The sequence below is a fragment of the Leucoraja erinacea genome, chromosome 7 (genome assembly GCF_028641065.1).
Source record: "Leucoraja erinacea ecotype New England chromosome 7, Leri_hhj_1, whole genome shotgun sequence".
NCBI lineage: Eukaryota > Metazoa > Chordata > Chondrichthyes > Rajiformes > Rajidae > Leucoraja > Leucoraja erinaceus.
Genome location: NC_073383.1, coordinates 21157728 through 21229816, shown reverse-complemented (window position 1 = coordinate 21229816; position 72089 = coordinate 21157728).

Genomic DNA, 72089 nt, shown 5'->3' with positions numbered 1-72089 from the left:
GCACCAACGGCTGCGGAGGGTTGAGGTCCCGACCATGGGTGAAAATGGAGGAGGACTGGCCAAATTGTGTGCCTTCCACCACAGTGATGAATGCTGTGGTGGATGTTTATGTTAAATTTTTATTGTGTTTTTGTGTGTGTTCTTTATCATTGTACCACTGCTGACATATTCATTTCACTTGCACTTTATGTGCAATGTGACAAATAAACCGTATTGTATTGTATTTTATTGTATTGTATTGTATGATTTAAAATTGCATCATTTCTATGGCTCCAATATCTTTTTTATGTTGATTTGATTCATCATAATTCTGGCAAAGGATCTTTAATCCTCCAACAAGATGCATAAGCAATACTTTTGCCTTTACTTCCAAACTTTCTGCAGCTCATCCACCAAATTTATGGAGGCTGACTAAGTGAACACTATTGGAAAAGCAAGTCATTTTCTTTTACAAATCCCACCAAATGAGCAAACTGTATTATATTAGCTGCACATCTGTGCACCATTATTGTATTAATGCTCTCCTGCAATGCTTGTACAGTCCTCCCAGATGGCCCATTCCCCGAGTTGGTACCGCAAACAAATTTTGATATTCTGTCATTGACCAACTCCGAGAAATGTATTTGGCAAGCAAGAGAGGTCCCAATATCAATCTCCAAGGAATGATTAAAAACTTTTGGTTGTCACAGCTAATATTACACTGCAGAAAAGTTCACAAATGTGCTACAGATTATTGCCACTTTAAAGGTACGGGAACAATTGCTGGTTTAGTTTAGTTTTGAGATACAGCGCAGATACAGGCCCTTCAGCCCACCGAGTCTGTGCTGACCAGTGATCCCCGCACACTAACACTATCCAGCATACACTAGGGACAATTTCACAAATTTACCAAGCCAATTAACCTACAAATCTGTATGTCTTTGGAGTGTGGGAGGAAACCGGAGCTCCCGGAGAAAACCCATGCAGGTCACAGGGAGAATGTACAAACTCTGTACAGACAGCACCTGTAGTCAGGATCGAACCTGGGTCCCTGGTGCTCTAAGGCAGCAACTATACCACTGTACCACTTAAAATGAAGTCACTATATCAAACAAATGTTTGTAGTCCTGAAGCACATTTGTCCTCTGCTCCTTGTGCAAGTTCTCATTAAGTTTCTTATTTGTTTGATAGTAGGTGGACCGACAGTTGTGCAAGGCTTTTATTTTTCAGCTGACTTTGCTGACTAATTAGGGGATAGAGGAAGAAATACACAATAAACATCTGGTGTAACCAACAAACAATAAACCTCAACCACTGAAGTCTGCACAAACCATCTGATAATTAGTTTAATTGTCAATTCTGTGATTTGTGAATGCCCTGTAAACTCACACAACCAGGGCTGGATTAACCATTAAGCAAAATAAGACCGCTCCCTCCATAACTCCCTTGTCAATTCTTCCCTTCCCTCTCGTACCACCCCCTCCCCGGGCACTTTCCCTTGCAACCGCAAGAGATGCAACACTTGTCCCTTTACCTCCCCCCTCGACTCCGTTCAAGGACCCAAGCAATCGTTCCAGGTGCGACAGAGGTTTACCTGCATCTCCTCCAACCTCATCTATTGCATCCGCTGCTCTAGATGTCAGCAGATCTATATCGGTGAGACCAAGCGGAGGTTGGGCGATCGTTTCGCCGAACACCTCCGCTCGGTCCGCAATAACCAAGCTGACCTCCCGGTGGCTCAGCACTTCAACTCCCCCTCCCACTCCATCTCCGACCTCTCTGTCCTGGGTCTCCTCCATGGCCACAGCGAGCAGCACCGGAAATTGGAGGAACAGCACCTCATATTCCGTTTGGGGAGTCTGCATCCCGGGGGCATGAACATCGAATTCTCCCAATTTTGTTAATCCTTGCTGTCTCCTCCCCTTCCTCAGTCCCCCTGCTGTCTCCTCCCATCCCCCAGCCTTCGGGCTCCTCCTCCTTTTTCCTTTCTTGTCCACGCCCCCGATCAGTCTGAAGAAGGGTTTCGGCCCGAAACGTTGCCTATTTCCTTCGCTCCATAGATGCTGCTGCACCCGCTGAGTTTCTCCAGCTTTTTTGTGTACCAGCAAAATAAGCACGTGCTTAGGGCATCAAGGGAAGGGGGCACCACAGAAATGGTAAATGGTTTACGGCACAAAAGAAATCAGTTTAAACTTGCTAAAATAATATTCAAAGTGGTTTATATGATTTTATATGTGTTACGTAAGATTAATTTTGAGACCTGATCAAAGACTTTGCAATTAAAAAAAGTTGAAAACTTTTCAAATATAAATAAAGTGGAAGTATACTAAAGTCAACATTATTTTCCATCTTACTGTTAGTTTTGTTTCATTTTGAAAAATAAAAAAAATATTTTATGGTTTATTTCTATATTTTGAATTACATATATATGGGGGCACCAAAATCTTTTAAGTGCTTAGGGCCTCTATGGGTCTTAATGGGTCTCTATGGCCCTGCACACAACTTTTTCCTATCAACATTTCAAATTAATTAATTTGTAGAAACAAGGAACTGCAGATGCTGCTTTACACAAAGGGACACAGCGTTCTGAAGTAACTCAGCAGGACACTCTGGAGAATGTGGATAGGTGGCATGTTAGGTCGGGACCTTTCTACAGACTGATTGTGGGGTGGGGGTGGGAAGCAAAGATCAGGATCTTTGGTGGGAAGAAAGCTGGACGAGAGGAGGGGCAGGACAATGCGTAGCACGTAATAGATGGAAACAAGCGAGGGGAGTTTTGATAGGCAAATAGTTGAACCAAAGGCCAGAGATAAAAGGGAAAGGTGTGAGAGAGAATTGAAGAGTTGTGATGCCAAAGGAATATGGGAGGAGGGGGAAGATGAGAAACAGACATTGTAGACCTACTTTCAGAATTCATCAGCATGCGTCATTTTTGGGAGAAGAATGTACTCCTATGTAATCACACAAAGAGCAATTGATCAGATCAGCTACTCAGACTTAACCTGCCATTTAGTTGAGTTTAGTTTTGTTTAGTTTGGTTTAGTTTGGTTTAGTTTGGTTTTTAGTTTGGTTGAGAGATGCAGTGTGGAAACAGGACCTTTGGCCCATTGAGACCTCGCTGGCCAGCGATCACCCGTACACTAGTTCTATCCTACACACTGGGGACAATTTACAGAAGCTAATTAACCTTCAAAACCTGCTCATCTTTGAAATGTGGGAGGAAACCGGAGCACCCGGAGAAAACCCACCCAGTCACAAGGGCAATGTATAAACTCCGTACAGACAGAATCCGTAGTCAGGATCGAACCCATGTCTCTGGCGCAGCAACTCTACTGTGCCACCATTCGATCCAAACTAATCTTGGAGCTTAATTACAACAATATACCTTAAGGGTTCCTTTACCCTTCTTCATACTTCTGATTACCAAAAATCTAAAATTTCAGTTTTGAAATTTGCAATTGACCAACATTCAAAATTTTTATTGGATAAAGAGTTTCAGATTCATGCTCCTCATTGCAACAAACACTGTACATTTAAAGAAACAAGGAACTGCAAGTGCTCGTATACAAAAAAGAAAGACACAAAGTGCTGGAGTAACTCAGCAAGTCAAGCAGCATCTCTGGAGAACATGGGTAGGTGATGTTTTCTTCTCCCCCCCGAACACCCCCCCCTCCCCCCATACAATTAGCCTGAAGAAGAGTCCAGTTAGACCCAAAATGTCTCCTTTCCATGTTCTCCAGGGATGCTGCCTGGCCTGCAGAGTTACTCCAGCACTGTGTCTTTTTTTTACTGTTAATTTGATCCTGTTGATACAATAAAATAGTAAGATGAAAGGAGAACTTACCAGTTTGAAGTTTGATCTGTATTTTATGAGGAGTTACGATGAGGGATTACGTGAAGAACCCGTCCAGCACGCATGCGCGACATACTTCAAAGCAGCGGTGTGGAATCACTGAAACAACACAATAATTGAAATAAACATAGTAAAGACAAGGAGAACTAAGTTACCAGTTGATCTCTATAATTGAGGGTGGGAGCGGAGGGCACGTAATCTCTCATCGTAACTCCTCATAAAATACAGATCAAACTTCAAACTGGTAAGTGCTCATTTAATCTTACTATTTTACTTCGGAGTCACGTGAGTGACTACGTGAAGATTTTAAAGCTCTGTGATTTCAAACCGTGTAACAGTTCATACTTCACTCGCTGCCGAAGTCATTCGAGAAAGGAAGTATGTTATCGTAATCAACCATGAATCTGTTTGTAAAACAATAACGGTGTTATTAACAATAACAAGACCAAAATGCTCCCCCGGGCTTAAATTATATATTTTTTGCAGATTCTAATACTTTTTCTGCAAACGATACAGGTTCTGCCAGCGACTTGTTATAAAAGTTTGGAACGTATACTCCCTAGACCACCCCGTTGTAGCCAGGATGTGGTTTATAGGCACGTCCATCCTCTTAGTCACCGATGTGGATGCTGCCCTGGTGGAGTAAGATTTATACACGTTAGTATTTACTCCAGCAACTCCCAGTACCTGCTTGAGCCACTTGAGATAGTTTGGCTCGTCACTCGACCATGAGGTGTCTTGTGGCTGACCCATAAGGCTTTTTCTCTCCCTCGAGGATTTCTTATTGTGTCGATGAAGTTCAATAAGTGGGTCATGATACATAACCGTGGTTCAGGTGGGTATGCCCGGAATTTCATGACTGGACCTGATGTTCCTGGTCTGCTCTGTTTGACCAGCCCCTGAATGGTAAATGAGACACGGTCTGGTGTTATAACCATATTGTCCAATCGTAGTAGATGGAGGAACTGGACTCTTTGTGCTGAGACAAGGCCATCAGCATGACCGTCTTCAGGGTAGGCTGTTCCAGGGTGAGGGACCTGGCTGGTGACCATCCCCTAAGGTACGTCAGGACCACACTGACATCCCAGATTTGGGTGTACCTAGGTCTGGGGGATTAGAGTTGAATATGCCTCTCCTGAATTTGATCACCAGTGGATGGTACCCGATGGCCTGTTGTCCTGGTGCCTGAGTTAAGTAGGCTGACAGAGCACTTCTGGCTGTATTAATGGCACAGTAGCTGAGTCCTTCATTGTGATGAAGACCTGCCAGGAACTCCAGTACAGGTTTTGTTGTAGTTCAATATGTAGTTCCTGTATTTGAACAGTATCTTCTCATTTCTTAATGTTTGCCAAGTATGTTCCCTAGTGGATATGCGATGGGATGCTGTCATCGTGTCGATATTGCTGTTTGACAATCCAGGCCCAGCAGTGGTCTTCCCAATTCTGCAACCCAGGCCCAGCAGTGGTCTTTTCAAATCTGCAACCCAGTAGTTTAATTTATCGTGGCATGGGTGGCTTATGCCTGATACTGGGTGAGTTGATAAGTCTGGGCTACTGGGAAAATCATTAGGGTTTTGATGACCATGTCGAGGACCACTGGGAACCATGACTGTGGGTTTAGTCGGGTACTATCAAAATACCTGAAGCAGAGTCCATCTGTATTTTGCGTAGTACCCGACTGATGAGGCCATAGTACCTGACTGATGAGGTAGAAAAGGGGAGAACATAGAGATTAAATTCCCCCTCCCCCCCACCCCAGTTCAGCGGGAATGTATTTATTGCCGCTGCCTCAAAGTTTGGTTTCATGCGACATACATCGGTACGTGGTGATTCAATTGAAATACAAGGAAATCGATATCTGGTGTTCCATATTGCTTTGTAATTTCAGCAAATACTTTGGTTTAATATGTCTGATTACAGTATTTAGCTCACCTGGTAGGTAAGTTGCTGATGGTCAAATATGTTTGACGACATACGGTTACCAATTGTTAAATAAATTGTCACATGATATCGATTTTATTCCGCCCAAGTGGTTTGGTATATGCCACCACTGTGATGTTAATTTATAAACGAACATGCAAAAATGGTACACTACTGAACAATATCCTTTTATCAATAGAACGTACTCAATATTTCCAACTAGGTTTTATGCCCAGTGTCTATAGTGATGGCGACTCCAGATTAGTCCATTTGCCACGACGTTCTGGGTATGGGTATTTAGTTTAAACACTAGCACCTTAGCTCTAATGGAAAGGTTCAAGTTAAGTGGCTGGTAATGCTGCTACTAACTCCCAATTACTCTTGCCACTTTGTTGAATGGTTGGTTGATTGTTACCATTAATTGTTACAGGTTGTGTCATACGCTGACTCTCCTTATGGCAATGTTATAGAGTTAATTGAATACCAGATAGTCAGTAGTTGTGGATGGTGTCAATGTAGATTTATCTGGATTGTATGACAGAGCCCAGGCTAAATAAGTTTTAGTAGATAATGCTGCTGATTTAGCTAATTCCATGCATTTGTCTGTCGTTAATGTCATAGGGACATGCCATGACAATATGTTCCTTAATAGTGTCAGGGCTGGTTTGAATATCTGGAAACAGTTTTGGCTCATATTTAGCCATTGTCAATCATTTATACTGCCATAGTTACCCCATCCAGGTAAATTGTGGTATCTCCGAAAATCTTTATGAATGGGTACTGAATAGTATGCATCGTTTAAGTCGATGTCTACCATAAAGTATCCTAGGAAATCCATGGTTAGCAGTTACAAGTTTCCATAAAGTGTGTATACCTGGTGAAAATACTCGTGGTTAAGTCAATGATGGTGCGACATTCACCATCTTTGGGTTTTTTGGTACCAAAGGTTCATATTAGACTTCTTTATGACCCCTTGTATATCTTCTCCAGTTAGCTAGTCCCTCATGTTCTTTTTTAGTGGGAGGGTAGACCCCTTTGGGGTGCATGCTGAACTGGTGGTAAGTTTCTTAATTCAATTTTTATCCTTGAATACTTTTGGTATATAACTACCAAGTGTGATAGTTCTTCATGTTTCCAACCCAGGTGTGATCCCCCCCCCCTCCCCCCTCTGTTAGTACAAACCCTTCACCTTTTATGTGATGGTAGGAACCATACTCATCTGTCTTCACTGTTGTTTAGTGGTGTGTTCATATCTTCAATTTCTGGTTCCTTGTCTGTAGGGATGGTGTTGTTGGGGGGTGGCGCATTTTCCATGGGGCCCGCTCTGGACCCGGGACTGAAAAGGCTTACGGGGGTTGGCGTGCGGGCCCCGAGCTTTCACCAGTACCATTAAGTAGACGCCTACTGGTGGACACGTGCAGGTACTGCTGTCTGGTTTTGTGTGGTGCTCATTCCAGGCCCTGCCCTCTTGATGCCGAATATCTTGGACACTTCGTCCAGTTTTTTAGGCTTGGTTTGGTAACTTTGCCAGATAGCAGGATCTGTGGTTGTGAGGTCGGCGTTCTCACAGTCCTGTGAATTTTTTAGGGTGAGGGCAGGTTTTATGACTTCCCTCGAGAAGTTGTGGAGCATACTGTGAACAGTAGGGTCAGGTGTTTTGCCATACTACCCTGCCCCTCTGGAATGAGCATGCGAAAATGATAGCCGACGTCAGGGGTATCAAATGCAATTTAAGAAATTTGGGTTTTTAACCAATAATGGTGGGCACTTTGAGTAAATGCAATTTTGGGGAGGTGTGATGAAATCCAACGCCTCATGACTACCTGCCTTGGAGAGGTTTTTTGGAAAGAACAGGTAGTAAGCTGGCCGCCAGTTGAGACTGAAAAAGCCATCTCGCTCGTGGTGTAGCCACATAGCGGCCACACCCAGCAGCTCTTCCTGATCCTGTACCTCAAGCATACTCCCGATGTTGTTCAGCCAGTGACCCCTCTTCTTGACCAGCCCAGTCCTGGTCGCCATCGATCCCTCGATAAGGGAGATGGCCAGTGCTGTCAGTGAACCGGAGCGGGAGTGTTATGCTTCCTTGGCGAGCTTGCCCCAGCTCCCGAGGCAAGTCTCGCTGGAGTTTTTTACTCCATGACCTTATTCTAGGCTTGGAGAACAGACACTTACTTGCTCTCGGGCGGTAGTTTGAAGTGCCGGTTCCATCTTCCGTGTCTGTCTCCAGCCCGAGGTTTGGTGCTGACTTTGCTGCTAGAGGCTGCCTGCCGTTTCCGGGCGGCATCTGCGGTTCTCGGGCGGCGAGTCTCCTTGTCGGGAGTATGCAGGGGTTACCGGCCGGTCTTTGAGTTTCCCTCCAGTCCGCTGCTGTTGGTCAGACAGCTGTTAGAGGACTGGGCATCGGCTCAGTACCCCGACTGTGGACCGCAGCGTGTGTGGGCCCCGGGGCGGCTCTCCCCCCCCCCCCCCCCCCCCCTCCACTGACGGAACGCTCCTTCCCTGGAGTCGAACGGGGGCCGCTTCCCTCGGTTCTGCTTTGCTCTCTCCAGTTTCCCCTGGAGCAACAAAGAGGAGCAAAGTTTGTGAATTCGAACCTGTGGGCAAGTACTTACCTAACGGTCCGTTCTTTCAGGCTTGTAGCGGGAGTGCCCGTACTCCCATTCGTCGCTGTTGCATCTGCGTGAACGCTCATGTCGCGCATGCATGCTGGACGGGTTCTTCACGTAGTCACTCACGTGACTCCGAAGTAAAATCTATTGTGGACAGCAACTTTTTCAATGCGGGTTAGGATCATTTGAAATAGTACTGCAGTGAGCTGATAATTCCAGGCATTTTCTATCTGTCTGGCCATAAGGTGAAGTCCATAGATATTTGTGGTTCAATATTTCTCATACCTGCCCCCTACACAATACATTGTCTCAGATTAACAGCAGCAATCACAACTCATCAGAATCGAGATTGTTTACTCAGCTGGACCCTCATATTTCGAGATGCAGCAGTTATACCAATGCCAATAATAAACCAAGTGACTCGGCCTCACAGCGCCAGAGACCCGGGTTTGATCCTGACTATTGATGCTGTCTGTACGGAGTTTGCACATTCTCCCTGTGATCGCGTGGGTTTCCTCCAGGTGCTCCGGTTTCCTCCCACATTCCAAAGACCTGCAGATTTGTAGGTTAATTGGCCTCTGTAAATCCCCCTGTGCGAAAGTGGAATAGCATAGAACTAGTGTGAACGGGTGATAAGTGTCTGTATGGATCTCGGTGGGCAGAAGGGCTGTTTCCATGCTCAGTCAATCAATACTTAAGGAAGAGGTGCAGGTCTGAACATGAGGCAAGGAACTTGGTAACCCAGAATCAAATACACAGGACAAGATGTTAAGAAGTCCTTTGTGCCAATAGGTGGGGAGAATTTCACGACATTCGTTGATTGTTGAGAGTGGTAGACGCTCAACATCTGTGGGGGGTGGGGCAGGATACGTATATCTTGGCCTGTGTAACCTTCAGGACAGTTGGGCACAGGACACATCATCAGTAGTGTACCCTTGCATCACTGGGTGTTTCGGCCTTTTAACACTATACACCCTCCACAAGGGCGGCCCCGCTGCAGGATGATCAGCCCTCAGCGCGTGGCCCGTGTCAAATCATCCCAAAGATTCACCCTGACGTACTTGGGGCCCAGCATGGGTCTTTCCACTTGAGCCAAAACCACCGGCTGCTTCTTTCAGCCGCCTCAGAGAGTGATCTTATGGTCTTCCGCAGAGCCTGACCGTGGATTCCAAGCTCCTTCAGCAGTCTGATGGTAGATGATGCAACAAATCCTCTGCATCCCACTTCAACTGGATAGACTTTGGTGTTCCAGCCACGCTGCGTTGCCCCTGCTGCAAGCTCTGCGTAGCGCAGCTTCTTACACTCATAGGCCTCCTCAACAGAGTTCTCCCATGGAACTGTGAGCTCTATGATGGAAGCAGTCTTCTGTGAAGGGGACCAGAACACCAAGTCTGGCCTGAGGTTGGTGGAAGCAATTCCAGGTGGAAAAATTAGTTGTCGGCAGATGTCCGCCAGCATCCTCCAGTCACGGGCCCTGCATAGGTTTCCTTCTTCTGATCTGGTGGAAGGATGTTTAGATGTTTTCTGTCCTTCTCGGACAAAGGTTGTTACCCTGGGGGGTTGCTTGCTCTCGGAGGCAAGGAGTTGGTCGCACACCGCCTGTTCTCAAGGGCTGATGCCAGGCTTTTTAGTACCTGATTATGCCGCCACGTGTGTCTCCCTTGCGTGAGGTCTTGCAGCCGACCATGATGTGTTTGAGGGTCGCTGGAGTTGGGCAGAGGGCACAGGTTGGATCCTCGCCGTACCACTAATGGAGGCTCTTTGGTGATGGAAGCACATCAAAAGTCACTCTGATGATGAAGCTGATCTTGCTTGCTTCCATTTCCCATAGTGTGCTAATCAGAAAAGAGCTACAAAATGGTGCAGAGAAAATGAAGTACGCACCATGTACAGGGTTAGAGATGGTCCTCGTCATAAAGAAGTCATGTCAAGGGGGCTGAGAAGGGAAGACACCTGTAACCCAGGAGGTGACAAATGAACTATTTCAGTGTTGAGATAGACACAAAGTTCTGGAGTAACTCAGTGGGTCAAGCAATATCTCTGGAGAATAAGGATGGGTGATGTTTTGGGTCGGAATCCTTCTTCAGACTGAAGAATGGTCTTGACCCAAAATGTCACCCATCCTTTTTCTCTCAAGATGCTGCCTGACCCGCTGAGTTATTCCATACATTTGTGTCGTATAAAGCAGCATCTACAGTTCCTTGTTTCTATATTTCAGTGTTAAACTAATTAAATATTACCTCAACTGAAAGAGGAGTTTGGAGCATATAAGGAAATATTCATTTCACACTGCCAATTAATAATATTTTCCAAATTTGAATGGTACATCATCTAACAACCCAGACTGGAGAAGACCAATAACAACACCTAGTTCCAGTTGAAATCCCATAAAGCAAATAAGTAATGTGTTGCAGTAAGTGGAACAGAATTTTATAGAGTAGGAAAGACACCCACTATAATATCGTGCCCATGACAATTCCAGCTCCAGGGTGGAGAAATAGAAATTTATTTGAAGGTCAACCAGAGCACCATGCTAATCACGGCACAGTGGCACAGCCATAGAGTTGCTATCTTACATCCCCAGAGACCCGGGTTCGACCCTGACTGCAGGTGCTGTCTGTATGGTGTTTGCACATTCTCCTCGTAGTATGAGTAAATCCTGACTCTGTGTGTGCGCTCAGGCATCTAATAATGTGTGCTCTTCCTTACCATTTTTAGAGTAATTGGAGTAATTTACCATGTTAATCTCAGTATAGAAATGCTTATCATTTTTGTATAGTTTACTTTAGAAATACAGAATGGAAACAGGCCCTTCGGCACATTGCACTTTGAGTTCACTTTGACCATTGATCACCCATATGCCAATTTTACTTCGGAGTCACGTGAGTGACTACGTGAAGAAGCCCGCCCCAGCACGCATTGCGGCATTACGTTTCAGCAGGCAACAGCGGCAGGCGGGAGACAGGGCTCCCGCAGAAACGAGAAAAACTAAGTTTAGGTAAGTACTTACCTTTATTTTTACAGCCCCTTTGCGTCTGCTTGTTCCCCGCAGGGCATGCAAGCGGCCCCCTTGGACTCCGGGAGGAGTTTTTTCCGTTGTCGGGAGGGGAGGAAAGACGCTACCAGGACCGCACTCACCGGCGGACCATGGATGGGAGCTGTGCCGGTGCCGGTAACTCTCCACAGGGGGCGACATCAAGAGAGCGCAGGAAGACGGCGCTAGCACTGCGTGGAGGTTCCTCTCAGTCCTCGCTCGCTCTCGAGTACTGTCCAGGTGAGGCAGGCAGGCGGGCGGGAGGAGGCTTCCGACTTTTGCGGAGCCGGTAAGGGGACCCACTGTGCAGTGCTGGCGTGAGTGCGCTGCAGCCCGAGTGCAGGTGAGCAGCAGCCCGAGTGCAGAGAGAGAGAGAGAGCAAGGACCGCTAATCAGCGGCCCGCTCCCGACTCTGCATCAAGCCCGTCAGCATCAGCTGCAGGCTGGGGGAAATGCTGCACCTGCCCGCTCGACGGAGGAAACGTCATTGCGCAGCAACAGGCGGTAGGACCGCTTAGCGGGCGGTCCGCAAACCCGACACCGCGACCGAGCCAGCCCGCTAGCGCCTGAGCAGCGGGCTGGATGTGTGTAAAACCGGGCGGTGGAGCCGACATCGGACTGGGACGTCTCTCCACCCAGGAGGGGGAGAGACAGCCGCCTGAGCTGCAGGAGCGGCTCTTGGGCATTGCAAAGGTGAGTTTGCAGTTGTGTTTTATTACAGATTTCAGGAACACAACGCAAAACTCGCAAAGAGAAACTGCCCCGCTCCAACTCTACCAGCGGGGCAGCAAACGGCGGCAGCGTCGCTCGCAGAGCGTTTTCCGCTATCCCTGAGACCGAGCCAAGCCAGTCTCGCCAGAGCCTGCACGGCGGACTGGGAAAGCGGCCAGGAAGCCAAACGGCCGGTCGTCTCCGACTCGTCGGAGGGGGACATGTCTCTACCAAAGCAGAGAGAGACAGCCGCCTGAGCTGCACTTAGCAGCTCCTGGAGGAGAAGGTCCACCGGGAACAGCAGCGCTCCCAGCGAGACAGGACAGGCACCTCCTCCATAGTGTCGTGTCAGGCACTGCCCTTTGCTACCCTCATACCACGGGTTGGAGCAGGAGGCTAGCATTGGTGACCAGGGCAGGGCTGGTCTGCAAATGGGGCAGGCGGACAAAATCGGGAGTATGCATGAGGTGCAGGATCAGGAACAGCTGTTGGGTATGGTGGACCGCTTCGTAGCAACCCCACGGGCTGGAGCACCGCCGGAGCCAAAACAATGGCAGCCAGCACAAAACTCTACTAAAAAAGGTGCTCGCCGAGGAGCTGCAAGAATATACAGCACCAGAGAACTGTGAGGCCCTTAAGGGGAATAAGCCTCAAACAGCAAAATCTGCGATTGTGGGGGCCCTTATGCGGGCATAAAAACTCAAGCTACAGCGGATCCGAAGGCTCCTGACGTCAGCTATCACAGTCTATGCTCGTTCTGTGGAGATAATGAGATGAACACATACCACCAGAAAGTGCTGGTATTAAGGTGTACCACACAATTCGAACTAAACAATCTCCGAAGGGAAATATAACACCTGCCCTCAATCTCAAAATTTGCAGGCTTGAGCAAAGCCCCAGCTGCGGAGGCAGACTCACTGCTATTTGGGAGAGATCGGAACAAAAAGCTGAAGGAGATGGAAGAGGCATCAAAAACCTTCGGCATCATGAGGGCAGGCCCCGGGACGAGCAAACCACGACTTCCGATACCCAAGCAGCAGCACCTCACGACATCCACCAGTCGATGTCTAAAATATGCGACTGGTGAACGCTTGGGGCCGCACTATCCCCAAAGATCTTTTAGATCAGGGCCCGCCGCGGACCCCCTGGAAAATACGCCTCCCCCCAACGTCGCCAGCACGTCCTCAGAACAAAAGCACTCAGAAAACAGAAAACACAAAACCGCCAATAACCATGGAGGTAGGTGGGTCTGGTTCCTACCAGCATATAGAGCGCTTTCTTGGACTATCTTGGCTTTCATATTAATTCAGTCCACGTAACTATAATGTTGCCAAGAGACAACATAGTTGAATTGGCACAAACAAGCAACAAATTAATGGTCAAACTACCAACTACTCGACAAATAACAGAGTAATTGGGGGAAAAAAAAAAAAAAAAAAATGGTACCATTTCTGTCTACATGATTCAGATGTTAGTATCAAAAACAACATATAGGTTGTCATTGAGCATCTCATGAAGTTACCCACTGAAGTAATATCAGAAAGACAGTGGTGGGGTTACCACTTATACTGGGCATTAATTATCTAAAAAATGTTCGGGTGAAATTTATGAGTTTTAAGCACTTGCATGTATGGGTATAAATAGACTACACTATGGAGGTGGCCTATATTAACCATATGGCAGCATAAAGTCGGTATCATATGACAAGTTGGTCAAAACAATTTGGCAATGGTATATCCATAGAGGTATTTGACTATCAACAACTTACCTGCCCGGTAAGCAAAATACAGTGACAGACACCAGGTCACATAATATTAAGGACAACATCAATTAGATGTTTTCATATAAAGTTTTAACAAAACTATCAAGCTATATGATGCAACAGATATTAATGCATTTCATTGTCTCTGTACTGCACACTGACAATGACAATTAAAATGGAATGTGAATCTGATATCGATTATTTGCATCAATGCTATATCACCAGGTGTTCGGGGATGTCCTATGTATGTCGCGGGGGAAACCAGACCCTGGGGCAGTGGAATCCTCATTAAAAAATTTCTCTGGGACAGATAGTTCCAGCAGAAAGCTCGTCAGCTATATATATTAACTTTTCTGACCTATAGGTCATGTTGTCATTCAAGAATGTATTTATAATATTGATAGACAAATGCGTTCACGCTGCATTGGTGAAATTAATTCTATGTATTTTTTCCCTTCTGCCTCACCAATCGAGAACAACGCACAGTACAAAAGGATTCTGCTTCAGGTATTTGACAGTACCTGACGGACTTACGCAGCCATTGTTTCACTTACGCCATGACATGGTTGTTGGAACTTGGATGGTATTTCCCAGTACCCAGACGGAGCCGGGCACAAGTCAACTGTGCCATGGGAAAAAATAAGCTCCTGAGCTGCAGATTCTGCGCAAGCCTCTGGGACTGGGATTGTTATACTGAACAATCGACACCATGTCAGCATCCTTTTGAACATCCACTGGACTACAACACTTGTCCAGCATCAAGAGAAGTACTGCAAGGATACAGGGAGAACCTACTCATCCGATACAGTTACTACGAACTGGAATTCCTGGAGAACCTTCATCACGATGAAGGATTCGGCTACAGTACCATCAACACAGCTAGAATTGCCCTGCCTGTTGTTTCAAAACAGCTACAGGACAACAGGCCATGGGGTCACTGGCTGGTGGTAAATTTGAAGGGTATTAAAACTCTAAACCCCTAGACCAGGTACACCCATATATGGGATGTCACAGTGGTTAACCATACTTCAGGGGATACCCACCAGCCAGAGCCCTAAACCTGAACCTTCTATGCACTAAACACATTGTTGAAGGTACACGGAGCAGCACAGAGGGTCCAGTCACTACTCCTATTTACTACTGGACACCATGCTCATAGCTTCAGACCAGATCTCTATCATTGTCCAGGGAATGGTCAAACCAAACCAGGAACACCTTATCCAGTCATAAAACCCGGGCTTACCCGCCAAGAAACACGGTAATGTGCCATGACCCTATTACCTTACATAGACACAACCTAATTATTCGAGGGAGATGAAAAGCCTTGTGGGTTGGTCACAAAAAACCTTGTGGTCGGGTAACAAGCCTTTTTTGAGATGGCTCAAGCAGGTATTAAAGCTCCTGGGATAAAACTAACATGTACAAAGTTTTTCATTCCAGGACAAGCTTCCACGTCAACGGCAAAAGAATGGACGTGCCTGTAAACCACATCCTGACTACAGCAGAATGGTGGGGGTAAACGTTCAGAGAAATAATTTATTATAAACTGTTGACAAAACCTGTTTTATTTGCAGGGAAGATTCCGATCTGCAAATATTTTAAATTAGCCAAGGGGAGCATTTAAAATTCTTCAGTGTTATTGTAAAAATACCATTGTTTTTCTATAAACAGATTCATTGGTTCATTATGATAACACGCTTCCTCCCTCAAAGGCTTCGGCAGCGAGTGATATAAAGCTGTTACACGGTTTGAAATCACAGAAGCTTTGAAATCTTCACGTAGTCACTCACGTGACTCCGAAGTAAAATAGTAAGATTAAACGAGAACTTACCAGTTTGAAGTTTGATCTGTATTTTATGAGGAGTTACGATGAGGGATTACGTGCCCTCCGCTCCCACCCTCATTACATGGATCAAACTGATAATTGATGTCTCTGTATTCTTTACTATGTTACTTCAAATCTTGTGTCTATCTGTGATTCCACACCGCTGCTTTGAAGTATGCCGCAATGCGTGCTGGGGCGGGCTTCTTCACGTAATCCCTCATCGTAACTCCTCATAAAATACAGATCAAACTTCAAACTGGTAAGTTCTCGTTTAATCTTACTATTCTATATTATTGTGGCGTCAGCTGATGGTCGAACCCTCGTCAGTGGTTATGAGGGATGTCACATGACGTCATGGGTTAAGGGGAGTGTCCTGCTACATAAGCAGATCTCACCTGGAGATCATGAGTATACAGATAGCTGAGCCCGAGGCAACACCCTCGCTCAGCAGCAGCAGCAATGACTTAGAATGTTGGAGGACCAAACTTGCATGTACACCAACCATGTAATGTCTGAATGAATCAACTGTTTGTTCACCACGTTTGGTGCCGCAACATTATCCCAGTTTTGCATCCTATACACTAGGGGCAATTTTCAGAATCCAATTAACTAACAAACCGGCATATCTCTGGAATGTGGGCAGAAAACAGAGCACCTGGAGAAAACCCACGTGGTCACAGGGAGAATGAGCAAACTCTGCACAGACAGCACCAGCAATCAGGATCAAACCCAGGTCTCTGGCGCTGTGAGTCAACAGCTCCACTACTATGCCAGTTGCCGAACTTGTAGTTGAACTTTATAATAGACCTGATTCTATTACGACCTCACAGCAATTTTCAGAGTGGCACAGTTGTGCAGCTGGTAAAGCTGCTGCCTCACAGTGCCAGTGACCCGGGTTCAATTCTGACCTCGGGTACCGTCTGGCAGAGTTTGCAAGTTCTCCTAGTGCCCGCCTGAGTTTCCTCCAGCTTCTCCAGTTTCCTCCCACATCTCAAAGTAATTGCCTTCTGAAAATTGCCCTTAGTGTGTAGAGAGTGGATACAAACGTGGGAATAATATGGAACTAGTGTGAACTGGTGATCGATGGTCAGCATGGACTTGGTGAGCCAATTGGCCTGTTTCCATGCTGCATCATTCAATCAATCATGGCAATTTTGATTGGCATTAATTGATAATATTTATGGAGATGATCGCTATAGGAGCGTGAAAATTGTAACGTCCACATTCAGGAGCACACTAACACTATCGTACACACTAGGGACAATTTTACAATGTTACCAAAGCCAATTAACATACAAACCTGCACGTCTTTGGGGTGTGGGAGGAAACTGGAGCACACGGAGAAAATTCACAGTCATAGGGAGTACGTACAAAATCCGAGCAGACTCGTGAAATCAGTGTACTAAATGGACTCAAGGTTATTTGAGAAAGATCCGATTTCTGATAGATATATTTTAAACCATCTGCAGCATGCTAACATTAATGAAGGACTGTGCACTGGATCTGCAATGTTTTTGAATCACTTGCTTTCCTTACAAAGCAAGGTGGGAGAAAAATAGTGTTTGGGCCCACAGGAACTATTTAGTGATTGCGTGTGCCATTTGGCTGTGTGTACAATTGACTAGGGACCAGACCATCTGCCTACTCAGCACCAGAATTATGCAGGGCAGCCTGCTCCAAGGTACTGGTGCTGCCACTCAGGACTCTTTATAGTATCACAGTGCAAGCCCATTAAAGGATCACATACTGAACAGCCAAGGTTGCAGCTACTGTAGCTCCGACTGTATACAAAGAGCAATATCCTTGCATTCAGCAAGGTAAAGATGGAATATTTTACTTTCTGTTCTTTGTAGCACATTCACTGAATAGTCTTGTTTCCAGAGTAACAGATTTTTATTCTTACCCGCGCCTATTGTTGCCGATATTTCAATGGAGCAATCTCTCTCTCCATCCCTCCCCCATCCCAGACCCTCTCTCTGCTGCTCCCCAACCCAGTCATCCTGCTAGTTCCACTGTTTGCATCTATATATCCCTCCATTATCACCTATTCCACAGTCAACAATGGACCATTGTGGGCTCCACCTTTCCTAGGTCATCAGTGCTGGCTCTGATTTCTTCTGAACCTTTTCAGACCTCTAGTTTCCCTCTCCCGTGACTGAAGAAGGGTCTCGATCCGAAACGTCACCTATTCCCTATCTCCAGAGATGCTGCCTGACCCGCTGAGTTACTCCAGCATTTTGTGTCTAAAACGGTAATGGAGTTTGTTTTTGTGTAGAGATACTGCATGGAAAGGGGCTCTTCAGCCCACTGAGTCCATGCCGACCCTTGATCACCGGTTCACGCTAGTTCTATGTTATCCCGCTTTGTCATCCACTCCCTGCAAGTTTGGGGCAATTTACAGAGGTCATTTCATCTACAAACCCACACATCTTTGGGATGGGGGAGTAAACTGGAGCACCTGGAAGAAACACACGCCATCACAGGGAGAACGTGCAAACACCAAACAGACGGCACCCGAGGTCAGGATCGAACCTGGGCCTGCGGTGCTGTTGGGCAGCAGCTCTACCAGCTGCACCACTGTGCTTCCATACTGCTCACCTTGTTATTGCAAACCCAAACCCATTCAAGGTTAGAGTTAGTAGACATTAATAATGGGAAAAACCACGTATCTATAAATCCTCTTGTGTAGCGAGACAAGGGGAAAGAGATAAAAGAGCAGTAATTAGACTTTAACAGGGGTGATTATAGGAGACCCCCTCACTATCTTTGATCGGACTTTATTGGACTTTATCTTGCACTAAATATTATTCATGTTATTCCCTTCATCATGTATCTGTACACTGTGGATGGCTCGATTGTAATCATGTATTATCTTTCCGCTGACTGGTTAGCACGCTATAAGAGCTTATCACTGTACCTCGGTACACGTGACAATAAACTAAACTCAAACTGAAACTTATTGAGGTAGCGAATCAGGAAAGTCGGGAAGATTATAAAACCTGGCATTCAAAGGCAATGTTAACCTCAGCATCAATGACTCCCTGAAAAGGTATTAACTCAAGCGACATCCGTTAATTCTTCAAGTGACAAAACTATTTTGGAAGATAATTCCAATTTCACCTTATCACAAATATTAATTTTTCAATAAAACAAAGATTTATTCTCAGAAGCCGAAATTAGATGCTGATATGCCACCAGCGTCATTTATTTCACAGGAATGTTGAAGGCTAGAATGGTGGGAACAAAAGGAGTTAACATTAATTAATACTTCTTGCTGGGAAATAAAAGCAACAGAGAGGAAAATTTTACAGGACAATTAATCACGAGTCTTTGCTAATTACACAAGGGATATTACAAATGATTTTTTGAGGCAGTAGGCTAAAAAATGATAATCCTCCACCCTATCAGATCATTGGCATCCCACCAACCTCCTCAACAAGAGCAATTAGAAGGAATATCAGAACTCTGTTAATTGTCTGCCTTGAGAAGGGAACGCTGGAGGTGTAATTGCTGTAAATAAAGAAGACTTGCACTAACACCTGATTGCACAAAGCGGATCTGCAAGCCAGGCCGTGTATTTAACAACGTCCAGGTGGCTTCATAAAAAAATAAAATAAAGGCCCCTTCGCATGAGGAACCATCTCCGAGAGGCTTTATTTCCCCCCCCCCCCCCCCCCCCCCCCCCCCCCCCCACAGCAGTCTGCAGCTGAAGCTGTTGCCTCATCATTGGCACATGGTGCTCGGAGATAGAAAGCTGAGGCAGGCATTATTGCAACAAGCTGTCCCCATAACCTGTAATGGAGATAAAAGCTTCCACTTACATCCGTGAAAAGACAAATTTTCCTGTCTTTACACCAGAGTTATAGACTGTGGGTTGCCAAAAGGACTAAAGGCAGCACATCGTTCTCAGTGCAGCGGTTTGCGAAGGACATTCTTCTGCTCATGCGTTTTAATTTAGACCAATTCACAACGAGCCTAACCTGGAATGGGTTCAGAGAGTGGGACGATTATGCAGTACAGATGGCGCCATTTGGTACAAATTGGCGAGTATAGATTTCCCTTTGCAGACCAAGTGGAAGATAACAGACATTTCAATATCAGTGCGTAGCCGCTTTCATGACTTCTGTATCGAAGGTTTGTTTTGTATAAATCTACACGCCAACCCAATTAATTTCAAACATTTACATTATAAATGTTAGTTTACAGCTTCTTCCTCTTGGTCCACTGGAAGTAGTGGCCCATTTTATTGTTTCACGCAAAATAAATTCAGTGGTGGCCTTAAATTCTTGCTGCTTTTTATATCAGTGCAGTGAAACTGTCAACTTAATGTACCAGCAACTATTTATATCTCTTAGATAAATGGATGGAGGAACACCTGGGGAAATGCAACCAGTTACCACTCAGGCCATCACTATTAATAAACCCGGCACTCACACACAGAATACTATTGTATTCTTGTGCATTAACAGGTGTGATCCTGCCTCTGAAACATAAAGAAGCTTGGGTTTGGGCGGCACAGTGGTGCAGCTGGTAGAGCCGCCACCTCACGGCGCCAGGGACCCGAGTTGGATCCTGATCTCGGGGGCTGTCCATGTGGAGTTTGCACGTTCTCCCTGTGACCGCACGGGCTTCCTCTGGGTGCTCCAGTTTTCCTCCTCATCCCAAAGACGCGCAGATTGGTAGGTTAATTGGCCACTGAAAATTGCCCGTGGTGTGTAGAGAGGGGATGTGAAAGTGGGATAACATAGAACTAGTGTGAACGGGTGATTGATGGTCAGCATGAACTCGGTGGGCTGAAGGGTCTGTGTCCATACTGTATCTTTCAATCAATTAATTAGCAGGTAAGGATATGTGGAGGAAAATACAGTATGCTTGGAACCTCAGAACCCCAGAGGCTTTTTAGTGGGAAGAAGGCCATTCCGCCATTGAGTCTCTGCCAACTCTACGTACGAGCAAGGACATAAGTCTCACTCTGACACTTTATCTCCGTAACCCTTCAATTGTTTCTTTTCAGACACCTGTCCAGCTCTCTTTTGAATCTGCCTCCTTTACCACCACTGGCGGTGACTCGAACCGAATGTGGTACAAGAAATATTTTCTTTGTGTTACTTTAGGTTCTTTTGACATTCACATTAATTTCATGTCCTGGGTTCTTGACTCCACAGTCGGTTGGGAACCGATCCCCCCTCTCCCTATGCTCTCAATACTCTTCGTGATTTAAAGTACTTGTATCAGATCACGGCCTCCTCTGTTCCAAAGTGACCAGATCCAGCTCCTCAAGTCTATCCACTTGGCTAATTTAGTTTAGAGATGCAGCATGGAAACAGACCCTTTGGCCCACCGAGTACACACTGACCAGCGATTCCCATACACTATACTATCCTACACATCAGGGATCATTTACAATTTTTACTGAAGCCAATTAAGCTACAAACATATACGTCTTTGGTGTGTGGGAGGAAACTGGAGCATCCGTAGGGCGAACACACAAAGTCTGTACAGACAGCACCCGTAGACAGGATCAAACCTGGGTCTGTTACACTGTAAGGCAGCAACTCTACCGCAGGGCATGGATAGACACTGATTCAGGTCAGGATCCTTCTTCAGACTGATACTTCAGCTGCACCATACCAGTGTCCTGTAATGGATCACCTTGCTGTGTACGCTATGCCTCTATTGAGAAAGCCCAGGATCCACGTGTTGTTTTGATCAACTTTCACAAATTGAAAATCTATGCTGAGATTCTTTGGTTGTTGTATCCCTTTTCGAATGGTGCCCTCTAATTCCCAACAACCACCGGGCTATTAAACATTACAACCACCAACTAAACTCTGAACAACAACTACATGGGCTTGTGGAGCATTGATTTTGTCTTTGCACTATTACTATATATTTTATATACTGAATTTATTTTTGTTGTTTATTATGGTATTTACCGAGTACTATGTACCTCTCATGCTGCTGCAAGTAAGAATTTCATTGTTCCGTTCCGGGACATAGAACAGTAAAATTATCTTGACTCTGGACGACTAATTTACATTGTCTCTCCTCATGCTTCCTACCAAAATCCAACACTTCTTAACTCTTCGCATTAAATGTTATCTGTTCACTCCAGCAACCTGCCCACCTTGGCCAGATGTTTTTACTCATGTTCTTCACTGTGGTTGACCAAATTTCATGTCAACCAAACCTTTATAAATCGTTTATAATTCTCCCTCGTCCACACCTGTGATACATATTAAGAAGAATTATTGTCTGAAGAAGGGTCTCGACCTAGAAACGTCACCCATTCCTTCTCTCCAGAGATGCTGCCTGTCCTGCTGAGTTACTCCTGCATTTTGTGTTTATCTTCAATTTAAACCAGCATCTGCAGTTCTTTTGTGCAAGACAGCATTTTCATCGTACCAATCTCTAGAGAACACCTCTGACTTACCTCCAGTCTGAAAAACAGATTCCAATACAACTTGTCAAGCTAAAGAGGGTGCAGAGAAGATTTATGAGGATGCTGCCAGGACTCGAGGGTCTAAGCTAGAGGGAAAGGTTGAGCAGGCTTGGACTATTCCCTGGAGCACAGAAGGATGAGGGGTCGTCTTATAGAGGTGTATACAATCACGAGAGGAATAGATCAGGTAAACGCACAGTCTTTTGCCCAGAATATGGAATCGAAAACCACAGGACACAGATTTAAGTTGAGGGGGGAAAGATTTAATAGGAACCTGAGGGGTAACATTTTTACACAAAGTGTGGTGGGTGAGGTTTCAAATGACAAATAAAAGGTATTGTATTGTATTGTATTGTGTACGGAAAGAATTGTCAGAGGAGGTAGTTGAGGCACGTACTATCATAATGTTTAAGAAGCATTCAGATAGGTACATAGATAGGATAGGTTTAGAAGGATTTGGGCCACCAGCAGGTAGGTCAGCATGGGCAAGTTGGGCTGAATGGCCTATTTCCGCGTACTATATGACCCTCTAACTCATTTTCCTGTTAATTGTTGAAGATTCGTCCGCATGTCCATGGTCCTTCTTACTCTGTGAATTTTAATCTTGCTGCCTTGCCTATATTGAAGCACTCTGCCAATTGACTCTCTGCAAGTCAATTTAAACCAAGTACCACATTTATTTTATCTTCCTTCTCAGCTATCTGATCAAAAACATCCATCAGGTTACTTAGACATGATTCACATTCAACGAATCCATGCCAGCTTTCAATCTCCATCAGTCGGCACAGCGGTGGAGTTGCTGCCTTACAGCGACAGAGACTTGGGTTCCATCCTGACCACATGTACTGTCTGTGCGGAGTTTGTATGTTCTCCCTGTGACCACGTGGGTTTTCTCTGGGTTCCCTGGTTTCCACCCACATTCCAAAGACTTACAGGTCCGTGGGTTAATTGGCTTCTGTAAATTGTCCCTCGTGTGTAGCATTGAACTGGGGTACAAATGATCATTGGTCGACATGGACTCGGTGGGCCGAAGGGCCTGTTTTCATGTTGTAACTCTAAAACAAAACTAAAACTACATTGTGTTTTACTTCATCTATTTTCATGCTTATAGAGCAGTATGGGATTCCCTATTATGTTTTCTCCATTGATTTATCTTGCTTCTATATCTCTATTATGTCCTTCATTGCATCCTATTCTGAATGTTCTATTATTAGCCTGATTCACTTGTGAACTAACTACTTGGCTTTTGTCATTTGTACCACAACCTGCAGTCTTTTGCTCTCTGCTCTCTTGGTCACCTGTCTGTATTTAATTTCCCTTTGCTTGTCCCTTGTGGCAATTGTACCAAGACTGTTGCTGAAACATCTCCACCCTGAAGAACCCACACAGTTCAACACAAAGTGCTGTAGTGGATCAGGCAGCAGCTGTGGAGGACATGGATGGGCAATGTTTTGGGTCAGGACTCTTCTTCGATGTCTGCAGTTTCTTGTGACTTCTCACTGTTCAATTACAGTTTTAGTTGCCAAGCTTTGATTCTGTTAAAGGACACAGAGTGCTAGAGTAACTCAATGGGTCAGGCAGCATCTCTGGCAATTCCATTAACACTGATCCACTGATCCATTTCTGAGTCAATATTAATTCATTTTAAGAAGTGGTAGTGATATGTAATAAATTCAAAATGATTGTAGGCACAGTTTTATCTTCATCCATGGTTTTCTTTCCTTTTACTTTTCTTTTCTCCAAAATCCTACTCTCTGCCCTGGGATATTAAAGGAGAAACAAAGAATAAAAGTACGCACGTTTGCAAAAGAGGTGAGGAGGAATGTCTTGAGTCAGAGGATGGTGAATCTGTGGAATTCATTGCCACAGATGGTGGTGGAGGCCAAGTCATTGGGTATTATTAAAGCGGGGATTGACAGCTTCTTGATGAGTAAGGGTGTCAACGTTTATGGGGAGAAATCAGAAGAATGGGGTTGAGGGGGAAAGATAAATCAGCCACGATTCAATGGCAGAGTAGATCCGGTAGAACGAATGGCCTGACCCTCTGACATGATTCCCTTATGATTATGATATTACTCACAAGACATCAGCTTCCCGTTAGATATTCGTCCTAATGGCTATTGTTCATGTATCTGCTGAAGCTGATTCTGTCATCTGCATAAATCCACAGCAGTGGGAACTCTTGCTGATTTATTTTCCTTTCCCAAGTCTCAGGACACAGAGGTGACTATATTTTTCCATGTGATGGCCAGCTGAGACTAACTAGGCCAGCATCAACTGTGGCTGATCAGACATGGGGCGTTCTCATCCTCGTGACTCAGCTCCACACTGCATGGAGCAATCTCCCACCGAGACCCAAGCAAAGAGCAATGACATGTGCGTCTCAGTAACCCAGGAATCTCTCCCCTTCAAAACCGCTCCTTTCTAAAGTTGAATCCCTGTCTCAAAATGTTAAGTTTGTCTATTTGTAAAGCTCACTCATCTTGTCCCTTTAACTTCGACCCGATACATCACTCATTCTTTTTCTCCAGAGATGCACCCTGACTCGCTGAGTTACTCCAGCTTTTTGTGTCCAGCTTCGGTGTAAACTAATATCTGTAGTTCCTTCCTGCACAGCCTGCCCTTGTCGGGCTTGTAAACAAATCATCAAAACCTCTTATTTTCATTGAATAAATTATTGAAACTAGTGTTACTAGATATTCAACAAGAGTGAAGAGTCAAGTGTGCTTAATTTTTAGACTTTATACTTTAGAGATACAGCGTGGAAACAGGCCCTTCGGCCCACCATGTCCGTGCTGACCAGCAATCACCCCACATACTAGCACAGTGTAGCACTATCCTACACACTAGGGACAAATTAGTTCAGTTCAGATTATTGTCACGTTTACCGATGTACAATGATAAGCTTTTTGTTGCGTGCTAACGAGTCAGCAGAAAGACACTACATGATTACAATCAATCCATTTACTGTGAATAGATAGATACATGATAAGGGAATAACTTTTAGTGCAAGGTAAAGCTAGCAAAGTCCAGTCAAGGACAGTCCAAGGGACATCAAAGAGGTAGATAGTAGTTCAGAACTCCTCTCTGATTATGGTAGGATAATAATAATAATAATAAATACATTTTATTTATGGGCGCCTTTCAAGAGTCTCAAGGACACCTTACAAATATTTAGCAGGTAGAGAAAAAACATGTAAGGGGAATGAAATAAATAGTAGAGACATGACTAGTACACAAAGTAAATACAGAATTCAATACAAAACACAATATGAGGCAATTACTGCACAGGTGAAAAGGGAGGGGGACGTGGGGCTAAGGATAGGCAGAGGTGAAGAGATGGGTCTTGAGGCGGGACTGGAAGATGGTGAGGGACACAGAATTGCGGATCAGTTGGGGGAGGGAGTTCCAGAGCCTGGGAGCTGCCCTGGAGAAGGCTCTGTCCCCAAAACTGCGGAGGTTGGACTTGTGGATGGAAAGGAGACCGGCTGATGTGGATCTGAGGGACTGTGAGGGTTGGTAGGGGGAGAGGAGGTCATTGAGATATGGGGGGGCCAGATGGTGGAGGGCTTTGTAGGTGAGGATCAGGATTTTGTAGTTGATCCGTTGGGAGATGGGAAGCCAGTGAAGTTGTTTGAGGACTGGAGTGATGTGATGCCAGGATTTGGTGTGGGTGATGAGTCGGGCGGCTGCGTTCTGGACCAGTTGGAGTCGGTTGATGTAGGTGGAGCTGATGCCAAGGAGAAGTGAGTTGCAATAGTCCAGTCAGGAAGAGATGAAGGCATGGATGAGTCTTTCAGCAGCGGGAGGTGTGAGAGAGGGTCGGAGTTTGGCGATGTTGCGGAGATGAAAGAAGGAGGTTTTAATGACATGGTGGATGTGAGGCTCAAGGATGGTTCAGTTGTCTAATAACAGTTGGCAAGAAACTGTCCCTGAATCTGGTGGTGTGCGTTTTCACACTTCTGTGAATTTTGACTGAAGGGAGAGGGGAGAAGAGGGCGTGGCCAGGGTCCGACTCATCCTTGATTATGGGAGGAAACCGGATCAACCAGAGAAAGCCCACGCGGTCACAAGGAAAACATATGGAACGTACATACCGCACGCGTGGGTCATGATCGAGGCGCTATGAAGCAGCAACTACACCACTGTGCTGCCCATAATTGTCATATATACCGAAAACAGAACAATTAAATTCTTTAAATTCTTACTTGCAGTAGCATAACAGGTCTGTAAGCACAGTAGTTATAGATAACTTAATAAACAAAAAAGATTCAATAAATTAAAAAAACAATATGTGCAAAACTAAAGCCCAAAGTTCCTAGTGCAACCAAGATAGTTCATAGACGATAAATCCCAGACTGACAAATTACCAAATCGTGTCATTCTTGAAGGACTTATTAAGAAAGAACAAGATTTTGAGCAATAAGCAACGTGTTTTTTTACCATGTTTTAAATATTTCAGTCCTTTTCCAAATGTTCCAAATATATTTTTAAAGTGCCTTTCATGTAATCTTGTTCTGCACACAATGGATGTCAGCGTCTCCTGTTTAATTGTTATGATGTGAAACAGTGCTGATAAATCAGAGAGTAATGTTCCCTCAGAAAATCCCTTTGTTGGGCGACATGATTTTATTGATCATTTGTTTTCAGGCTGAATTGAAATAAATTGCCTGAGACCTAAGTGTTATTTGGTTTCCTGGTGACTTCTGCTCCAGTGCAAACACATTATACAGCATCTCAGTGTGATGCCAAACAATGTACTTCCTGCCATTAGAGCACTTTCCCTGTCCCGTCATAGTGTCGCTGGTCAATGGACTTAAGCAGACAATGCATATTCTCCCAATGTAGTGGGGCTGATCAAAGAGTAGCTGCAAACAAGACTGCAAGCTTCCTTTATTGCCACAATCTTTGGATGGACTCTTAGCTTTCTGTAAGTGCTTATCAGTGCAGAGGTGACTCTAGGAGCCATAAATGAAACGGTGAACTCTTTTTTTCTTCTCATATTCTCTATGCTTATACAGCAACCTGCCAGCGGCAAATTTATTTTAGTTTAGAGATGCAGCATAGAAACAGGCACTTCGGCCACCGTCCATACCGATCATTGATCACGCATTCACACTAGTTCTATTTTATCCCACTTTCACATGCTCCCCCGACACACTATGGGCAATTTTACAAAGGCCAATTAACCTACAAGCACGCATGTCTTTCGGAGGTGGGAGGAAACCGGAGCACCCGGAAGAACATGGAAACATAGGAGAACATGCAAACTCCACACAGACAGAACCCGAGGTCAGGATGGAACCTAGGTTTCTGGGCAGTAGTTCTACCAGCTGTGCCGCTGTGCTGCCCAATAAAAGCTTTATCATAGTCAAAACCAGATATTTACAAACTGGCTACAAATATTTATTTCAAATCAGTAATTCTCAGTGAAATGATGACATCATTAGAACTTCAGGGGATGATATCTGCCACTTGTCTGTGCTTGGACTGGGCTGGGCAGGTCTCTGGGATTAGACCACACTCAATCTTGTCTGCAGAAGGGTCCCTATCGAAACCTCACCTTTCCATGTTCTCTTGGGCTGCTGCCTGACCTGCTGAATTACCCCAGCACTTTGTGTCAATCTTCATTACTGATGATCATACACAGCGACCCGCCACCAGTGGGCAGTCAGGAATAAGGGCTAAACCCCACCCGATAATATAGTGAAGCCAGTGGCATCGGGTGGGAGTAACTACGCATCAGAGGCAGCTCACTCGTGCTTTATCATTGGGCATGGCAAATTGTCACAGCATTGACATAACAGGAACTTCACTAGAACTTCAAATTCCTTGGAGTAAATATCACCAACAACTTCTCCTGGATCACCCATATTGAAGGAATGGTCAAGAAAGCACACCAGCTCCTCTACTTCCTTAGTAGGCTTAGGAGGCTCGGCGTGTCCCCAACAACTCGCACCAACTTTTACAGATGCGATGTAGAAAGCATTTTATCGGGATGCATCACAGCATGGTTTGGGAACTGTTCCGATCTAAGACCGCAAGATATTGCAGATTGTGGGCACAGCCCAGACCATCACACAAACCAACCTCCCTTCCATTGACTCCATTTGTACCTCGCGCTGCCTCGGCAAGGCCAGCAACATAATCAAGGATGAATCATACCCCAGCCACTTCTCCTCCTCCCCCATCGGGCAAAAGATATAGAAGTGTGAAAACGCACACCTCCCGATTCAGGGACAGTTTCTTCCCAGCAGTTATCAGGCAACTGAACCATCCTACCACAATTAAAGAGCAGTCCTGAACTACTAACGATCCTCATTGGAGACTATCTTTGATTGGACTTTACTGGCTTTATCTTGCACTGTAGGTTATTCATGTTATTATGTATCTGTACTCTGTGAATGGCTCGATTGTAATCATGTATTGTCTTTCCGCTGACTGGTTAGCATGCAACAAAAGCTTTTCACTGTACCTTTGTTCACGTCACAATAAACTAAACTGAACTGAACTAAAATAAATAACAGGTGATTTGCCCCAAGTCAACAAGGTGGGAAATCATCTCCTTTATCCCCAGTGACATTCTTATTGTCCAGCCTGTTTTCAGCTCAGATTTAACACAGCCTGCTCTCTCCATGAACAAGCTGTAATCAGCTACAATCAAGATTTTTACTGTAGAAACAAGGAACTGCAGATACTGGTTTACACAAAAGTACACAAAGTGCTGAATAATTCAACGGATCAGGCAGCATCTCTGGAGAATATGGATCGGTGAGGTATCGGGTCGGGACTCTTCTTCAGATCCATTCTGAAGGAAGGTCCCGACCCAAACCGTCACCTATCCATGTTCACCAGAGGTACTGCCTGATCTGTTGGGTTACTCTTGGTTTATCTCCTTTTAAGATTTCGTAACATATCCCTGGAACAAATCTACCTTTATGCCATGGTACTTTGTATGTTAGATGGTGGCATATGATCAGACCAGGACCATTCGGGGCCAGCCACAAATGACCTCAGGTAGGGTGTGGCCTGGTAAATCCATTGTTGGCCCTGATTGGTCCTGGTCTTTTCTCGTGTGCAGCTCTTCACCTCCTCCCTCCCCCCACCTCCTACATTCAGTCAGAACGAGGATCCCAACCAATTGTTGTTTCTACAGTCTCTGCTCAGACCTCACTGCATTCCTTTTGTTTCAAGATCTCTCCATGTGTATACATTCCCCAGTATTTCTTCACAGTCACACCTCATGTCCATGGCTTCAATTGCAGGTACAATCATCTCCGATCACTTTTCTACATCACTCGCCACCAATCACTCTCTATCCCACCCCCACCCATCACTCCTCAACCTTCCTCCACCCATCACTCCCCATCCCAACGTCACCATCACTCCCTATACCACCCACCTTCACCCATCGCTCCTCATCCATCCATCATTACCTCTCCCAATTCCACCCATCACTCCCTATCTCACCTCCACCCATCACTCCCTATCTCACCTCCACCCATCACTCCCTATCTCACCTCCACCCATCACTCCCTATCTCACCTCCACCCATCACTCCCTATCTCACCTCCACCACATCACTCCCTATCTCACCTCCACCCATCGCTCCCCATCTCACTTCCACCTATCACTCCTCATCCACTCATCACTCCAATCCCTCCACCACCCATCACTCCCCATCCACATCACTCCCCATCCCACCTCCACCTATCACTCCCCATTCCATCTCAGTGCCATTTCTGTGCCTATTCCTGTGGTAATGAAATGCTTCAAGTCATTGCCAACTGCATCTTCAAATTCCTCACCGCAGGTCCCTTTGCCACCTGCCCACACAGCCCAAGGCTTCTGCAATGAGTTGGAGTCATTCTCACCATCCATGAGTGACTCTACACAATCTCATTGATTGCACTAAGGCAGTTTTATGGCAAGATCTGAGCGACTCATCTATGAGTATCCTGCAATAACCGCTCAAAATCAAAAGCAAAAGCCACATTAGATGACAATTTAGCGTTGGAAGTGAATCTAATTGCAATTTACACATAGCGAACAAAATGCAGAACAGCTTTTCAATTTTTTATTGTGGTGCTCAAATTGAAAATAATATGCATCTGTCTTATTGTGTCCATTTGTAACGAGAATGAAAATGCAATAATAAGGGCAAGATAAATAGTGCAACCTTGCAGTAAATCACCAAAGCCATTTCCATGCACACAATTATCGCAAAACTCAATGGGAATGTTGGTTTTGCCTTTTGCAGAATTGTGCAGAAGTGGGCAGTAAATGTGCAAGCTTTCTTTCTACCTAAAGGTGCCCTGCCTGCCACAGTCAGCTGTCCTTTTCACATTGCCTTTTCAGAGCCAGCCTCAGTTGCCATGGCGATACCCTCTGAAGTGTTTGTAAGGTCACCGAAAGAAGAACCAACCCTTAGAGACCCGGAATAACTAATGCTGCTCAGTTTAAGGTCTGATGTAAATAGTCTCAGGTGACAGCAAACCGTACAAATAGTCAATTACAATTGCTCAAAGGAAATGATTTGCTGTAACGGCCACTGTTCAACCTCCATGACATCAATGTTACTATGGAAACTGGTGCCTATTGCACTGCTTAGAATTAAGTATTGATCGCAACTGAACCATCCCTATTTCAGAATTTTGCTGCTTTTTTCCCAGCTATTTATAATTGGAACCCACAAGTACGTTAGATCTTTAAAGCCCTAAGGATCCAATTTAACAGACAGTTGCAGAGGGAAATTAGCGCAGCTCAATATTGGCATTCTGATTCACATCTTGTCAAAAAAAATATTTCTTCCTTTAAGCCGAGACAGACTGCGTGACAGAAGAAAGCCATTGCAGCCTCTGCTTTGTTCTGTACCTTCCCATACCTCTAGTTTCCCCCTCCCTGACTCTCAGTCTGATGAAGGGTCTCCATCCAAAACGTCACCTATTCCTTTTCTCCAGAGATGCTGCCTGCCCGCTGAGTTGCTCCAGCTTTTTGTGTCTATCTTCAGAGGAATCAAAGATGCCTACAAGTGCAGATAGGTGCAATATCATTAATAATATTCAACCATGAATACAGAGATGAAGCTACATTACAAATTTCCCCATTGATTTGAATAAAGACTGTATATTCTAAATATTTCCTCCTGGTTGCAATCACTAGAGCATAAACTACACTGTTGAAATAGGTCCCAGTGCATCGTATCAGAAAGGGCGGGGAGATCCATTGTCCGAACTGCATTGTAAAAATATGTGGAAATATTGAACTAGAGCAAGGGGAAGGAGAAGTGAAAGGTTACTGGGGGTAGCCGAGAAAGTGGAGATTAACTTACAATTACATCGGCCACAAATGCATTGATTTGTAGAGCAGATGCAAGGGGCAGCACGGTGGTACAGCTGTAGAGTTGTCACCTTACAGTGCCAGAGACCCAGATTCCATCCTGACTATGGGGGCTGTCTGCACAGAGTTTGCATGTTCTCCCAGTGACCACAAGGGCTTCCTCCAGGTGCTTCGGTTTCCTCCCACACTCCAAAGACATACAGTTTTGTAGGTTACACAAAAAAGCTGGAGAAACTCAGCGGGTGCAGCAGCATCTATGGAGCAAAGGAAATAGGCAACGTTTCGGGCCGAAACCCTTCTTCAGACTGATCGGGGGCGGGGGTGGGTGGGGACAAGAAAGGGAAAAGGAGGAGTAGCCCGAAGGCTGGGGGATGGGAGGAGACAGCAGGGGGGCTGAGGAAGGGGAGGAGACAGCAAGGACTAACAAAATTGGGAGAATTCGATGTTCATGCCCCCGGGATGCAGACTCCCCAAACGGAATATGAGGTGCTGTTCCTCCAATTTCCGGTGCTGCTCGCTGTGGCCATGGAGGAGACCCAGGACAGAGAGGTCGGAGACGGAGTGGGAGGGGGAGTTGAAGTGCTGAGCCACCGGGAGGTCAGCTTGGTTATTGCGGACCGAGCGGAGGTGTTCGGCGAAACGATCGCCCAACCTCCGCTTGGTCTCACCGATATAGATCTGCTGACATCTAGAGCAGCGGACGCAATAGATGAGGTTGGAAGAGATGCAGGTAAACCTCTGTCGCACCTGGAACGATTGCCAGTTTTGTAGGTTAATTGACTTCTATAAATTGTAAATTGTCCCTCATGTGTAGGATAGTGTTAGTGTACAGCCTGATCACTGGTCAGCACGGACTCAGTGGGCCAAAGGGCCTGTTTCCGCGCTGTACCACTAAAGTCTAAAGACTGAGTGACCTTCTCCAGCCCCTGGGTTCCTCCCCTATGTTCATCTCTTTCTGAATGGTAATATCTTGCCTCTGTGTTTTTTATGTGGTTCAAAGAATCTGACTTGACAGGATGTTATCTCAAAAGCAGCAATTCTTCAAGTTAAGCTTTGAAAGTTTCCCTTGGCAAAACACAAATTGCTGGAGTAACAGCACTCAGGCAGTATCCATGCAGGGAATGGATAGATGACATTTTGGGTTAGGATTATTCCTCAGATGTAGTCTGGCCATTCCCTCCATAGATGCTGCCTGACCTGCTGCATTTCTCCGCCACTCTGTGAAAGGGGAGGGGGGTTATTGGGTGGAAGAAGGGGGAAGAGGAGGGTTATGGAGTTACCTAAATTTGGGTAATTCAATGTTCACACATTGTATGTTACCCAAGTAGAATATGAGGTGCTGTTCCTCCAGTTGACGTGTGATCTCACTCCAGCAATGGAGGCGGCATAGGGTGGTTAATATGTGGAATTCATTGCCACAGTCGATGGTGGAGGCCAAGTCATTGGGTATTTTTCAGGCACAGATTGATAGATTGATAGACTAGTGCGGGTGTCAGGGGTTATGGTGAGCAGGCAGGGGGATGGAGTTAGGAGGGAGAGATAGATCAGCCATGATTGAATGGTGGAGTAGATGTGATGGGCCGAAAGGCCTAATTCTGCTCCTACCCCTATGATCTTATGGAATTCTTTGTTCATCTGAAATCAAAGAGTTCAGTAAACCCTTGTTATTACAGACCCCTTTATAATAGAGTAGACTAAGTGGGAACCGTTGGGTCCCAGGTTCACCCAGGAGTGTTGGTCCCCCAATGCAATATTCCACCTCTCCACCAATTCAAATATTGGTGGCCAGCGGGGGGGGTGTTCTGGAGCGCTAGCATGGGTGTTGTGGGTCGTCAAGTCAAGCACAATGAGTGCAGGGCCAACAATCCATTTCAATCCATTTCACGTCAAGTCAAGCCAAGTCAAGCACAGGGCAGGCGGGGCCAGCCAACAATACAATTCATTTGCTTTCATTTCAGGTGAGCTCAAGCAAAGCAAAGGCAAAGCAAAAGCAAAAGTAAAGGGCAGGCGGGGCCAGCCAACAATATAATCAATTTGCTTTCATTTCAGGTGAGCTCAAGCAAAGCAGAGACAAAGCAAAAACAAAAGCACAGGGCAGGCCAAACAACTAATTTCCATTTCCATTTCAATTTCAAGCACAGGGCAGGCCAAACAACTAATTTCATTTCATTAAGGGCTCACAAATCATTTATTGCAAGCACATTAAGGATTAACAAATCATGATTCATTGCAAGCACATTGCTGGCTAACAAATCATTTATTGCAAGCACATAAAAGGTTAATCACATAAAGCACATAACCACATGAAGCACATAAACCACATAAAGCACATAAAGAGTAGACTCACAGCTCAGTAGACTCACAGTTCAGTAGACTCACAGCAGAATCACATTTGTGGCTTCTCCCTCACGATCTTCCAGAATGACTGACTCACATCCAGGCATCCGGGGTTTTATAGTCCAACCCCCCCCCCCCCCCCCCCCCAGACGGGGAGTTACCTTCATCAAGTTGGTCGGTGGGGGCGCTGCAAGCCGGCGCCCTGTCAACAGCGTGTTAGCTTTTTTCAACTTTTTACATTTTTTTAGTATGTTTTAAAGTGTGTTTTTAATGTTTCTTTGTGTGTCTTGTGTGGGGGGTGGTGAGGGGGGGTAAGGGGGAAACCGTTTTGGTCGCCTCCTCCATGGAGAGGCGACTTTTTCCAGGTCGCCTCCCCCGTGGCCTAACATCGAGGATCGGGCGGCCTTTCCCGGAGGCGCGCCCAGGGCTTCAGTGGCGGGTGCAGCTTGGACTCTCGGCGTGGAGCGGGTGAGCCCTCGCCGGAGGGTAGCGCTCCGTTTTGCTGGCCTGCGACAGCCTGAAGCCTCGATCTGCAGAGCTCCAGCTGGCGCGGCGTCCCCAGCCCGGGATCACTCATGGGCTGGGGACACAATACACAATCAAAATTTAACACAAACATCCACCACTGCTCGCCCGCGGCCTACTTCTACCGCAGGCCCGGCGTGGACTTACCATCTCCCCTGGAGGGGAGCTTCGACCGCTGGCAGGAAAATGGAGGAGGACTGGCCAAATTTTGTGCCTTCCACCATAGTGATGAATGCTGTGGTGGATGTTTGTGTTAAATTTTTATTGTGTATTGTGTGTTCTTTATCATTGTACCGCTGCTGGCAAATTCATTTCACTTGCACTTTATGTGCAATGTGACGAATAAAACCGTATTGTATTGTATTGTATTGTATTGTATTGTATTGTATGATGATTGACATGCGAGAGGACCAATCAGCTGATCTCAAGATTTTGTAAAACATTGATAACTTTTTTATTTTTCATTGATCGGATAAATCCCCAAGGCTGCCTCAGCGGAGGAGGACTGTGAGTAAGATGTCCAAAAAATCATAGGAAGCGTTTTTTCTAAAATCAATATACCGCGCAGACAGGAAGTGGTCAAGATCAGACTTATAGTTATATAGATTTTGATTATGGTGGATAGACCTACCAATCTTCACTGCCTCTGCCAGCACCATCTCCGGCCGCTTCCAGGCCTTGCGGATGACATCACCCCCAGCCCGCACCACCACCCATAACCACAGTAGTTTAGTCAGATTATGTAAATAATGGGGAAGTCTGAGCCGCAGTCAAGGGGCTTTATCTTCTCTTGGGTGGTTTAGAAGGTATCGATGTGACCAAATTCCCCAGAGGCTGAGTCCTTGCAGTTGGCGGTCAATGAGGCATCGATAAAACTGGCACTCACCCAGAGTAACCAATGTCTCAGATCTTCACATCCTCGGCCACTCACATTTAGCCAGCTGCTGGTGAGGAGGTCACACATTAGGAACCAATAAAATGAACATGGTCTTACTCATAAATATAAAAGCATCTTTGGGTGTCCGAGTGCCTGCCATAAAATACTAACAACTCGTTGCTTAATCTCAAAAAGACGGGATTCTCTTTGCAATAGAAAGCAACATGGGAGTCAGCTCATGCCCCTTGAGAATATTAAAGCATTTCTCCAAAAATATAAACAAGGTTTATTTTGGGTGGAAAGAATTCTACTTTTGTATTTTATCATTGACTTTCCTTTTATTCAGTAATTACAGGATCCAAGCCTGGAAATTGGATGCCAAACTACACTTTATTTCAATGTGTGAATTAAAATAAACCATCCCTTCAGTGAAATGTGATAATGATCACTTGTGGGATAATTCACATCCCTCTGGACATTTGGCTGGGTGGTTTTGAGTGTGAGTCGGGGTTCTGAGCCTCTAATATCTCCCATCTCCTTCAGCAATGGCCCAACCCCCTCCCATCAGATGGTGAACGCAGCCCAGACCATCACACAAACCAACCTCTCTTCCATTTAAGGTGCACAAAAATGCTGGAGAAACTCAGCGGGTGCAGCAGCATCTATGGAGCGAAGGAAATAGGCGACGTTTCGGGTCGAAACCCTTCTTCAGACTCTCTTCCATTTAATCCATTTACCCTCACGCTGCCTGCAGCATAATCAAGGACAAGATGCACCCTGGCCACTCGCTCATCTCCCCTTTTCCATCGGGCAAAACTATTAAAAATGCACATCTCCAGATTCAGAGACAGTTTCTACTCAGCTGTTATCAGGCAACTGAACCATCCTATCAACAACTAGAGAACAGTCCTGAGCTACTATCTACCTCATTGGAGACCATCGGACTATCTTTGATGGACTTTACTGGACTTTATCTTGTACTAAACGTTATTCATGTTATTCCCCTATCATGCATCTGTACACTGTGAATGGCTCGATTATAATCATGTGTGGGGGGATGTGGGGGGAGGGGGGGAGATGTGGGGGATGGGGGAGGTGTGTATGGGGTTGGGAGGGGTGATGTGGGTGTGTGTGTGTGTGGGAGGGGGGTGTGTGCATGTGAGGAGAGTTTGTGGGGGCGGTTGTGTGAGGGGAGAGGTGTGCAGGCAGAGGGTTTGTGGGGGGGAGGGGTGTGTGTGGGGGCGGTTGTGTGGCCGGGGGTGGGGGTTGTGGCGTGTTTGAGGGAGGGGGGTTGTGTGGGTCGTTAGAAACATAGAAACTAGGTGCAGGAGTAGGCCATTCGGCCCTTCGAGCCTGCACCGCCATTCAATATGATCATGGCTGATCATCCAATTCAGTATCCTGTACCTGCCTTCTCTCCATACCCCCTGATCCCCTTAGCCACAAGGGCCACATCTAACTCCCTCTTAAATATAGCCAATGAACTGGCCTCAACTACGCTCTGTGGCAGAGGGTTGGGTTGTGGGGGAGGGGGGTTGTAGGGGAGGGGGTGGTGGGGTGGGTGGGGGAGTGGATGGTGTGGGGGTGGGGGTGGAGGGGGCGTTGTGGGGGCGTGTGTGTCTGTGTGCGGGTGGGGGGGGGTGTGTGGGCAGTTGTGGGGGGGGGGGGGGTGTGTGGGGGAGGGGGGGTGGGGGGGGGGGGTGGGGGGGGGGGTGTGGGGGGGGGGCAGGGGGGTGGGGGGGTGGGGGGGGGGGTGGGGGGGGGGGGGGGGGGGGAGGGGTGTGGGGTGAGGGGGGTGGGGTGTGGCGTGGGGTGTGGGGTGGGCGAGGGAAGTTGTGGGGGGGAGGGGTGTATGGGCGGGGGGGGAGTGATCTCAGAGAAAAGACAGGGGAATACCCTTGAGGGAGAGGGGGACATCACGGGGTAGTGGGAGAGAAGCCAGCGAGGGGGACCAGAGGGGTAGTGGCTGGAATTGGTGGTGCGATGGGGACTCGCAGTGGGCGCTGGGCGCTGGTTATTCTCCTCCACTGGGATCAGAGTCTCCACTTTCCGTTTGGCGACATCGACGACATCTCCGACTCCGGGCTGAGCTGGGTCTCGCACGCTGGGCAGGGCTGCTTGGGGCGGCGCAGGGCGAGCGAGGCTGGACTGGGCTTGGCAGGGCTGCTTGTGGCTGGGCTGCTGCTTGGGGCTGGGCTGCTGCTTGGGGCTGGGCTGCTGCTTGTGGCTGGGCTGCTGCTTGGGGCTGGGCTGCTTCGGTTACCTCCGAAAGCCCGGTTGGAAACCTCCGCCGGCCATCCTCAGCTCCAGTAAAGACGCGATGGCGCAGGAAAGGGCGGACCATCCCGGGGAGTGACAGGGGAAGAGACTAATCCGCGCGGCGCTGACTGACAGGAGAAAAGATCGATCTGCGTATGCGCGGTTTTTAAGAGTTTTAAACCTCGCTAACCTTTACGACATTCAACCGATCAGAACAAAACGTAGTGCAATCGCAGCAGAGGAGAACGGTAAGTGAACTGGTGAAAAATCGTAGCGCTATCGCAAACCGTTTTTGTGCAAATAGAATGACCGCCAAACCGGAAGATAACAGGATCAGAGTTTTAGTTATGAATAGATTCCAGGCTTAATTGAATTTAGTTTAGTTGAGAAACATAGCATGTAAACAAGGCAATCGGCCCACCGAGTCCACATCGACTATCGATCACCAATTCACACTACTTCTATGAAAAGCCCACTTTTGTATCCACTCCCTACACACTAGGGGCCGTTTTACAGACGCCTACAAACCCACACGTCTTCAGGATGTGAGGGAAAACCACAGTACCCAGAGGAAACCCATGCGGTCACAGGGAGAACGGGCAGATTCCACACAGACAGCGCCCAAGGTCAGCATCAAACATGGGTCTCGGGTGCAGTGAGGCAGCAGTTCTACCAGCTGAGACATTGTACCCAGGAATTTTCAGGCCAAGAACTTTCCCAGTCCACTTCCCCATTAGGATCACGATCTAAGAAACTCATCAAAACTGGCTTATCATTGAGGTCAATGTCCCCATAACATCATCAGGAACATCTCTGCATTAATTGAAAGGGCTGTCATTGTCTTTTGAATAGATGGTTCACCATCTGCTCAGTGGACAGGGGTAGAATTGGAGTGGCTGGTCATAATTCCTTAAATTATAGAAGAATTAGGCCATTTGGCCAATCAAATCTACTTCGCCATTCAATCATAGCTGATCTATCTCTCCCTCTCAACCCCATTCTCTTGTCTTCTCCCCATAACCCCAGACACCCTTGCCAATCAAGAATCTATAAATCTCTGCCTGCCTGTGGCAATGTATTCCACAGATTCACCACCCTCTGACTAAAGAAATTCTTCCTCATCTCCTTTCTGAACATATATCCTTTTATTCTGAGGCAATGGCCTCTGGTCCTAGACTCACTCATTAGTGGAAACTTTATATTCACAGTCACTCTATCCAGGCCTTTCACTATTCGATAAGTTTCAATGAGGTCCCCCTCATCCTTCTAAACTTCAGCGTGTTCAGGCCCAGTGTCATCAAATGCTCATCATATGTTAACCCAAACATTCCTGGGTCCCTGAGTAGCCAATGTATGTTGGTCACCCAGCCTATATTAACTCCCAGTCCACCAGTTTCCACTGGGTAGGGCAGGAGTAATGCCATTTCATTTTTGAGAGCACAATAAATGTTATTACCAGTGACAGTTAATGAAGAAAATGTCAACCCAGGAATTTTCAAATTATTACACCGTGGAAAGTAAAATCACTAATTTTAACTGCAATGTGCAAACACAGCTGGGAATGTGATCGGCCGTTGTGTCTCATTTCATCGCCAAATCCCATCTGTTCCCCTCCCTTGCAGTATATTGCTGCTAAAGATTTTAAGTTTAGGCCTAGGTTTAGGTTTATTATTGTCAGATGTCCTGAGGTACAGTGAAGGGCTTTATTTCACATGCTATCCAAACAGATCAGATAAACTACACATAAATACAATCATGGCAAACTCAAGTACAATAGATAGAGCCTAGGGGAAGATACAGAGTGCAGAATATCTTTCTTCTAACTCAAATAATTGTAATTTTTTTCTGTAATTAAAAATTAGGAATGGGATTGACGCATAAAGAAGAACTCTACACTTTCAGTAGCAATGTTACAAAATTTAAAAAAAAGTTATGGCCATTTTCATAAAAATTAACATCTTGGTCCATATTGCTTTTCCATTGACTTAACTCAAAAAGCTGTGATCGAGGACAGTCAAAAGCCCATAACTTTCTTAAAAATTAAGAGAACTGAAATAAATTTTCAGTTATTATAGATTGAAGCATTCTGAAACAATTATAAAACAATCTTACTTGGATGACCTGAAATTAAAGCATAATTGTAGCTAATTACAAAATTCAATTACTAGATCTTAACATCTATCCTTTTCTTAAGAAAATATTAAAAAATTTAAATAGCCTTTAGTGTCCAAATAACATTCACACAAGAATTCACAATATACCATGATTTTTAAATCTCATTGTCATGAATTTATAGGCCAAACGGAAGGAATTTTGTGTTTAATTCCCGTAAATTAATAGCCATTTTAATCATCTTGCGAATGGGATTTTGTGGAACGCGATCAATTGGAACGTTGTGGTTGCAGTGAATTTAAACCCCATATCGGCAGGAAAAACACTGCCGGTTCGTATGGGGCCTAAATCACCTTTTCGCAACATAAAATTTGGATTAAGGTAATCCTAACAAGCATGTATATATGTAAAATAAATGGCTTACCTTTACTTGTCCCATACGTGAAATCCGTCCCGTTGTCGGCGTTGACGGTATTAGAAGCGGATTTTTATTTTACTCCAGCGCTGAAATTGTCCCGAGATTTAAAAAAAAAAAATTCACAGAACGGCAGTCGGAACAATTCTTCCACATTAGATGCAGCCCGAGAAAATATATCTCGAACAGGCAGGAGAAAAAACGCATTTTAACCCCGCCCCCCTCAAAGGCACCAAAGTCGCGCACACGGGCAGTGGCAGAATTGCAGTGCCACTAAAGGTAAGTTTTGTAACATACCTACTTTCAGCACAGTCTATTGAATTGCATCCTTATGCTCCTGTCCCACTTAGGAAACCTGAACGGAAACCTCTGGAGACTTTGCGCCCTACCCAAGGTTTCCGTGCGATTCCCGGAGGTTTTTGTCAGTCTCCCTACCTGCTTCCACTACTTGCAACCTCCGGCAACCACCTGCAACCTCCGGGAACTGCACGGAAACCTTGGAAGCCTACAGCGCCAGACACACGGGTTCGATCCCGACTATGGGTGCTGTCTGTACAGAATTAGTAGATGCTCCCTATGACCGCATGGGTTTTCTCCTGGTGCTCCGGTTTCCTCCCGCACTCCAAAGATGTGCAGAGACTAGGAGTAAGATTAGATTAATTGGCTTCTGTACATTGTCCCTAATATGTAGGATAGAACGAGTGTATGGGACCGCTGGTCAGCGCGGTGGGCTAATAGGCCTGTTTCTATGCTGTATCTATAAACTAAACCAAAACTAAAAAATACAATCGTCAAACTCAAGTACAATAGATAGAGCTCAGGGGGAGATACAGAGTGCAGAATATGTTAATTATAATTCAAGACTCAAGAATCAAGAGTGTTTTATTGCCATATGTCCCAATGAAATCCCAGAGCAATGAAATTCTTGCATTTCTATAAAATTCTAATATTTTTTACAATTGGAAATAATGAATGGGATTGACACATGAAGAATCTATATATATTCTGCACAGTCTATTGACTGGTTGGAAAAGTCATGTTCCACCCAGACTCCCTGAAATATGGGAAAGGTTTTGAAAAATCCAAAGAATGTATTAACTACATTCTCATCAGCAAACTATTGGATGAAATAAGTCCTTATGGCCATTGTCCGATTAAAATAGGATGCTGTTGAACTTTACTCAGTGCGGCCAGGGTTTAGTTGAATATATCGCCACAAAAGCCATTCCTTCTGAGCGCATGGCCTTTGCCTTCTGTAAATAATCTGAAGGCTCAGATAGGCAATGGATTGTTTGTAGCTAATGTGCACTCTGGAAATGGTCTCATGACACCAAGCCATTTAACTGTTCATATCAACTCTTTCTGTCCATTGTCACAAGTCCAAATTCCCTTTTCTAAACAGATATTCACCAGACCCACACCAGGGGGAATAGCTGGCATATTTGTCAAGTCTTATCACGCCAATGAGATGCTCCAAAACCCTCCATGGTCCAGGAACTCATGATGTAAACAGAGCAGTCAGTTACCCACTTAAACAATATATTTACGCAGTATTATAAGCCCCTCTGTAAGTTGGTAATTCCAGCCACACTTTCACACAAAAAGCAGTCCTTGACACCTCTCTCCAGACTTTCTGCCGGCAATGAGGCCATTACAGTTGCTCTGTTTATAATCCACTGCTCTCCAGGTTAACCCCGCTGACCTCTGAACTGAGGAAACCTGAGCTTTTATTTCTAACAATCTGGATCTTTTACTGGTTCTCATTACACACCTCCTCCTCCTCCTCAAGCTCCCAGCTCCTCCCTGCAGCTACCCACAGGAAGCAGAGCCCAAACGGTCAGTCATCGCTCAGCACATTCTGAGCCTTGCCCGCACTAAGGTCCCGATTGCAAGACTCCCCAACTGCAGTCACCAACAATGTGGCCACTGCATTCCTTTGTATAGTTTAGTTTAGTTTAGAGGTACAGCGTAATAACAGGCCATTCAGCCCACTGTGTCCATGCTAACCATTGATCACCCCGTCCACTTGCACTATCCTACACACTAGAGACAATTTACATTCTTTACCAAAGCCAATTAACCTATGAACCTGTACGTCTTTGGAATGTTGAAGGAAACTGGAGCACCCGCAAAAACCCCACGCTGTCATGGGACGAAAGTGTATGCTCCTTGCAGACTGCACATGTAGACAGAATCGAAACTTGGTCTCTGGTGCTATGAGGCAGCAACTATACCGCTGCACCACCGTGCCACAGTACTTCCTACTTCAAATCAACGTGCCAACAATTAAGTACTGCAATGGCAATAGCAAAGGCTTTTTTCAATTGGGCTTTTCAGTTTTCTTTGGATTATAAAAGATCCATTGATTATTTAGGTTTAAACTTAGGTTTATTATTGGCATGTGTATAGAGGTACAGTGAAAAGCTTTGTTTTGCATGCTATCCAAACAGTGGCACAGTTAGAGTTGCTGCCTTACAGCAATACAGCCCGGGTTTGATCCTGACCAAGGGAGCTGTCTGTTCGAAGTTGTGACCGCACAGGTTTTATCCGGGAGCTCCCGTTTCCTCCCACACTCCAAAGATGTACAGCTTTGTAGGTTAATTGGCTTTGGTAATATTGTTAATCATCGCTAGTTTGTACAATCGCGTTAGTGTACTGGGTGATTGCTAGTCAGCATGGACCTGGTGGACCGAAGGGCCTGTTTCCACCATGTATCTTTAAAAAAAGATCAAATATACCATACCTAGATACAATTTCTGACCACATACAATAGAAAGAGCAAAGCAAATATACAGAGTGCAGAACATAGTTCTCAGCATTTTAGCACATTGTAGGGCATCAGTTCTATCGACAAAGTCCAATATCCTTATTTGGGTTGGAGGTGAATCGGACATTACCCTAGCTCTTGGATGGACCATTCAGAAGCCCGATTACAAGGGGAAGAAGCTGTTTCTGAGTCTGGTGCTGCTCTGGTATCTTCTACCAGACAAGCAGGGAGGAGAAGGAATGACTGGGGTGGGATGTCTTTGATTATGCTGGCTGTTCTTCGGAGGCAGCGTGTAGTGTAGATGGAGTAACTTGTGAGTAACTTGTGGGAAGTGAGGTCTGTGTGATGAACTGGGCTACATCTACAACTCTGTAATTATTTTCTTTATAATTATATTACATAGAGAATTACAGCATAGAAACAAGCTGTTCCACCCACAATGTCTGTGCTAAACATGATACCAACATAAACAATTCTCATCTGCCCACATGATGCCAATCCCTCCATTTCCTGTATGTCAATGTACCTATCTAAAAGCCTTTTAAGCACCACTATCATATCTGGCTCCACCACCATTCTCGGCAGCGCATTTCAGGCACCCTGTGCTAGAAAGTTGCTCTGCAAATCTCCTTTAAACTTTGCCCCTCTCATTTGAAAGCTATACACTCAACTCTGATATTTCCATCCTGGGAACTAGGTTCTGACTACCCATCCAATCTATGTCTCTCATAATTTTATATACTCTATCAGGTCTCTCTCAACCTTTGGTGATCCAGAGAAAACAATCCAACTTTGTCCAACCTTTCCTTGTAGCTAATGCCCTCTAATCCAGGCAGCATCCTGGTAAACCTCTTCTGCACCCACGACAAGGCCTTTAAGCCTTCCTGTAATCAGAACTCAAAGATTAAGGAATATGGAATTACAAAAGTGCATCTGGAGTTAGGTTACAGATCAGCACTGAGCGCATTGTACAGCAATACTAATTTGGGGAACTACAAGATACAAGAGACATTTATTGCCACATGCACCAATTGGTACAGTGAAATGTGTGGTCACCATACAGCCATGCGAATAATAAAGAGCACAGAACACGATAGTCTTGAACACAGGCATCCCCACACAGCGGGATCAAAGTTTCCCACTGTGAGGGAAGGCTCCAAAATTCAGTCTCGCGTTCCTATGGCTGAGAATTGGCACTGGAGTACAGGGCAAATGCAAATAATTAATGTAGCGCCACGGTAGCGCAGCGGTAGAGTCGCTACCTTACAGCGCCGAGGACCCGTTCGATCCTGACTACAGGTGTTGCCTGTACGGAGCCTGTACGTTCTCCCTGTGACCACGTGGGTTTCCTCTGGGTGCTCCGGTTTCCTCCCACACTCCAAAGACGTGCAGGTTTGGAGGTTAATTGGCTTCTGTAAATTGTCCCAGGCGGATGCAACTAGTGCACGGTTGATCGCTGGTCAGTGCGGACTCAGAAGGGCCGAAGGACCTGATACCACGCTGTATCTCTAAAGTAAACTAAACTAAACCGTAAATATTTCTCCATTGCCGGCTCCAATTTTAGCTGTAATTTTGTTCATTTCTATTGATTTCTATTAATAAGGTCTGAAACTAGACAAAAATGCTGGACATACGCAGCGGGTGAGGCAGAGTCTATGGAGCGAAGGAATAGGTGACGTTTCTGGTCGAGACCCTCTTCAGACTGATGTGGGGGTGGGGGGGGGGGGGGGCGGGAAGAAGAAAGGAAAAGGCTGAGACAGTGGGCTGTGGGAGAGCTGGGAAGGGGAGGGGAAGGAGGGAGAAAGCAAGGACTACCTGAAATTGGAGAAATCAATGTTCATACCGCTGGGGTGTAAACTACCCAAGCGAAATATGAGATGCTTCTCCTCCAATTTATAGTGGGCCTCACTGGCCATGGAGGAGGCCCAGGACAGAAAGGTCAGATTCGGAATGGGAGGGGGAGTTGAAGTGCTGAGCCACTAGGAGATCAGGTTGATTAATGCGAACTGAGCGGAGGTGTTGGGCGAAGCGATCTCCAAGCCTGCGCTTGGTCTCACCGATGTAGAGCAGCTGACACCTAGAACAACGGATGCAACAGATGAGGTTGGAGGAGGTGCAGGTGAACCTCTGCCTCATCTGGAAAGACTGCTTGGGTCCTTAGATGTAGTCGAGGGGGGAGGTAAAGCGACAAGTGCAGCATTTCCTGCGGTTGCAAGGGAAAGTACCAGGAGAGGGGGTGGTTTGTGTGGGAAGGGACAAATTGACCAGGGAGTTACGGAGGGAGCAGTCTCTGCGGAAAGCCGAAAGGGGAGGAGATGGGAAGATGTGGCCAGTAGTGGGATCCCGTTGGAGGTGGCGAAATGGTCGGAGGATCTGTTGTATGTGACGGCTGGTGGGATAGAAGGTGAGGACAAGGGGGACTCTGTCCTTGTTATGAGTGGGGGGATGGGGAGGGAGAGCGGAGCTACGGGATATAGAGGAGACCCTGGTGTATCTATAGTCGAATAGGGGAACCCCCGTTCCCTAAAGAATGAGGTCATCTCCGATGCCCTGGTTTGGAACACCTCATCCTGGGTGCAGATGCGGCGTAGACGGAGGAATTGGGAGTAGAGGATAGAGTCCTTACAGGAAACAGGGTGGAAAGATGTGTAGTCCAGATAGCCATGGGAGTCAGTGGGTTTATAGCAGATATCGGTCAGTAATCTGTTACCTGCGACGGAGATAGTGAGGTCTAGCACCGGAGGGAAATGTCGGAAATGGTCCAGGTGAATTTGAGTGCCGGATGGAAGTTAGTGGTGAAATGGATGAAGTCAGTGAGTTCGACATGGGTGCAGGAGGTAGCACCAATGTAGTCCTCGATGTAGCGGAGGTAGAGTTCGGGGATAGGGCCACGGTACGCCTTGAACAAGGATTGTTCAACGTTCCCTACAAAGAGGCAGGCATAGCTGGGGCCCATGTGCTACGGCTTGGATTTGGAGGAAATGGGAGGAGTCAAAGGAAAAGTTGTTGAGGGTAAGGACAAGTTCCGCTACGGCGGAGGAGAGTATTTGTAAACGGGGGATTGGTTGGTTCTGCAGTCGAGGAAGAAACGGAGGACTTTAAGACCCTCCTGGTTGGGGGGATGGAGGTGTAGAGTGATGGTGAAGATGAAGGAGTGTGGGCCTGGAAAACGGAAGTCATGGAGGGGACGAAGAGTGTGTGAGGTATCTTGGACATAGGTAGGGCGGGATTTGACCAGGGGGGATAGGATGGAGTCAAGGTATGTGGAAATAATTTTGGTGGGACAAGAACAAGCAGAAACAATAGGTCTGCCAGGCCAGTCAGGTTTGTGGATTTTGGAGAGAAGCTGGGGCTGGGGAACAATGAGGTTGGAGGCTTGGGAAGGCAGGGAGCCAGAAGTGATGCAGCCAGTGATGGTGTTTGAGATAATGACCTGGTGCTCGTCTGTGGGGTCATGGTCCAAGGATAAGTAGGAAGAGGTGTCTGAGAGTTGGTTCCTGGCCTCAGACAGGTAAAGATCAGCGTGCCAGACTACCACGGCACCTCCCTTGTCGGCAGGTTTGATCACCCAGTCTGGGTTGTTGCAGAGTGAGTGTACGTTCGGGGGGGGGAGAGGTTAGTGAGAAAGGTCAAGGCGGTTGATGTCCCACCGGCAGTTTAACATAAAAAGGTCTAATGCAGGTAGATGGCCATGAGAGGGGGTCCAAGAGGAGGGGGTCCATTGGAGATGGGATAAGGGGTCATCACTAGGGGGCGAGGACTCATTCCCATGGAAACATGCTTGGATGCGGAGACGACAGAAGAGCGCCACATGATGGCGGACGCGGACCTTATTGAGCTGGGGTCGGAGGGGAACAAAGGTTAGGCCTCTGTTGATGACAGACCTTTTGTTATCAGAGAGGGAGGGGCCAGGGGGGAACATACGGCAAGGATGGGGGTTGGGGCCGGAGGAAGGCATGTGATTAGACGGATGTCTGGTAGGGGGTTGCTGGGGGGTCATGAAGGAGGGGGGTATGAGGGCTATAGTGTGGGTGGGGAGGAGCTGGGGTCACATGGTACAAGAGGGAAGGGGAAGACCCAGTGGAACACCCACTGAAGTTAGGGAGGGGGGCACCAGGACCCAGCACAGTCAGACCCCGTGGTGTGAGAGTCAGCATTGTGGATACTTCAGGCCTGGTGCTGAGCCTAGGACACAGGCAAGGCGATGGCTGCGGCACGCTGGTGGGCAGTGGAGTGGCGAGGGTTGGTAGAGTCACGGGTGGGGGCCCGCGGGGGTGGAGTCCGGGTCAGCAGGCGAAGCGTCGGAAGATCCAGTTAGCGGATGACCGGTGAGGCAATGAAGTTCGGCGGTCCCGGTGAGGCGGCGATTGTTGGAGGTAACAGTGAGGTAGCTAGATTCGGTAGTCCCGGTGAGGCAGCGAGGTTTAGCGTCATCGGCAGCCACGTGGAGGTCGAAGACGGCGCCGGCGTCTTCGGTGGTCCGGGCCTGAGATCGGTCAGGGTGGCGGTGATTATTGGTGCTGCTTCTCGTGGCAATGATGGCGCCGTGGGTCTGAGCCTCGTGGTGTTCGGGCAGATGGCGCAGAATTATCCGAAATCAATTTATGAAGTTTTGTGGAGGCAACAATGGATATTCTTCAGCAAAACTAAGTGTTGGAGGAACGCAACAGGTCAGGCAGCATCTGTGGAGGGAACGGACAAGTGATACTTCAGGTCCAGACCCTTATTCTGAATCATTAAAACGGAGGGAGAAAACTGGAATAGAGAGTTGGGGGCAGGACAAAGTCTGGCGAATGATAGGAGGATACAGTGGGGGAGGGGAGGGGAGGGATTGGACTGGCAGATGCATGTAGTACGTGGTAAAGTGAGACAAAACGGTGTCAGATAAAGAGGGAAATATAAAACAAGCGGCAGGGATGTGGGTGGAATGGAAAGGGGGAGGGGAGGGAGGGATGGATGAAAGGGAAATGAGAGACTCCGGAGATGGGTGTACAAAGGAGGGGAGATAGTGAGAGAAATGGGAGTGGCACAGAAGAATGAGGGGATAGAGGATAGTCTTAACCTACTTACAATACAGGACAATCCAACATTTATAACATCCCTGGTCATAGTTCCCTGTAAAACATTCTCTCGCTCTCCTCTACCCAGAGTTGGGGCAATTTTACAGCAGCAAATTAATCCACCCTCACCTTGGAGTGTAAAAGGCACACAGTGATGGGGAGAACACATGTGCAGCCCCCAAGGTCAGGATTAAACCCGCACCGCCACTGGGGCTCCGAGGCAACTGCATTAACTGCTGCCCCATCGATTTCTCTATCACTGGAGCAAAAAGATATCTTTACATGAAAAAGATTTCTTTACATGAAGCCAGACCAGGGGTGAGAGAAAGCTGTACAAACAAGGAAAGCAGCACCAATAGTGCTCTTCCCACCCAACTTTCACACATTCACACTGGCCTGGAAATGTCTTTGATGAGCCGTAAACAGAGGAAAGCTTGGCTCCGTGTTTGGCTCGCTTTAGGCCAAATGGTTGGGGATTAAACTCTGCCATTACTCTGAGATTTACTACAGGGATACTTGTGTGAGGCCACATGTGGAGTATTGTGTGCAGTTCTGGTCGCTACATGCCAGGAAGGAAGTGGAGGCTTTGGAGAAGGTGCAGAGGTTTACCAGAACGCTGCCTGGATTAGAGGGTTTCAGCCATTGGGAGAGGTGGGATAAACTTGGATTGTTTTCTCTGGAATGTCAGAGATTAATAGGTATATAAAATTATGAGAGGCAAAGATAGGGATGGCAGTCAGAGTATTTTTCCCAGGATGGAAATGTCCAACGCTAGAGGGCATAGCTATAAAGTGAGAGGGGGAAGGTTTAACGGAGATGTGTGGGACAAGTTTTATACACAGAGAATGGTGAGAGTCGGTGTTGAAGTGGCGTTTATATAGGCACATGGATGTGCAGGGAATAGAGAGAAATGGATCATGAACAGGCAGATGAGATCAGTTTAACTAGTCATCATGTTCAGCACAAACATTGTGGACCGAAGGGCCTGTTCCTGTGCTGTACCGTTCAATGCTCTATGTTCTATGAGCTTGTTGGTATTTGATGTTGGTACAGTGAGCTCTTTGTGCCACTCACTCCCTTTTTAATTTATTCTCTCATATTGCAATGAAAACTCCCAGAGGCTGGGAAGGGTCTACTGGGAATAAACAAGTCACAATGATGACTGTTGTGGAACCACCTCAATGGAGAGAATTTAATTGGATAATAAAAAGAGCCAAAATCATGACATTTGGGAGATAAAGAAGACATGCTGCTTATTTTTGCAAACATTATGTGAAGATTTAAGACCAATACGTGATCTATGTATAAGTAATGTATCATTTGATATTAATGGAGGACAACAGGGTAGCACACACAGAGCCATTGCCTCACCGTGCCAGGAACCTGGGTTTGACCCTAACTTCGGGTGCTGTGCGTGCGGAGTTGTCACATCCTCCCTGCAACCACATTGGTTTTCTCAGCAGGTCAAGCGGCAACTGTGGGGGGAATGGACAGATGATGTATTGTGTTGGGACCAGTCTACAGACCGATGGGGAAAGCTGTGGGAAATGTAAAGCTGGGGGGAGGTATAAGGGTGAAAGTGGGTAGGGGGAGGAGGAAAGAGGGGGATACACAGGAGACATGGGAACAGGGTGGCGGGAGTCGTGCGAGAAAGGCCACCCCCTCCACCCCATTTCCCATTTTGTTCCCCTTCCCCGGTGAACATACCTTTCTCCCACCCCCTCTGTCATCCTGGTACAAGGTCATGTTTCTACTTTACAGATGCTGCTTGAGTTACTGAGCATGTCCAGCATTTTCTGCTTTTACATTGGATATTGAGCAACAGCAGACTCTGGTTCCCTTTCGATGAACAGGCAGAACAGTGCACAGATGCACCAGTAAATATGCTGCAACTTTAACATCCAGAGCCTGAGAAACACCACTCAGCTTCACCCTGAGGCTGAGATGATTGTTATCAGTTTGCATCCTGATACATTTTATTTCTGAAACTTGCGTTGATGCCTTGCGGTGCCAGAGACCTGGGTTCTATCCTAACATATGCTGTCTGTATATTTTGTATGTTCTCCCCATGACCATGTGGGTTTGCTCTGGGTGTTCTGGTTTCTACCCACATTGCAAAAAAGTGCAGTTTTTGGTTTCTGTAAATTAGAAACATAGAAACATAGAAATTAGGTGCAGGAGTAGGCCATTCGGCCCTTCGAGCCTGCACCGCCATTCAATATGATCATGGCTGATCATCCAACTCAGTATCCCGTACCTGCCTTCTCTCCATACCCCCTGATCCCCTTAGCCACAAGGGCCACATCCAACTCCCTCTTAAATATAGCCAATGAACTGGCCTCAACTACCCTCTGTGGCAGAGAGTTCCAGAGATTCACCAAATTGTCCTCCTGGGTCGGAAAGAACATGAGTGACATTGAACGTTGGTTGACGCGGACTTGGTGGCCTGAAGGGCCTGTTTCCACGCAGTATTTCTAAAGCTAAACTACAAACAAAATCATTGCAGCCCAGAAGGTGGCCAGTCAGCCCATTGTGTGTGTCCTGACCCTTTGTGGAGCAATGCATCTCTGCTCTTTCTCAATCAAAAATCAAACTTCATACTTTCAAAAATGTTGCCAATTTTCTTTTTCAACTATCATTGAATCAGTACCCTACACATTCACGACCTGATCGACACAACTCAAAAACATTTTTCGTCCCATTCTCATGGCTGGTCGGCATCCTAGAGCTAGAGAGACATAGAGGCTATAGCTTTAAGCTGAGAGAGGCGAAGTTTAAAGGAGGTGTGCATGGCAAGTTTATTTTAAACGTTAGCTCGGTACAGCCTGATACAGCCTGACAGGCTGAGTATTTCTAGCACTTCCTATTTTAAACGTTAGCTCGGTACAGCCTGATGCAGCCTGACGTGTTGAGTATTTCGCACTTTTATCGCAGGGAAATCGGCAGGATATCCCTGAGACCACCAGCGCCTCCTCTCGAGGTAAGGGTGAACTGCAGGGATAAGCCTGAGATCGCCACACTTCCTCCTAAAAATAAAACCAGGACTGAGCTGCCAGGACAACCATGAGATCACCAGCGCCTCCTCACGTGCACCCCGACAACGAGGAACAGTACCCCCATGTGGTCCCGGACTTTAATATCTCTGTAAATATAATATATATCACGTGAGTTCACCCTGCTGCGAGTGTCGGTCTGGTCACTGCTGAACCCAGCATCATCCCTGACCCCACACCCTCCATTACAGAAGAAACTACATGATCCTGCCACCACCAATTCTTTGAAACACAAATTTCTCACATCAAGTGATCTGATCCAATTGGCATCCATTACTGTGGGTACCTGGCTTTGACCCATATGAAGGAATTTGCATTTCTGGCCTCCTTTTCAAAGCAACAAAACAATTCACAGGACTTCACGTAAAATTAATTATCTTTTCGGTGCCCTGTCCCTGGTATTGGATGAGCAAACTTTTCGAGAAAATTACATGCAGCAGATTCTCACTGCCAGCGTGTGGGAGGACTGATAAGGTAACCTGTGCCCCAGCTATCGATTGAGGCACAAACATTGACCAGAACACCTGAGCTATAAAATAATGCTCTGTACATAATTGATTGCTTTGCACTGAAGACGGTGATGGGAATATGTTCGTGGGAAGACCAGACACAGTCAGTGCCACTGTGCCTCTCCATGAGAATGGCACTTGACTCTAGCCCAGCTCATCTGCTGCAGTCTGTAGTGGGACACTAATATACAAGCTGCAGATTCACTTGGATGGAATGAATTTCCACAGACATTCACTTGCTTTGAAGGGAGAGGTCTGTCAGCTGTAGAAATGTCATGCATCAAAGCCATTGCAAATAAGTGGGAGAATGACTGTGCTAAGTCAACATTGTTGATCATTTAGAATTTAGAGTTTAGTGTTTAGAGATGCAGCCTGGAAACTTTCAGTCTGAAGAAGGGTTGTGACCCGAAACGTCACCTAATCCTTTTCTCCAGAGATGCTGCCTGACCTGCTGAGTTACTCCAGCAATCTATGTCTATCTTCAGTCTGGAAACAGCCCCTTGAGCCCACCAAGTCTGGGCCAGCCTGCGATCAACTGTGCACTAGTTCTATCCTACAGACAAGGGGCTACATTTTACTGGCGAAAGCCAATTAAATCCGACAAATACTGTCGTTGTGTCATTGGGGCAAGACACTGTTTGCTGGTGTAAATGAATGTAAGGAAGCACCCAATGCAAGTTGACTAAAAATGTGCTATATAAATAAGATTATTATTATTATTATTATTATTATTACAGACTAGGGACATTATACAGAAGCCAATTAACCGACAAACCTGCACGTCATTGGAATGTGGGGAGAAACAGGAGCACCCAGAAAAAACCCATGTGGTCACAGGGAAAAGGTACAAACTCCATACAGACAGCACCCGTAGTCAGGATCCAACCCGGTCTCTGGTGCTGTAAGGCAGCAACTCTACCGCTGCACCCACCTTGCGAGGCATCAGACCTGAACTCAACCCTTCACAAATAGGATGGTGAGCCTCACGTCAAATGTAGGGAAGCTATTGGTGAGGATTCTTCGGGGTTGGACTTACTTACATGGGGAAGAGAATGGGATAATGTGGGGCAGTCAGGTGGCTTTGTCTGTGGCAAATCATGTCTTACTAACTTGATTGTGATTTTTCCAGGAGGTGACGAATGTGATTGATGAGGGTAGGGCAGTGGAAGTTGAACACTTGGATGTTAGTAAAGCATTTGATAAAGTTCCTCATGGTAGGCCCATTCAGAAGATTAAGATACATTGGATTTGTGGTGACTTGGTCATTTGGATTCAGAGCTGGTTTTGCTATGGAAGACAGGGAGTGGTGACGGAAGGGTATTATTCTGGCTGGATATCTGTAACCATTTGCAAATTACACCAAACATGGTGGTGAGGCACATGGATATGCAGGGAATGGTGAAATATGGATTCAAGTGCAGGCAGACGAGATTGATTTATCTTGGCATTATATTTGTTACAGACATTGCAGCCAAAGGGCCTGTGTCTGTGACGTACTTCTCTGCACTCTATACTGTATAACAACACGTGATTAAATGCAGCTTGCAGAACAGTTACATTTGCATAGTTTGCTTCAACACTTTGGCAAGTGGTTTTGCAGAATTACAGATCTACAATGGGGGTCAGATCTTAATTGACAAGAACACCTCTGGGTATTCAAACACCTTGTTGTTGGGAACCTGGGCAACCCGAACAACCTTCTTACCACTGGATGGAGTGATACTCTCGGTACACACTGATTACTGCTGGTAATTAAGCCTGATTCTCCTTTGTATTAATGACTGCAATCCACATACTGTACCTCTAACAATCCCTAATGCTGATTATGCCAAAGCCCCACTAGTACATTTCTACAACTTTAGTTTAGTTTAGAGTTACAGCACAGAAACAGGCCCTTCGGTCCATCGAGTCCACGCCGACCAGCGATTACCCCGTATGCTGCCACCATCCTACACACGAGGGACAATTTACCATTCCTACTGAAGCCAATTAAGTTAAACCAATTAATTTACAAAACTGTATATCTTTAGAGTGTTGGGGGAAACAGGAGCACCCAGAGAAAACCCACGCAGTCACAGGGAAAACAAACAATATCCATACAGACAACACCCATACTCAACAACGAACTTAGGTCTCTGATGCTGTAAGGCAGCAACTCTAACACCAAACTTCAACATACATCCTTCTGGAACGTGCGCGCATTATGGTGAAACAAAGTGCAAAATGTGCAAGAAGGGAAGTTACAAAAAGACACAAAGTGCTGGAGTAACTCAACAGGTCAAGCACTTTGGGGTCAATGAGGTCAAACAGGTTCATTTTTGTTTCTCCTTCAGCACCATAATTGCTGAGAACAGGTAATTCAGCACAGAACATGCATTCCACAAGGGCCCTTTATAGCCTGTGATTTAAAACAGAATTAGGGGTGCACTTCAACATTATAGCATGAGGAGATTTCAGTGCAACTTTTCTTAATCCTGTTTCAAGCTTATTAATAGGACATGAATAGTGTGGATTTGCACAAAATGCTGGAGTAACACAACGGGTCAGGCGGCATCTCATGAGAAAAGGGATGCATGACGTTTCAGGTCGGAACTCTTCTTTAAACTGAAAGTAGAGGGAGAGGGGTACCCTTTAGGGGGGCACTCCCCCCCCCCTCAACCCCATCTACTTTCCATCTGAAGAAGGGTTCCAATCCAAAACGTCACCCATCCTTTTTTTCCAGAGATGCTGCCTGACCTGCTAAGTAAATCCAGCACTTTGTGTCTTATTTTCAATTTAAACCGGCATCTGCAGTTCCTTCTTACACATGAATAGTGAGGATACAGGGATCTGTAGTTCTTTGTTTCAGCACCATTGAAGTTCATAAATTCATAAGTCATAGGAGCAGAATTAGGCCATTCGGCCCATCAGGTCCACTCCGCCATTCAATCATGGCTAATCTATCTTTCCCTCTCAACCCCATTCTGCCTTCTCCTCAAGTTATTGTTGATTGTTGGATCTTTCCTTTGCTGTGCTAAAACAGTCAACCCCACCCTGTCAGTCCGCAAACACGTTGCCAGGATATTAAATTGCCACTGACTACACTTTTAAGCACTTATCACTAAATATGGCAAAGTCCACACACGGTGTGAGCGATGGAATGTCTGAAGAAAGTCTACAAAGCAAAAGGTCGTGAGCTGCTCTCCAGTCGCCACAGGCTCCACCTTTTCCATGTCCCCCTCCCTTACACAGCTGGACAAAAGCTTCCTCTTCTCCATTTGGTGGGTTATGTTTCCAGGATCCACCACCTGCTGCACCTTGCACCTCTCTTTGATTATATGACAGGTTTTTACTTTGAAACCCTAGCACCGTGTGGATTGCGAATCATTCAATCCCCCCCCTCACCCTCCCCCGTAGAAATTGCTTCCTGCATGACTTTTCTTTGGCGTTATAAATAACACTTGTAGTCTTGTTTTTCATATGATGTTATCCTTAATGTTCCTTTGTGTCAGTACAGGTGTTCATTACATTTGTTTCCACATATGACCTGCATGGCTGCTGCCCAGAAATACAATATTTGTGCTCCAGCTTTGTTCTGTCTCTGACCTCAAGTAGTTTTCCTCACTCTGCTTTCCAGATCCTGCTCGTTGTTCATCACAAGCCAGTTTGCCCAGCTGTGTACCAATCTTTCCTCTCCTCATCCAATCCAGGGAACCTGCTCCCGCAGATAGACGCATGACGTTGAGCTAAACACACAGTGCTGGAGGAACTCAGCGGGTCAGGCAGCATCTCTGGCGGTAATGATAGGCAACGTTTGGGGTCTGGGCCCTTCTTCAGAATGAGTTTACTTCATCAAGAAAGTCCATCAACGCCTCTACTTCATGAGAAGATTGCGGACATTTTGCTTACTACCAAAGATACTAGAGCAAGAGCAAGCCTTCTATGATCTTTGCTTAATACAACTGATGGAGGATACTTCCCAGCATTCCAATCGGAGACTCGGTGGTGACACCCCTGGCAGCTACCTGGCACTGCAGGAGAGCAGGCCGTTCACCTCTACTATCCCATCCCTCATTCCCCTTCTTCCCTTCCCCCGCCCTCCACCCCATCCTTTTCCACCCATATTCCTCCCTCTGGCCTTACATTTCACTCATCTTCTCTCCTTATCAGATACCGTTTGTCTCCATTTCATCGCTAGCCGTTGTCCTACAGATGCAGACCTGCACTAACATCTGAAGGCGTATAGGAAGGAATTGCAGATGCTGGTTTATACCGATGATAGACACAAAAAGCTGGAGTAACTCAACGGTTCAGACAGCATCTCTGGAGAGAAGGAATGGGTGACGTTTCGTGTCGAGACCCGTCGGACTGAAAGTGTCAACCCAAAACGTCACCTATTCCTTTTCTCCAGTGATGCTGTCTGAGCCACTGAGTTACTCCAGCATGTTGTGTCTGACTTCTGAAGGCTCCCAGTTTGGTCTCCTGATATCCACAGAGCTTGGTTGGGACATCTTGGTGGGCATGCACAAATTGGGCTAAAGGGCCTGTTTCCATGCTGTATGACTCTATGATATGTGAAACACCTCAATAATAGTTCTGGGCTTAGACCTCCCTCCAAGGAGTTAAAAACATAGAAACATAGAAAATAGGTGCAGGAGTAGGCCATTCGGCCCTTCGAGCCTGCACCGCCATTCAATATGATTGCGGCTGATCATCCAACTCAGTTGTCTCTGAACCTCCTGGCCACACGGACTTTGTGCCCAGTCACAGGAGATCTCTGCCTTATCTTCCAATATGCAGTTTGCAGCTTCATCAGAGGTGTCACCATGCTGTGTATTCACAAATAAATTGTTTCATCCACTTTGTTTTCAGTAAGAAAGCACGTGGTACCTGATGCACTGGGATTTGCCGGCTTTGTGGGCTTCCTACCTGCAACACAGATTATGATGGCAGTCACGTGACCATGTGTTTCCCTTAAGATGCCAGATCCTTTGTACATTGAGACACAAGAAACTGCATGTGCTGGAATCCTGGGGAAAACATAGAGTGCTGTAGGATCGTGGCAAGTCAAGCCGCATCTGTGCTGGAAATGGACTGATGATGTTTCGGGTCGGTACCCTTCTTAAGACTGATGGAATAGGTTGGAAAAAGTTTTAGACTTTACTTTAGACTTTAGTGGAGGCAGATAAGAGTTGGTCTCGGCACAAAGGTTATGGGTCGAAAGGCCTGTTCCTTTGCTGTACTGTTCTATGTTCTATGTTTGATGACTAGCATGACCTTTTCACTGATTGTGGAATCAGTCTCTTTCTTTCCTGCATCCTTTCTCTCCTCTGTGACAAACAGTGAGTGTTGCTACCTGTGTGGAATGTGTCTATAATGGCCGACATGGGAACATGCTGAGATTCAGATTCGCACAATACTAAGTGAGCCCCCATGGGTACTAAGTGAGCCCCCATGGGTAATCCCCCAAGCCTTGTTCTAGTACTTGTTTCTGGGTGTAAACCGCCTTGGCATCTTTTCATGTTGGCATCTGACCATTTTTGTGACGGGATGATACCAGTAAATGCAGTCAGGCTTTAACTCCCCAAAAATTGGTGCAATCCAATTCCTCGACAAAAATTTGCATTTTTATTTTGATCAAATAATTATTTTACATGAAAAATGTTATCAATATATTTTTGTGTTCAAGAAGGAACTGCAGATGCTGGAAGATCGAAGGTACACAAAATTGCTGGAGAAACTCAGCGGGTGCAGCAGCATCTATGGAGCGAAGGAAATAGGCGACGTTTCGGGCCGAAACCCTTCTTCAGAGTTATACAGTGTGGAAACAGGCCCTTCAGTTATTTTGGCTATTGTGTAATAATAAACATTTAATAAACAATTTAGCCAGTGTAATAATCATAGCACTTCGTTGTCTCTGTACTGTACACTGACAATGACAATTAAAATTGAATCTGAATCTGAATCTGATCTGAATCATAGGGTAAAAAATATATAAAATAGAAACATCAACAATTTCTTAAAAATGTGAAAGTTTAAAAGGTGAATTATTGTAAATATTCAGCAGGCTGGCATCATGCAACAAAGCCAATGGTCACTTTGCAGGATTCTTGCAGCGAGCAGCTCAGTTTTGAAGAACTTATGCATCAGCTTCCACTTTGACCTTTCCTGCCATTGAACCCAAGGCTTGATCCATGTTGCTTGCAAACATATACTCAGGCTGCAGTTTGTCCTCTGTGCCTGTGTTTCACAGATGTGATGTATTATTGCAGACACAGAGCTGGATCTCCACAACGATGGATTTCTGTATGGACTGAAAATAACAAGATGGGAACTTCTTCACGGTCGACACAGCCTCGTGAGCGTGCCTGTCCACTTATGCTCTTTAACTCCTGAGAGAATGGCATTTTAACTTCACGTTTTACGAATCATGGACAGGTTAGAAATTGGATGACCGCTGGTACTTTGACTGCTGTAGACATTAGTGAAGACAGAAGTCTCTTCAGGAAAAAGTGCGCAGAAGATTTACGATGATATTGCCAGGATGCTAGGGCCTGAGCTACAGGGAGAGGTTGGGCTGGCTAGAATGTTATTCCTTGGAATGCTGAAGGCTGAGGGGTGATCTTATAAAGGTGTATAAAATCATGTCTTTTACCCAGGGTAGGGAAATCAAGCACCAAATGTTTAAGGTGAGAGGGGAAAGATTTAATAGGAAGTCAAGGCACAACCTTTTTACTCAGAAAGTGGTGGGTACAGTTTATGGAATGAGCTGCCAGATGATGTGGTTGAGGCAGGTACAATATATAAAAGACACTTGGAAAGGTATAGGGATAGGAAAGGTTTAGTGGGATATGGGCCAAATGCAGGCAATAGGGCCCAGCGTGGGTGGAGCATCTTGGGCAGCATGGGTAAGTTGGGCTGAAGGGCCTGTTTCCGTGCTGTATGACCATGACTGAATCCGCTTATTTTGACATGGAAGATTGTTTGTCATGTTGACCTATTTCACTGATCAGTTTAGAAATGCAGCATTGGACACAGACCTTTTGGCCACCGAGTCCAGGCCGACCACCAATCACTCGTACGCTAGTTCTACCCGACACACTAAGGAGAATTTGCAGAAACCAATTAACCTGGAAAGCTGCACAATTTTGGAACGGGAAGAAACCGGTGCCCCTGAAGAAAACCCACGTGGTCACAGGGAGGACGTGCAAACTTCGTACAGACAGCACCCGTAGTCAGGATCGAACCTGGGTCTCTTGCGCTGTAAGGCTGCAACTCTACAGCTGTGTCACTGTTGCTAACCTGCTGACACTTTAGCAATGGAGCCTGAACCCTGAAGGACCCCGACTGACATTTTAAGATAGCACCAGACACTGCAGGGCACAGCCACTCTCGATTCTCCACTCCCCCCTTTGACCTGAGACCCACTAAGGTCTCAGCTGGCTGGCATTTCAGTGACCAGTGGTCTGTACTGAAGCTCACATTGTCCCCTTTCCACCAGAAACCCTCGCCCTCTTAAAGGTTAGCATCCACCTTAAGGATCCACGTTGAAAGGATGCTGTTGTCACCCAGTGCGATGTCAAGTCCCGTGTCTATGTGAAAGCTAGTGTTATCTGAGGAGCCCAATAATGGACAGTACAGAAGTTAGACTCAAAATGCTGGAGTAACTCAACAGGTCAGGCAGCATCTCTGGAGAAAAGGTATAGGTGACATTTTGGGTCAAGATCCATCTTCAGACTGTGAGTCTCGATCAAAAGAAGGGATCCAACCTGAAACGTTACCTATTCCTTCTCTCCAGAGATGCTGCCTGACCTGCTGAGTTACTCCAGCATTTTGTGTCTCTCTTTGGTGTAAACCAGCATCTGCAGTTCCTTCCTACACAATGGACAGTAACTGGTGTTTCCCACATACACATTGTTTCATGTTCTTGATAAAGGGTACATTGATCAATTCAGAAAGAGTACAAGTTCAGCATCTTTACTTGTAGCGGTAGTTGTTGAGTGATCACACAGTTCACCTGGTGTAGGCCCTATATTATCTCCAATCTATTTCACTTCCCTTTTTACCCATGATGTGAGCTCATTAAAACTAGTTCTTTTGAAATATGCAACCCTGGTGCATTCATTCAACCTCACTAATGGCCCTGGATTGATTCCTAATTAGTTGTGCTTTTGGTTGAATTCCAGTTTCAAAGTGCAGTTGAGTCCAAAGTAGCAATGTATAGCAGGGCCTTTGAACTATCAAATCATTGTTGTACACCATCTGCTTTCTTACTGAAATTATCATTTGCTATTTCTCCACTTGAATAATCTGTGCTTTTAAACCGACTGTGGTGTACGAGGGAAATAGCAAGCATTTTTGCTTTTGTTTGTTATTTTAGTTTAGTTTAGAGATACAGCGCAGAAACAGACCCTTCGGCACACCTAATACATGCCAATCTACTATCATCATACACTAGCACTATCCTACACACTAGGGACAATTTATAATTTTTACCAAAGTCAATTTACCTACAAACCTGTATGTCTTTGGAGTGTGGAAGAAAACCGAAGCACCTGGAGAAAACCCATGCGGTCACAGGGAGAATGTACAAACTCCGTACAGACAGCACCCATAGTCAGGCTCTGGAACATAGAAACATAGAAAATAGGTGCAGGAGGAGGTCATTTGGCCCTTCGAGCCAGCACTGCCATTCCTTGTGATCATGGCTGATCATGACAATCAGTAACCCGTGCCTGCCTTCTCCCCATATCCCTTGATTCCGCTTGCCCCTAGAGCTCCATATAACTCCCAGTGAATTGGCCTCCACTGCCTTCTGTGGCAGAGAATTCCACAAATTCTCTGGGTGAAAAAGTGTTTTCTCATCAGTTTTAAATGGCCTCCCCTTTATTCATGTGCCCCTGTCCCACTTAGGAAACCTGAACGGAAACCTGTGGCGACTTTGCGCCCCACCCAAGGTTTCTGTGCGGTTCCCGGAGGTTGCAGGTGGTTGCCGGAGGTTGCAGTTAGTGGAAGCAGGTAGGAAGACTGACAAAAACCTCCAGGAACCGCACGGAAATCTTGGTTGGGACGCAAAGTCTCCAGAGGTTTACGTTCAGGTTTCCTAAGTGAGGCTGGGGCATTAGACTGTGGCCCCTGGTCTGGACTCCCCCAGTGTTGGGAACATTTTTCCTGCATCTAGCTTGTCCAGTCCTTTTATATATAATTTTATATGTTTCTATAAGAATCCCTCTCATCCTCCTAAATTTCAGTGAATAGAAGCCCTGTCTTTCCAACCTTTCCTCATATGACAGTCCCTCCATCCCAGGGATTAACCTCGTGAACCTACGCTGCACTGCCTCAATAGCAAAGATGTCCTTCCTCAAATTAGTTGACCAAAATTGCACACAATACTCCAGATGTGGCCTCACCAGGGCCCTGTACAACTGCAGAAGGACCTCTTTACTCCTATACTCAAATCCTCTCATTATGAAGGCCAACATGCCATTATCTTTCTTCACTGCCTTGCTGTACCTGCATGTTTACTTTCAGTGACTGGTGTACAAGGACACCCAAGTCTCGTTGCTCTTCCCTTTTTCCTAATCTGGCAGCAACTACCGCTGCACCATCATGCTGCCCTTTTAATAAACTATTTTTCAGCATTGGGATATAGTATTGTGTACAATAGATTGAGCTGTTTGGTCTTTTATAATCCTCCCTTACGTTAATCTTTATTTTTTTTTGTCTGAATTATCACCCTTTGCAATAGTATGCACAAGGATTTACAAAAGACCAGGTTTGTTTCAAGAGAGTGCTGGCTCTCTTCAAAATATATTCCCTATGATTTAAATACACTGGTTGTAAAAGATGTACAGGGACAGCTTCCTCTCAATGGAGCAGTTTTTTTTTGCTAAACGTGAGAGGTTCTAGAGTATAAATATAAAAATCAATATCTAACTCACTGTCAGCAAGGTCGTGCCGGGTATAAAAATGATTGCATTATCCTAGAGTGTAGCTTTATTTAACCTCTGCAAAGTGTGCAGTGGGTAAAATGTGAACCAGAGTGTGGGGCAGACCTTCATTAGTGACTGCTATCAGATGAGTTCCATCATTGTTTGTCAACATCTATGTCATCTGACCATCTTTGTATGCAGGAACTATAAGTCACGGCTTGGAAGCCGGGATTGATCCCTGTCACAATTCCCCCAGAGGAGTTCCCACATGTAACAGAATTACATCCACTTTGATCTGCAGATTAATGTGGTTAGGATCACTGGTCTTTGTCTCCTCCTCACACTTCAGGACCCTTTCTTGTGATTGATTTAAAATCCAGCTTTCCTTGTACCTTTTAAATTTATATCCAATAAAGACTGAATCACATGTTCATTTGTATAATAAATTGTGGCAATTAATGTACGGATTGATTTTTCTCTCCCTCACCACAACCTTATAAGGCCATTTTGGAATGTTCAGAGACCAACATCTTACTTTTTTTATTAGCACACGATATTAAACCGTGAGATTGCTCAGGCAACATATAAAATTGAAAAGAATAATCGATAACTACACATCCCTTTTCTGAAACAGTGTTGAGAAAATCGTCACAAGTGCAGGTTATTTTTGAATAGCATGTTTAAAAGATAATACATTGCACCTTGCATTAAGCTAAGCTTTAACCTTGATTAAATTGCATGTTTGACTCAAAGGCAATAATGAGCTGTTTGGTGGTAATAGCACAACTTTCGTCAAAAAAAATGTGACGTATCTGTAATAATATTCTATAGATCTATGCTTTTATCATTCTAAACGTTAAGACTTCAATCACCTTCAGATATGAATATAATGAACTCCCATTTGTTTATGAGTATGCAAAGTGAAACTCAACTATCCTCGTGTTGCTAATGACAGTTTTCCCTAATTTTCTCCTTCAAACCTTCTATCTCACTAATTCATCCATGTTATTTTCTTCTGTGAACATAAATAATAAATGTCCATAAACTCTCTGATGATAAGGCATCATCGCCAAATCTAATACATCGCAGATATCTTTGTGGCATTAGAAGTCAAAACTTAGAAAGCGTGGGGTGAGAGTAGAGGGAGGGGCACAAAATCCATTACCTTCAAACTACTTTTCAAAGTAGGATGGTCAAACCAATTCCTAAAGCCAAAATAAACATGTGCCCTTCAGGAAAGCATAATCATCCTATCATTGTAGATTTATTATTGTAATATTGGATTTACTTATTGTTTACATTAGTTGTACTCTGCAAGGTAGAGATGCTGAATATCTTTGTCTCTTTAGACTTTAAAGATACAGAGCAGAAACAGGCGTTTTGGCCCACCGAGTCCTAACCAGCGATCATTCCATACACTAACATTATCCTACACACTAGGAACAATTTACAATTTTATGAAGCTAATTAACATACAAACCCAAACGTCTTTGGAGTGCGGGAGGAAACTGGAACATCTGGAGAAAACGCATGTGATCACATAGAGAACATACAAACTGCATACAGACAGCACCCATAGTCAGGATCAAAGCTTGGTCTCTTGCACTGTAAGGCAGCAACTCTGTGAGCTGCACCACTGTGCTGCCCTCTGTATTACTGTGCCACCCTTACGCCCACTTCTCTGACAAAAGGTTCCCAAATCCACCCAAGATTTTCCCAAAATGACAGGTGCCCTTCCACACCCTCTCAGGCCCAACCAAACAATTCCACAGAAGTTCCATTACTTATAGTTTACAAGTGTCCCACTAGAGGCAGCACAGTGGTACAGCTCATAGAGCTGCCATCTCACAGCACCAGAGACCCGAGTTCGATCCTGACCTCGGGTGTTGTGTGTGTGGAGTTTGCACGTTTTCCCTAGTGACCTCGGGTGTTCCAGTTTACCCAACATCCCAAAAGACATGGGGGTTTGTTGGTTAATTGGCCTCTGTAAATTGCCCTGAGTGTGTAGAACGAACGTGAGATAGCAAGGAACTAGTGTGAATGGGATGATAGCCAGCATGGACTTGGTGGGCTGAAGGGCCTGTTTCCATGCTCTATCTCCCAATCAGTCAATCAATGGGTTGTACTGTGTTATGCTGAAGTTCCCTGCACTAGTCAGCATCTGTACGGCACCAAATATCAAACATGGCACATATACAGATGCCTAAGTAGTACATGTATAGTGTTGGGAAACTAAATTGATCCAAATGTAGCGATGAAGAGGAATGAACCTCATTAAGAGCCTGCAGCTTATTCCAAGGGATTATTCAGCATATATTTATATGTGAAGTATTTCGGAAATAAAAAGATGGCTCTTGAATACAGTCATTATATCTTCAGCATTATTTTGTTTTCCATTGGTCCTTTGCATTAAACCATTAAAACATTTAAAAATTTCCCATTCAATATATGAAGCAAGTCAAATGTGTTTGTCCTTGTCGAATGTGATTCACCATAAAAGAATAACAAAAAATAGATGGAGCATTTCTATTTTCTTTTGAAATTCACACATATTTCTGTAATCGACTAAAACGCATTTTTCCAAATTTGGGGGCAGCAGTGTATTTTCATTTTATGAAGGGTTAACATAATTAACACTTCAGTTTAAATATTTTAAGGGATTTCCATACAGGGGGAAATTTATGCAATAAGGTTTTGATAGTATTGAAATCATCCTATGTAGGCCCAAATGAGCCGATTACTGTAGCCATAAACCATGCATAAAGATAAACTAAGCACTCCTCAGTGAAGCTGCTGAGAATCACATTACCTTCATATCTGTTCCATTACAGACAGCATTCATCGCAATGGGTTTACTGTGCAGAATAGGTAATGATTTCAAAGACCACACAAACTAGAGAACAGCCTGATTAACCTTTCACTGACTCCTGTACCACGTGCTGCTGAAGCTTTCCTTTCCCTAGTGAGATAGCATTGGAAGAAGATGTTAAATTTAACCTCTTGCAACATGATAAATTGACAATAAAAAATTCAATGGCCAAGTAATTACCAATCACTTTGGGCATCAGCAACATTTTTCAGTTCTGTCAAGACTCATTGGCACAAAAGCTTCAGCTGAAATTCTCTCGATCTTCCTCTTTTTAACTTTGTTTCATGATGCAGATTAAATCTGCCACACCATTACTGATTTGTTTTCCTAATTTTTCATGTCTACACTATGCCCCAGCTGCACTAGGCTGATAATTGTAGGGCCCAGCCCTGATGATTAACATCAGCAGAATTAATTATGCTTGCCATTAAGACTCCAGGTTGCACATGGTGATCAAGAAAAATTAAGTTTCTCTGGGCCTCTAAATCATCTCACCTTCGAGGAAAGCGATCTTGAGGAGACAGCTAAACTGGAAGCTGCAATCTTAACCAAACAGTTGGTGTGCATTTCATAATAGTCAATTTAGCAATCTTTTCGACTCGGAGAATTAAAGAACGAACAATTCCGCTTGTGCAAAATCATTGCACACATAACCGGTGCATTTAGCAGTGAGATATTTCCCTGTGTCGGCTTATTTTCTAAAATAATTCAAGTAAGAATTTGGTAACATGTCCCTCCATAATATATGAAATGAATTTCCTGAAGAGAAAGAAAGCTATTAAGCATCAGCTGAAAATTACAATTGTGACTAAGCCGACACTTGTCAGTTAGGCAGCAATGGTATATATATTTCTGATTTTGGTGGTGAAATTCATGTCTTGAGGTTTAAACATGTGTGATGGTTGGAGGAAGTAAAAGCTTTGATTAGAACAACACCAGCCTGCTCCTCATTGAATACCACAAAACCCACAGAGGTCATTAATAATTAATCTCCTTGGTAAATAAAACACAAACCACACTTCCACAAACAGTTTTATGTCAGGTATCTTGATGATGATCAATATTCAGTCGTATCACTCGGCTTTATACAGTCTGGGGTTAATTCTGCAAACTTGAGACTGGGCTAGAAGAACAGCAGTAAAAATGAACTGTTTGGACAATGTTTCCTTGAAAGCTGCTACACGATTGCACAATGTATTATTTCATTATCCTACCTGTGAAAGTCAATGTTCCCAGGCAATCACGTTCCCTTATTGCAAAACGATTTTCATGAAAAAATCAAATAAATCATTTCAATTTTATAAAGAAATTTACTTGGGAATATCTAAAGCAGTCTTAACGAGTTTTGGAACCTAATTTTATACGTAATCATTGAAATCTGCTTTTAAAAATCATTTGCCAAATATTTTAAATGCTTTTAAAAAATGTCAATTAATTCTTGCGTTTTGTGCCTGATTTTCTTTTGTGTAAATTTGCCCAGTGTATAAATGCAAAACAGAAGGCTTGAATGCAATAGCGATATCTCCCAGTGCAAAGATACCGGTTAATCGAATGGCTGTGTTCTGTTTGAAGCTGGCTCAGCACTTCTTTGAACTCCAGGAGAATATTATAACAATGTATGTTTTTTCAGGTGTTAGATCTCATGTGGGTAGCGACGTAACCAAATAGGAAGATTATGCTGCAGGATGACTCTTTCCCCATCGCTGGTTTTAGTGTGTGCTTGGTCGCTGGGTTCCTGCTCCAACCTTGTCAATATTGAAATGTGCATTTGTGCTGTTAGGATCCTGAGGTCCCTGATCATCCCATTCCTCAGTGGTATGCACCAACATAGCAACACAAAAAAAATGGATACTACGCATGCAGCCAGTTAATTTCTGTAGCATCTCTGTTCCCTTGGCCTTTTAGGAACCTGCATTAAGATCATTGGAAAAATAAGAGTGTAATTACCCCGGTGTTTTCACTGAAAAGTAATTTCCTTTGGACTGCACAAAAGACAGTCGCAGTCTTAAATGGATCATTTGCTCCAGATCCCGGGTTGCATACATCCGAGTTTAAGGAACTGAATTGCAAAGGTTTCTTAGAAAATTAATACTTCCATCTTGAACAAAGACATTGTCTTTCTTTCCATAGCCTCATTGCTATCAAGTGGAAGGCGTTAATGTTGTATATATCTGTTGTGGTCGTCTTAAGCTTTCTAACAATTGACTGGGCGCGTGCAGGGAAAGGGGGCTGGAAGTGCTGACTGTTGTAAAGACGAGCCAGCCATTGTTTTGCTTCATGAGAGCAGCAGCAGCAGCAGCAGCAGCAGTGTGTGTTCAGTGATGGAACATTTCACTCTCTGAGAAATGCGGTTGTTATACAGCCATGTGTTCCTGGAAGGCTGCCAGTATACCTCTCAAATCTGTAGATGGAAATAATGTTTAACATAAATATTTGTCACTGCTTTTAAAAAAAAATCTTTTTTCATTGCACACTTTTCTCCCATTGTTACACAATCATTATCATAAAAATAGTTCCCGTGCAGCCTTGAATCAAATTGCAGCTAATGCAGTAGTTTCCTATTAATGAGTATGAAATTATTTTCAATTGTTGAGGCATTTTCTAGCTACTTCTGGCAGGATTATTACACTATTATTTACTGACATAAACCACTACAAAATACGGGTATAAATTAATTTTTTTGGATAAATATTCAATTCAATATGAGTGCTGATTTTTTTTATTCCGGAGCCCAAATGTAAATGAAGTTTCTGCACCCAGTGTCAGTTACAAATTATGTTTACATAAAATATAACATTTTTTTTCATTCAAACTGTGTGTTGCTGTAATCTAATTGTATAGATGTGCAAAGCCGCATATATAATTTTATTAAGGAAGCAGTATCAGACAACAGGAAACCCATGTGGGAATACAGATTTTACATTTTTATTTAATTACAAAAATTGACAAGACTTTTTCATTTACATAACACTTAATTAGTTTAAAATCTGCCTGTTCCTTGCCTTGGATAATATTTTCTTTCATGGCCCTTTCCAACAATATCATCGACTACTTATTTCATCGTTATTATGGATGTATCTTGTCATTTCAATTTAATTAGTAAATACTAGGTTAAAATAATAGACCAAGCCCCATTGAAGTAAAACAAGCAAAACCAAGACTTATTATTTAGTAATGAGGAGAGCAGATGGAATTGCTACTTTTTTTGCAAAAAAATACAACCAATTGACTGAACAAGATTGTTACCTCCTTTATACAGAATACTGAAAATGTATCTTACTTTCGTGATGATGAAACCAACATCATGTTCCAAGATAATTATATTTTCACTCACAGGACGTTCTCCCAACCCAACTACCATTAATACTAACTTTTCTCAAATCTATGAATGGTATGAATTTCTTTTTTTTTAGGATCGAGGGAAAACTATTATTGTATGAACCAAATGAGAGTCAGAATAGTTGCTTATTGTTACACTTTCCATAACAACATCATTGAGGGCCACAAAGCAATGGAAATAAGAGGAAATCTGTTTCGGTAACTCATTTGGAACTAACTGAAAATGGTGACCTAACAGGGAGAAGGCAGAAGCTCTTGTGAGTGATGACCCCTTGATGAATTGAAAGGAGTTAAATTGAATCCATGTTGCCATTTGCTGAAGATAGACACAAATAGCTGGAGTAATTCAACGGGTCAGGCTGCATCCCTGGAGAAAAGGAATAGGTGACGTTTTGGGTCAGAACCCTTCTTCAGACTCCTTTTGCCATTTGCTTATGTTGTAGGGAAGATGATGATGTTTTACTCCCTCTGTAATTTAGTTCTAGAAATGTGTTTATATTTGTAACAACCTTTGCAATTATGCAACAGTAATTCTGAAGCCTGACTCTATTCAAGAACAGGCCAATTTTATTTAGGACCTTGAGCCCATATCCTTACACATTTCTATCTCAGAATCTTGAGGCGGCACATTGACGCAGCAGTATAGTTGATGCCTTACAGGACCAGAGGCCTGGGTTTGCTCCTGACTATGGGTGCTGTCTGTACGGAGTTTGTGCATTCTCCTGTGACTGTGTGGGCATTCCCCCAATGCCCTGGTTTCCTCCCACACTCCAAAGATGTACAGGTTCGTAGCCTGATTGGCTTCGGTAAAAATTGTCCCTAGTGTGTAGGAAAAGGGCCTGTCGCACTTGCCGAGCATTGACTGACGTATCAGGGTTGCCGAAAGATTTTGAACATTTCAAAATCCAGCGGCGACAAAAAAAATGTTGCGACACCTGACGAAACACCGCGCGTCAATACGTCATCACGTAACATCATGCCGTGTCACCGCCGTGTCACGCCGCATCATGCCATGAGTTTTTCGGCGACCTGATATGTCAGTCAACGATGCCTGCAGTCGCTGAAAATATCGCCAAGTGGGACAGGCCATATAGTACTAATGTATGGGGTGATCGCTGGTCGGCTCAGGCTCAGTGGGGCCGAAGGACCTGTATCTCTAAACCAGCTACTAATCCATGATGGAAACATAATCTGCGAAAGCACCCTATATGGAAATTGCACACATGGTCTAAGCTTCATTTCATGCGGACACAGTCAATATTTTGGCAAACCCTTGGACACATTCCTTCACTGTCTCTCATTCCTTGTTGGCTGACTAGATTGTAAGTTAGGATGAAGAAGGTTTCTGTCAAACTCAGGCCTGATTCAATAAATGTCCAAGCTTCATTTAGTGGCCAGCACTTTATTCTGGGTCGTTCTGTTGGCAGAAAAGAAACATCAAAATTATATATTTTTTAAACGCAATTAAGGCATAATGAGTAAAGGCAAGCAGAAAGGTGATTATTTGTCAAACCTGGATACATGAGTCTAATTTAAACTTTTAATGTTGAACTATACCGTTCTTGGGAGCTAAAGGCACCGTAGAATGATAATTGTGTTAATTATTTCCTTTTAATTGGCTTCTGTATCTTTAAATCTGAGGAAGGATTCTGACCAGAAACATCACCTACTTCTCTTCTCCACAGACGCTGCCTGACTTTTTAAAGTAAGAAGGCTGAATAATGTGAAATATTGGTTTATTTGGTCGTTGCTGGTATTTATTCCCACAATCCAATCATATATATGTATATCCTTAACTTGCAGCAAACTATAGACCTCTTTGAAAAATGTTCTATCTTTAAAGAAATAAAAATGCTTCCCCAGTCAAAAGAGGTACAGTTAATAAGTGAAATATCTGGGCAAATTCAAGCAATCTATAGAAACCAATGGAACGCTATTATGAGCTCCTACAGCACCTAATGAAGGTCCACATGGTTCTGTTTCACAGATCCATAATATTCACATTCACATCTGCCACTGCTGCTAGTCACAGTTGGATGATTAGTCTGTTTTCATTGTGCATTGCTGTGTTGCCCAGACAAACAGACAGAGCTCGCCCTATTTTGATTTGACTGGCAATTACTTCACATAACTGCTACCCACCTCGCTTTTAATAAATATATTCTTTAAAAAGAATATTTTTTAAAAGCGATGCGAAGGCTGATTTATCACATGGTCCAAAACTTTAGAAATGAAGCAGGCATTATCACACAATCAAAAGTTCCTTGTGCTATGATTGCAGAATACAACATAAGCATGTGTTATGAATTGCTGTCCAGGCCAGTATATGTCTGTTATAGTTCATAACCACTTCTAAATCTGTCATCACCACATAAGCATTGTACTAAATCCTTTCCATCAACTTTAAACAGGAAGAGAATGAGGAATAGATCAATTACTGACATGCTTTTGCAACGGCTCACTATACAGCAATGGTGCAACTTAATGATGACAGAAATCTATTGGACAGTGTGCTACTATACTGAAAACTTGTGGGATTTTTTTTAAATAAAATTGGATATCTGGTTAACAGGTTCAATTATCTGGTCAAAGTAAAACTCAAATTCTATGCAGTGTGATATGAAATTTAAAATCACACCTATTAACCCCAAGGGTCTAGTGTACATCAAATTAAAGACAGAATGCAATATTCATGTTGGCTTTCAACCCGCCTTTCACCGCCAGATAAATTCAGCTTTTAAAGAGCCACCAAGATCCGAGATGAGTCATTTGATGGAAGATATCTTTCCTCACCTAAAAAGTTACTATTAACCCTTCTTCATTCTCAGTTATCAACGTTACCAAATTCACCCATTTCTGCATTTATTCCAAATGGTATTTCAAGCCTCGTATGTGATTTTATTTGCTTTATTTTGTGAAATCTGGATCACAAACATTTTTTTGGCATGTATTTTTTCTGCAAGTCACTTTCTAATGAATCCCCAATGCCAGAAAAATTCTCAAACACGCAATTTGTATTGCGATGAAATGCATTAAAGTATTTAATAACATTTTAACACAGTGCAGAAAGCAATTAAGGAGATTTTTTAAACTTTGGAATATGAATAGAATCCAGAACTGTTAACCATTCTGTGTTGTCACGGATAATGAGGGCCATGTGTTACTTGTGTGTCATGAAAAGTCCACTCATAGCTCTCGATTCAATTCATCATTTATCAAAACTAAAGAAAGGAAAGCACAAATGGATAATGGCCGTGTTGGGGCAGCCCCATTGAATGGCTATTAAAGTAATGGTTCATTAGGCTGGATGGAGCTCTGATGTGCAAGTGCATGTCTATTTTCCCTCTTGGTGCTCAGCACAGTTTCAACCTCTGAGTCCAGTGGTGGCCACAGAAAGGATATTCAGCTGAGAGACTAGGGCGGCGCGGTGGCGCAGCAGTAGACTTGCTGCCTTACAGCACCAGAGTGTTTAAGAAGGAACTGCAGATGCTGGAAAATCGAAGGTACACAAAATGCTGGAGAAACTCAGTGGGTGCAGCAGCATCTAAGAGGTCATAGATGCTGCTGCACCTGCTGAGTTTCTCCAGCATTTTTGTGTACCTTACAGCACCAGAGACCTGGATTTAATCCTGCTTGTCTGTACGGAGTTTGTACGTTCTCCCCGTGACCTGCATGCGTTTTCTCCGGGTGCTCTGGTTTTCTTCCACACTACAAAGACGTACAGGTTTGTAGGTTAATTGGCTTCGGTAAAATTGTAAATTGTCCCAAATGAGGCTTGAAATACCATTTGGAATAAATGCAGAAATGCGTGAATTTGGTAACTTTGATAACTGAGAATGAACCAAGGGTAAATAGTAACTTTTTAGGTGAGGAAAGATATCTTCCATCAAATGGCTCACCTCAGATCTTGTTGGCTCCTTAATTGTAGAATTATATTAGTGTACGGGGATCGCTAGTCGATGCGGACTCGGTGGATCTGTTTCCGTGCTGTATCTTTAAACTAAACTATACTACTCCACATCAAGCTCTTCAACCTTGCGACAGCCACACTGACAAACAAGAGACAAACATATTTATCTGAAATAAGTCATTAAACTTTATTAAAAAGTTACGTTCAGGTTAAGAATCTCATTTATTTTTATTTTATTTCACTTCATATTTATGTTTTAATTTACTGCATTTTTAACTAAATTTATTACCTTTTAAATTATTTTTAAATAATTGTTTGAACTGCGTGCATCCATGTTTTGAATATATCCAAATAGTTAAATGTGATATTTAAGACAGTAAAAAACTCCCTTTGCAGCGTTGAGCTTGAACCAGATCACTGTACACTCTTGGTGTGGAGTTTGCACGTTCCCCCTGTTACCATCTGGACTTCCCCTGTCTGCTCCAGTTTCCTCCCACTTCACGGAGACGGGTGCGTTGGAGGTTAATTGGCCTCTGTAAATTATCCTCAAGTGTTGATGGCCAGTGGGAGAATCAAGGCGTGTTAATGGGCATGTGTAAGAAAATAGGTGGCAGGGAAATAAACAGGGGAGTGGGATTGATGGGGTTGCTCTGAGATTGTATCGACCCAATGG